The sequence below is a fragment of the Salmo salar genome, chromosome ssa06 (assembly GCF_905237065.1).
Source record: "Salmo salar chromosome ssa06, Ssal_v3.1, whole genome shotgun sequence".
Taxonomy (NCBI): domain Eukaryota; kingdom Metazoa; phylum Chordata; class Actinopteri; order Salmoniformes; family Salmonidae; genus Salmo; species Salmo salar.
In genome coordinates this window covers 61,317,433-61,389,521 of record NC_059447.1, presented here as the reverse complement: position 1 = coordinate 61,389,521, position 72,089 = coordinate 61,317,433, and the positions used below count along the sequence as shown (strand labels likewise).

At 44.1% G+C, this 72,089-nt stretch overlaps 3 protein-coding genes across 3 annotated transcripts; all 3 read left to right on the top strand.

The window, feature by feature from the left end:
- The first annotated feature begins 15,718 nt into the window (after positions 1–15,718).
- Positions 15,719–19,037, top strand: LOC106607767 (hairy/enhancer-of-split related with YRPW motif protein 2). Its single transcript, XM_014205107.2, has 5 exons — positions 15,719–15,995; positions 16,357–16,435; positions 16,631–16,714; positions 16,871–16,952; positions 17,472–19,037. Exons 1-5 carry the CDS (start codon positions 15,913–15,915, stop codon positions 18,143–18,145), a joined length of 1,002 nt encoding a protein of 333 aa, XP_014060582.1. The 5' UTR covers positions 15,719–15,912; the 3' UTR covers positions 18,146–19,037.
- Positions 19,038–21,309: 2,272 nt separating this feature from the next.
- Positions 21,310–51,674, top strand: pex7 (peroxisomal biogenesis factor 7). Its single transcript, XM_014205106.2, has 10 exons — positions 21,310–21,652; positions 21,954–22,011; positions 22,142–22,295; positions 22,517–22,594; positions 22,724–22,835; positions 30,736–30,842; positions 31,250–31,363; positions 38,564–38,619; positions 43,816–43,918; positions 50,658–51,674. Exons 1-10 carry the CDS (start codon positions 21,547–21,549, stop codon positions 50,736–50,738), a joined length of 969 nt encoding a protein of 322 aa, XP_014060581.2. The 5' UTR covers positions 21,310–21,546; the 3' UTR covers positions 50,739–51,674.
- Positions 51,675–52,009: 335 nt separating this feature from the next.
- LOC106607765 (solute carrier family 35 member D3) lies at positions 52,010–56,270 on the top strand. The gene is made up of 2 exons (XM_014205105.2): positions 52,010–53,351; positions 54,875–56,270. Exons 1-2 carry the CDS (start codon positions 52,916–52,918, stop codon positions 55,732–55,734), a joined length of 1,296 nt encoding a protein of 431 aa, XP_014060580.2. The 5' UTR covers positions 52,010–52,915; the 3' UTR covers positions 55,735–56,270.
- Positions 56,271–72,089: the final 15,819 nt, after the last annotated feature.

Below are 72,089 nucleotides of genomic sequence, written 5' to 3'. Positions count from 1 at the left end.
GGATTGACCCAGGCATCTAACTGACCACCCTCAATGCTCCCGGCTCTACCCTTTCTCCCCTCTCTCAGGGTGGCAGGTAGCCTGGCGGTTAGAGCATTGGGCCAGTAACCGACAAGGTGAAACATCTGTCAATGTGGCCTTGAGCAAGGCACTTCACCCTAATTTGCTCCAGGGGCGCCGTACTACTATGGCTGACCCTGTAAAACACAGGTGTCAAACTGATTCCACGGAGGGTCAAGTGTCTGCAGGTTTTTGCTCCTCCCTTGTACTTGATTGATTAATTAATGTCACTAATTAGTAAGGAACTCCCGACACCTGGTTGTCTAGAGCTTAATTGAAAGGAAAAAACAAAAACCTGCAGACACTAGACCCTCCATGGAAATGAGTTTGACACCCCTGCTGTAAAACAACACAGTTGACTGCACCTATCCGGTGTGTGACAATAATTATGTATTCATGTATTTTACTCATACAAGCTTCACAGCTCAGCACATATTGAACACACAGGTTTACACCCATTACAATTAACCTTTGACCCCTGCCAATGCCCTCTTGAACACAGTTTGGGAACATTTTATGTTTGAAATACACTGATATAGCAGAGATTTTTATGGCACCTGTGATGTTTTGGAAATATCCAAATCAGAGTTCAGTTCAATGCCATACATGGCAATGACAGTGTAATGGGACACACACGCACGCGCACACACGCTGGGACCTCTGTTGCTACTTGAAAGTCTCCTCTGACTCTGAGAAAGTGTGTCCCAGACTTTATTTAGCCCACAGAGGAATGTCTGCCTCTACCATTTGATACCACAGAGTTTCTCAGCACTCAGAATTCCCAAGGTGAGTCTAATGTTTTATGGGGTGTCTGAAAGGACGAAAGGGATTCTCTCCAACCACTGTCTCCTAAAACAGGAGCGGAATAACATTCACTGGAAGACAGAGGAGGCTTTTCCTTCAAGTGTTAGACAGTAGTTCAGAGAAACTCATGATGACATCAAAGGAAATGCATGACTACTGGATAAATAATATAAATAGAAATGCTCATGAAATTACCAACATGGCCTGCTGTCCACTTCTGGGATGCTTCTTTGGTTAAATCCTTCATTTCACAATAACATATAATCTATTTAATATGGTAATAAACAAGTTTAAAAAATCATTATTATGTGTAATAATTATTCCTGTAATAAGTATTTTTGGCACAGTGTAGCCTTGACTTCTAGAGTTTTTGAGGACCAAGCTGTGAGGAGAATAATGTAGGCTCAGCTGTGGGCTACAAAATGCAGAACTTCTGCAAGGAAGAGGCGGCAGGCCTGGGCTATTTTCATAATATTGTCTAGTGAATGTTTCTTATAGTATCACCCACGGAAAGACAGTTTTACAAAAGATTCATAGACAACCAAGGGAATGTGACAGAGGAAACCCGGATTCCAGGTGGGAAATGGCAGTATAGAAACCCAAATACCATGGCGTGTAGCAATCAATGGCATCCTTGTCAAGGATCAATTAGCACAAGGTCGGCTGCGGTATCCCCGCAGGTTTCCCACTGCCCTGCCGCTGCCCACGCGCCCGCCTCTCTCCCCCCATCTGGTGTTCTCACAGGCTCCCAGCGGCTGGCCCGGGCACATCTCATTAAGGAGTTATGTGTAACACAAACAAACCAACTCTCCCAGAGTGTTTATCTCATGGCACAGAGCGCTGTGTGCCCGCACATCAAAGACTGTGGGAACAGACGACGCTCGGCACAGCAGCTGCACTAGGATCCTGTCCACACCCTTCCTGTTTGCCGCGGTCTACCTCGGGGCTATTATTTTCCCAACGGCCCTGCGACGATAACCCCCCTACTGCCGTGGACACCGCTCCGCTGCCACCACCACCTCCCGGCTCCATGCCTTTCCTCCCGACCGCACCACGTCTCTCCGGGGCTCAACGGCCCACTGTGATGTCTGAAGCTGGCTGGCATTGTTCTCTCAGGGCGCTGGGGTCATAGACAGAGGTTTGATCAAAAGTTAATTAGCAATGTCAATTGAAAGTATTTGCCTCAACGCAGTGTAATGGTTATTAACTGGAAATGAATTATTTACAATCTGAAAATTACTTTGCAGAGGAAGATGTATAGAACAGATTTACAACTGACTGTATAGCATGTGAAGCTATCTTTATGTTAGTGCCTGTATACAAAATGAACTCTGTCCACATGTCACGCCCTGATCTGTTTCACCTGTCTTTGTGCTTGTCTCCAACCCCCTCCAGGTGTCGCCCATATTCTCCGTTATCCCCTGTGTACTTAAACCTGTGTTCTCTGTTTGTCTGTTGTCAGTTCATTTTGTTTGTTCATACCTACCAGGGTCAGGTCAGGCAGAGGTCGGTAATCCAGAGTGGGGCAAAGGTACAGGACAGCAGGCAGACTCAGGGTCAGGGCATACAGGAATGGTCAAAACCTGGAAACAGGCACTAAAGCACAGACAGGAGCAAGGGGGAAATGCTGGTAGGTACGAACGAACAAAACAAACTGACAGACAAACAAAGAACACAGGTATAAATACACAGGGGATAATGGGGAAGATGGGTGACACCTGGAGGGGGGTGGAGACAAGCACAAAGACAGATGAAATAGATCAGGGTGTGACAGTACCCCCCCTCTAGGGACGCCACATGGCATCTTACCTGGGCGCATACCTGGTTGAGCGGGGTGCCGGCGTTGGAACTGGGTCCCGGATGTCCCAAACGGAGACCCAGCACCTCTCCTCTGGGCCATAACCCTCCCAGTCAACCAGGTACTGGAATCCCCTGCCCCGAGGTCGAACCTTCAGGAGATGTCACACCCTGTATGCTGGTTGGCCGTCGAAAAGATGGGGGAGAGGGGTGGGCCTAGAAACAGGAAACAAAAGGCTGTGCGACATGGTATTAATTCTAGACACAGGAAAGTTAGGAAGTGTACGGAGGGTACGGGGCAACAGAGCACAAACAGCAGAGGGGCTAATGATCTTGAAGTGGGGGGGAAGGTCTCGGCTTCCGGATGGGTGTAGCCGCAGGGGTGTAGCCGCGGGGCTATAGTGGCGTGCCAGCGCATCGGGCTTGACCTTCTTGGATACCGGTCGGTGCTGTGGAAGCGTAGTAGCCCAGACCTTACTGAGGTCCTGGTACTCCGCGGGGTTGGCAGAGATGTCCGGGGCAATTTCCAAGCCCCCTGGAAGACATCCCGGGGCAGGCAGAGCTGACTTCAGGCAATGAGTATGGCAGGACGGGCTCCAGCCCATGATGGCACCAGTAGCCCAGTCAATAGATGCCAAGAGAATCCCAATACCACGGGAACCTGCGAAGACTCAACTAGCAGGAATTGGATCGTCTCACTGTGGTTCCCTGACACTCGTAGGTTGATGAGGGTGGTATGGTGGGTGACCCGGCCTATAGAGTGCCCATCCAGCGCTCTAACGTCCATGGGAATGGAGAGGGGTTGAGTGGGGATGCCCAGCTCGGACGCCAGGGTAACGTCCATAAGACTCACATCGGCCCCTGGGTCGATGAGTACCTGGAGAGACTTGGACTCGTCGCCCCACAGCAGGACGGCATGGAGAGGGGGGCAAGTAGGGGGAAAATAAAAAATATCTTTAAGACCCACCAGAGTACTCACTCCAACGAATGAGCTAGGTCTCTTGAAGGGACAGGTAGACACATAATGACCGGCAGTACCGCAATACAGACAACTCTGGGTGTCAAGTCAGCGTATGCATTCAGCTGGAAACAGCCAAGCCCTGCCGAGCTGCATCGGCTCGTAAAGAGGTGAATCGGCAGTCTTCGGAGACTCTTGAAGGAACTCTGGTAAGCTTGGATCCTCTCAGGGACGTAGACACCGGGGACTTCATCAGATGCAAGGTGGGATCCTTGAGTGAGCGATTGGGACCGCATTCAGACCTATTCTCCCTCCTACATACCCGTAGCCTACCATCGATCCGGATGGTTAAAGCGATGAGTGAGTCGAGGTCCGTCGGTAGTTCCCGGGCTGCAAGCTCGTCCTTTACTTCCTCTGATAATCTGTTCAGGAACGTGTCGAACAACGCTTCTGGGTTCCAGGCACCCACCGCTGCTAGTGTGCGGAAATCCACCGCATAGTCTGCCACACTGAGGGAGTCCTGCCAAGCTGAAGTAACTTCCAGGCAGCCTCTCTTGCGGACACCGGAGCCTCGAATGCTTTTTTCACCTCCAGACTGTTGTTCCCAAACGCTCGTAGCCCAGGCTAGGGTCCTCCTGGACATCAGCGTGATGAGGTATGCTATCTTAAAGTGGTCTGAGGGAAGGAGGAAGGCTGCAGCTCCATGACAAGGGAACACTGAGCGAGAAACGCCCGACAGGTGCCCGACTCTCCATCGAAGCGCTCCAAGGGAGGTAAGCGGGGTTCCCGGGAAATCTGGGTGACGGCCCTGCTACATGCCGGGTTACTGAGGGGCTGGGACGTTACCGTTGTGGTAGACTGCCTAGTAGTCAACCCACTGAATTGCTCCCGCAATGTGTGCAATGCTAGGTCGTTCGGCCACAGCCTGGAACCCTTCCATCAGACCGCGAAGCAACTCCTCGTGCCTACCAATGGTGGCTCCTTGGGAGGAGATGTCGTTGCGGAGCTGGTCCAAGTCTTCTGGGTCAGTCATGGTCAGTTCGTACATGACATGGTCAGTTCGTACAGGTAGGACGTACCTGGGGGGGTACTGTCACGCCCTGATCTGTTTCACCTGTCTTTGTGCTTGTCTCCACCCCCTTCAGGTGTTGCCCATCTTCCCTGTTATCCCTTGTGTGTTTATACCTGTGTTCTCCGTTTTTCTCAGTTCGTTTTGTTCGTTCATACCTACTAGCGTTTTGCCCTTGCTCCCGTTTAGTGCCTGTTTTCTAGTTTCCTGGTTTTGACCATTCCTGCCTGCCCTGACCCTGAGCCTGCCTGCCGTCCTGTACCTTTGCCCCACTACTCTGGATTACCGACCTCTGCCTGACCTGACCCTGAGCCTGCCTGCTGTTCCGGTGTCTTAGACCCTCTCTGTATTATTGACCCCTGCATGCCTTGACCTGTCGTTTGCCTGTCCCTGTTTAAAGAATAAACTTTAGTTTCTTCAACATTGTCTGCATCTGGGTCATACCTTAAAACATGATACCGCATATTGGTCCCATAAAAACAATAACCAAACTTGAATTTATGTTCTCTTACTTATTTCATTATTACCCATCTCCAGTGTCTGACATCAACTGCAGGCTCCGTGGGTACCCTGAGTGCAATTTGAAGAATGAGTCATAAAAAAAAGGTTACAGAGCCCATAATATCCAGTAACCCACAAGTATTCCCAGTGACATAGAAATGTCACAGCTCAGAGGATGTGTTTATGTGTGTCCTGTGTTAGGTCTGTGTGACCCCTGCCCTGACCACCTCCTGGGGAGGCCATGTTTCCTGTGGGTGGCGGTGCATGGCAGGTTGTCCCCGGTTACAGGAGGGAGGAGAGGCGTCAGAGTGTGCGGCACAGACCCAGGTGAGCCACTTCAAAGACCCAGGGTTGTGACCTCCACCCTAGAGCCCCACTACCATGTCCGGGTCGCACTCACGCATGACCCCTCCTCTCCCCAGGAGCGTTGTCCTCTCTCTCAGACCTTGGCGGGTCAGGAAATATTAGTCTTGGTCATGATTGGCACACAGGTTCACACAATAAACACACACACACACTACACACACATCATGGTGACAATCCCAAAACTGAGTGTAGTGTTACTGGAGAGTTATTTGACACTCGGGGGTGTTAATTTGTTCATATTGGGTTTACAGTTGAGTATTGAAAAGGTCAACTGAACACACATGTTAAATCTCATCTTTGTACAAATTCCCCAATGTTTCTTCTACAATTGTACTTTCTCACACAGTTTGTCTTCCAGTAGCACAAACCAATCCGTTTGGTCTGTGTCTGACCTGTGTGACATGAACAAGTAGGACAGGAAATACACAGTAATTATCAAATGACCAACAAGTGTCTGTAACCCCATGTTCAGAGGTTTTTCTCCCACACTTCTCAACATTGCCAATGTAAAATAGGTTCCTTTTGTCATTTTTCAGGGCCTGATCCAGTAAGTAGGTTCTCTTGCTTTGTGCACAGAAAATGAGAAATAGCAATAACACCAAAGTCCATTGGGAGGACAAATAAGTAGGCTGGGACATAAAAGTGGCATTTCAGATGAGAGGAGTGTTGTTTCATACATCAAACACTTATTTTCTACAGTGTTACTTCAAATGGTACTTTTGGTCAAGGGCCCCTGATCTTAAAACATTAAAGCCATGCGCAGGCTGTGTGGGCAGTGTGTGTGTGTGGTGGCTACTGGCACCTGCTCTGCCAACACTACTGGCTCTCACCAAACCAGCCCTAATTTCCATCTCAAAGGGGCAAGTTGTGAGAGAAAAAACGTATTATCTGCTTTTTGGACCAGATCTTAGCTTGAAACCAAGAAGGGGCCCAGTTTTACCATTATACCAACCATTTTGACTACAGCCTCCAAACAGAGACAAAACCAGAGCCACAACAGGAGGCTAGGTGAGAAAGAAGAAGTGTGAAGGAGAACTAGCTGAATGTGATGCAGGATATGAGGTCCTGAATGTGTGGAAGCATCCACTCTGGGCCCAGTATAAACAGTCTTGTTCTGAAAAGTGCAGAAGCCATGAAACGTGTCAAGAGTTGGCTTCCGTTCCCCTCCATTGTCATTCATCTCAAACTGCAGTGGGTAGATATGACAGCCTTGACTAACCCCCCTTTCCACCCTACTGGACTCTCATCTCTGAGGGAAAGGGTTTAATTGAGGGTAAATAGCCACAAAAAAACTGTACACTACCCTTTTGTACTTGTGGGTACATTAGATCACATTATCATTATCGGTGCTAATATCTGTCTAAGTGAGAGCTGAGTGCTGATAGCCTCTACAGTAGTCTTTTCTCAGCCAGGCCAGTAAAGTGGTCCCATGGTGCCAGTGAAGAGAGGACCTTCTCTTAACCCTACACGGCCCGTTCCATACATGCCTTGGCTTGAGCCTGGCCTGGACCCGGAGCACACTGAGGCCCCTCTGTGTGGCGTGCCAGCGCTCTGTCACCGCCCGTTATTTACTCTGTCCCCTTGGCAGTCAGGCCCGGTCAGGTTACAGTCTGGGAGAGAGGAGGGGCAGTGGCTTCGTCTTCATCAGTGGACCTGAACCAAGACCAGCAACCAGATCCACGACAGGAAAACAAAGAGCGTGGTTACGAACAATGGCAGCGACGGCCATTGGCTTGGCGCCGGAGGCACACAGGGCTGCAGCACACCTCTGGGCAGCCAGCTTGGGTCCCATGGACTTCTCTCTACCAGTTAACCCTCCACAGATGTTTAGTCAATAAGAAGAATAGAGTGTGCCATTATGCCTCATAGATTTGTCAGCTTATCCTGTTGCCCGGTCTAACAATGGGCAGCCACTTCCAGGTCCATTCACTGCCCAAGTTTCACTGAGATCATGTAAATAGATTATTCCATGGGGCCACTAATCTTCTGGTCCCATATCCTTTTATGAGGTAAGCATTGCTGGTCAATATGTTCAACAGGAACAAATGAACAGATAAATCATTCATGCTATCTACAATCAAGCCATTATTGCGTGAGTGTTGCTCTGGGGTTAGGGTCTTTTAAATGATAAAACAGAACCGAGTCCTCTTTTAAAGCAACTTTAAAGACTTTTGAATATTCAAAATGGTCTTGACGTCAAAGTAGTAAAACCTTAAATCATTGTTTTTCTTTCCTTTCATTTCCAGGTCCTTTTCTCATACAGGGTGATACATCCTCCTAGTCCAGGCACGTGATATCTATTTGCCAGCTCATTGGGAAAGAACAATGACTATCTGGGAGACGTCATGGACACCTCTTCCTCTCCCTGCGTCTTTCTGTGGTGGTCAGTGTGAACAGCCTTAGATTCTTCTGGGTGATTCACAGGCCCGTTGATGACAGGTATTTTCCAGGCCTGGGCCTCTACAGCCACAGCTGCCCCTCCCAGTGTTTCCCGCGCTGAGTGTGTGAAGAGCCGCTGGACGTGTGGGTGATCGGGGCCTGCGAGCACCCGGCCACCCCCCAGCCGCCCCCACGCACCCCGATAAGGGAGCTGACCCCTCTGTTGTCACATTCTCCCAGAGATTAGCCACGGTGGTTGGGGTAGATTGGACCGGGCTGCCAGGGAACAGAGAACCAGAGGGGAGGGGCAGGGGTCAAGCATGTATGGTAGTAATGTTCTTCAGCTCTTATCTCTGATAATAAGGATCCGCCCCTTTTTTTCAATTTTCGCCTAAAATGACATACCCAAATCTAACTGCCTGTAGCTCAGGTCCTGAAGCAAGGATATGCATATTCCTGGTACCATTTGAAAGGAAACACTTTGAGGTTTGTGGAAATGTGAAAGGAATGTAGGAGAATATAACACAATAGATCTGGTTGAAGATAATACAAAGAGAAAACCAACCTTTCTTTTGTATTTTTATTTGTACCGTCATCTTTGAAATGCAAGAGAAAGGCCATAATGCATTATTACAGCCCAGGTGCAATTTAGGGTTTGGCCACTAGATAGCAGCAGTCTATGTGCAAAGTTTTAGACTGATCCAATGAACCATTGCATTTCTGTTCAAAATGTTGTATCAAGACTGCCCAAATGTGCCTAATTTGTTTATTAACAACTTTTCATGTTCAAAATTGTGCACTCTCCTCAAACAATAGCATGGTATATTCTTTCACTCTAATAGCTACTGTAAATTGGACAGTGCAGTTAGATTAACAAGAATTTAAGCTTTCTGACAATATCAGATCTGTCTATGTCCTGGGAAATGTTCTTGTTACTTACAAGCTCATGCTAATTGCATTAGCCTACGTTAGCTCAACCGTCCCGTGGACGGAACACCGATCACAAAGAAGTATAAGGTATTGTCTTCCCAAAGTGATGGGGGACCGTGAAAAACTAGTCCTGAATTAGAATAGCGTTCATCTCAAGTCTGGCCTGAAATAGATGGCCATTCCCATGATGCAGCTAGACTTCAAGAATGTTTGCTGTCATATGGAAACTGTTATTGCTTCTTATGATATTTATCATATTCTTGTTTTATGTTTCATAAAACTTTTGTAAAAGACAACTGAAATTATTCAGGTGTGTTTGCAGTCAATAGAAGGTTTTATGTTTTTGGTTAGAATTTTCAGACCTCTGAGCGTTGGGCCAGTAACTGAAAGGTCGCTGGTTGGAATACCCAAGCCGACAAGGTGAAAAATCTGTTGATGTGCCCTTGAGCAAGGCACTTAACCCTAATTTGCTCCAGGGTGCCATACTACTATGGCTGAACCTGTAAAACATCACATTTCACTGCACCTATCCGGTGAATTTGACAATAAAACTTTTTTTATTTTTGACACATCAATGCCCATAGTTTCCATCCTTATCACTCATCACAAACCCGCAGCATTCGCCAGTGTGTGAACATTAGCTTATTGTAATTTCACAGGCATCCTTCAAAGTGGAAGAAAAGACAGTGATAGAACATTGGGGACACAGCCCATAACAACAATATTTAGCATTGTTTATCAGGAGCCAGTGACCGACTGTATCAGTGTTGTGGCTCTAGCAGGTCTTGCCCTGATATTGTCTGGCTGAGAGCTCCTTCCTGGACAGCCTTGTGGCTCCTCAGGGCCAGATCAAGAGGGCCCAGACCCACCCCAAGGAGAGATGGTCTGTCTAGGGCTGGGACTGGGCACTGGAGGGGAGAAGTCAGGCAATTGTCTGGAGACCCTGAACACAGACAGTGTTTTCACTAGGATGCCTGTGTTATACCTCTTGCAGAACAAAAGTTAGCTAATATATTCTGCACTAACAGTCTTGGTTATTTTTGACTTTCTGAAGATCAAACAAAGTGTAAGAGAAGTATGCACGTGTGTGTTTTTTTTTTGGGGGGGGCAGTATCTGTTACTCTTACTGCTTTCTTGGTTCGTTTTCTCCCGTGAACCACAGTAGTAGACTAGAAAACAATTGGGAAGGTAGTTTCATTGGCTGAAGCCACAGGTAAAAGTGTATCTTTTTGCCAGACAACCGCTGTATCCTGCACGCCGGGGCCGCGATTTCACAGTGGTCAGGTCATTTTATGTGTGGCTGATGACTTCCTCACTCCCAGTTGATAATTGGTTTTACACATTTACCACGGGAGTCCCTCCAGTGTGTGTGTGTGTGTGTGTGTGTGTGTGTGTGTGTGTGTGTGTGTGTGTGTGTGTGTGTGTGTGTGTGTGTGTGTGTGTGTGTGTGTGTGTGTGTGTGTGTGTGTGTGTGTGTGTGTGTGTGTGTGTGTGTGTGTGTGTGTGTGTGTGTGTGTGTGTGTGTGTGTGTGTGTGTCTGTCTGTGTGTGTGTGTGTGTGCTGTGTGTGTGTGTGTGTGTGTGTGTGTGTGGTGCGCATCCCCATTGGGCAACCTTTACCAGGATCATTGAACAGCATAGTGGGACTGGTCATAGGTTATGTGATCAGAAATCATCAATTTGTTGTTCCTTTCCTTCTTTTAGAGGTAAAAACAACAATCAGTTGTTTAACTGATTATTTTTTTAAGTTTGAAAGAAATCGTAAATGTTTAATTTTGGCAAGGGATGCCACTACAATTCAAAGGTGAAATGGACAATGGGGTCTGGAGGTTTTGACAATGGGGTCTGGAGACATAGTAGGGAGACCCAATACTTCCTAAAGCATGTATCCTGACAGGAAACTCAGGTCACTAGACAGGAAATAGAAACAGTAGAGTGGAGCACCTGTCTGTAATATGTCTATAAATATGTTCTATACCACTTCTTCCACCAGGATGCCAAAGCTCTCTCACTGCTAAAAAACATTATAACACCAGATAAGTGAATGTCCCCGTCCTCAAGCATTAGTCTTCTCTGGGTATGAACATGCATTCATACCCCATGAAGGATGCAATCTGGACACACCTTATCTGGACTAGGAGATGTCAATCTAGAATGGGGATGATTTGTGGGCTGCTGGACAGAGTCTCTGAGCGTGTGCCTGCGAGGGGGAACTCCAGACGTGTTGCTTTTTAAAAGGCCTGACAGAAATACAGCAGCGTGACAGGGTGAATGGCAGGAAGGGACCTATTATTCTGTGCCGTTTTGTTCCAGCGTTGGCCTGTACGACGCCTGGACCCCGTCTGCCATGTTCTCGCTTCCCAGGATATCCGACTCACAGCCGCCGCTCCAGCTAAAAGCCAACTATTTCACTCCTGAGACGCACAGCGCTTCCTGATATAGGATGCACTTGCTTGTCTCTCTGTGACCTTAAACACTAATAAAGGGCCTATAATATGACTCTGGAGTCAAGAGGTTTGGAGTCCGCCCGCCCAGGGCATTGTCACAGTGACTGCTCGTTCCCACTCTCAGGGAGAATAAACAGAGGGTCGTTTGTCTCTGACAAATTGGACAACAATAAGGAAGAGTCTGGATTATTTGGATAGGACTGGATTGTTGTTTTAGCAAACCTGTTGTAATGATATACACTAATGTTTTGATTTTAAATGTGACGGATTCATTTATTGGTCTCAGACGGTTCTAAACACCCAGAACAAAAGTCTAAAATCCTTTTAAATATTAGTAGACAATTTATGGGGCTGAATCTATATGCCCAACAATGTTTGTACCCTGTTTTGCACTGCTACCATGTTGTGCTGCTGCCATATTGTGTTGCTACTATGTTGTTGTCATGTTGTGTTGCTACCATGCTGTGTTGTGTTGCTGCCATGCAATGTTGCTGTCTTATGTCTCTCTTTATGTAGTGTTGTGTTGTCTCTCTTGTCGTGGTGTGTTTTGTCCTATATTTTTTTTATTTTTTTTTATCCCAGCCCCCAAGGCCCTTTGCCTTTTGGTAGGCCGTCATTGTAAATAAGAATTTGTTCTTAACTGACTTGCCTAGTTAAATAAAGGTCAAATTTAAAATTTAAAAATAATAAAGTAATGATACAAGCAACAGGCTTGTATCCATTACGTATTAAGTTCCCTTAATATGTAATGGATTTACTCAGTAGATCCAAGGTCTGTAGCCTATTGCATTCTGTTAGAAATCCACTTGTTTTTCACTCATATTGGGAGTGGTGAGAGGGGACGTCCTTGTCTGAGCCCAAGAAAAGAGAGCGCAGGAAGTGGAGGCCCCGGTAACGGCGTCTGTTACCATGAAGCAGTTAACTTTGTTTGAAGAAGGCAGCTCGCAGGTGACTAAGGGGCAGCCTTGTGTTAGGAGGAGGGCTTGATATTGTGGCTGTTGCTGTTGTTTTCATTGTGTGCTGGGGACTCTGGGAGGGTAAGAACAATAATGCTTGTAATGCTGATTTTGGAACGACTCCACACAGCCTTTCCCAGGCTGGGCAGCCTTGAGAACCACTGATACCATGGCACACCGGGCCGGGGCCGGGGCCGGAGCCCCATCGCATGGCACAGGGGCAGGGGCTGGTGCATGGGGCAGGGTGGAGGATGGAGCAAGTATGTTTGGGATGACGAGAATTTTACCTCCTGCATGGGAATGGAGGACTCAGGCACAAAAAACACACACACACACACACACACACACACACACACACACACACACACACACACACACACACACACACACACACACACACACACACACACACACGTGCACACACTCTCTCTCTCTCTCTCTCTCACACACTGACACACACATGTACACACAGTCTCCACACACACACACACACACTCTCTCTTTCACACAAACACATAGTCTCTCCCTCTCACACACACGCACGCGCATGCACACACACAGTACATTATGCCCTTGCGCACGTCGCCCAAGGCTGGACCAGCCTCATGCTCAGACTATTCTAAGAGGTGACACCAGACATACTGTTTCAAGACACCGTCAAGGAGACTCGACGATGGCAGACATATTTCAACTAATGTTTTCAAGTCATGTCCTGGGTTTTAATCAGTGGCTCTTGTTTTCTATCTCCCAAGGATGGAAGGTGAAAACAAACAGATTAAGGTGGGGGAGATGGAAGTTTTATCCCCCTTTTGGCAAATTAAATGTTCAACAATTTATACTGTTTTGAAGGATCTGGAGGACACGTGAAATTAATTGTCTAATACTTTGCCATCTATGTTATATCAAAACTGCCTTTGAAATCATTTTCAAGGGTCTTTGTGACCTTATATTGTTATAGATTTCCTTAGATAAATGTGGTCGGTTTGATTACAACTAGTCATTAAACATGTTAAAAGAATACATTTCCAGTAACACACTGGTTTGAAATCCCTTTTACGGATAACTCTCACCATGGGAGGGATTGGTAGGGAAAGTCCCAGTAGGACTACAGCACATGTTTTAATTACTCCTCTATTCCCTGGGTCACACCTGAGAGAGCTTGTGCAGGGCACTGGGCTATGAGAGGTTGTTGACAGGTCAATTGGCCTATCTTCAGGGGAGGTGGGTGTGGATGAGTGAGGTGGGGGGGGGGAGAGACCAGCCTCTCAGACCCAGGAGGAAGAGAAGAGGTAAAGAGTGTGGACACCATGGTCATAGTGCAAACCCACTGTAGCATATTAATCACTGATGGCGATAGAAAGAGACAAAATACAAAGAAATAAGGACTTTCTTTTTTTAAATATAATTTTGAGTGCTCAGTTTTTGTACTATTTTACTAAGAGACAGTACTTTCCCTCTAGTAGTGTGGTTTGACTTAAGTTGAAGTTATTTATTAATGTATTTCACAAACAAGAATAAAAACAACCTGTTTACTAAAGATCCCACCAAAGAGACCACCTCTTTGTTGAAACAAAGTTGTGAAAAAGAAATGTGTGAAAGGTCAAAAGTTGCCCAGGTCCATTATGGAAGTGGTGCATTTATAAGCTTTTAGATCATGTGGGTTCAATTGGGCATACCACAAACACAAACAATGTGAAGAATAGGGTTACGAGCAGCGGTGTTGGCAGTGGGGGGGGGGGGCGAAGCTTGGCTAGCGGTAACCTCCCTGTCACACCAGCCCAGCCTGTGTTCCTGGCTGCATCTCACACGACGATTGGGTTTCACTGCAGTGCGGTGAGTTGTGGGAACGAGTCATCACACTGGCAGGCTGCCTGGGAGTCTGTGCTGCCCTCCACCAGGGGTTAGGCACATGACGAGGGGGGGGGATTGTGCACCAAACAATGCGCTGTCTTCACTGTTTAACCCAGGAAACTAACTACAGCTGGAGCATCCAACTGGCAGGGGACCCAATTCATTGTGTGTGTGTGTGTGTGTGTGTGTGTGTGTGTGTGTGTGTGTGTGTGTGTGTGTGTGTGTGTGTGTGTGTGTGTGTGTGTGTGTGTGTGTGTGTGTGTGTGTGTGTGTGTGTGTGTGTGTGTACCTCTTGTGGTGAGATACTTTTCTCATACGAACTGCAATGTGTTTAAAACAAGAAGCAAAATGTGTCTTTGATTCAATATTTCCTTTCTTTCTTTTGAATCCTCAATTATATTTACAATGTAATAATTTTGTTCAAGTTGTGTTTTATTTGATCTTCATCCCAATGTATTTTGTTCAGTTCCAAACAGCACTCCCTATCTGTTGCATCTCTGCTTTGGGTTATAGGCTGCATTTACACAGGCAGCCAAATTCCGATTTTTTTTCTCACTAATTGGTCTTTTGACCAATCAGGTCAACTCTGAAAAAGATCTGATGTGAAAAGATCTGATGTGATTGGTCAGAAGACCAGTTAGTGGAAAAAAGATCAGAATTGGGCTGCCTGTGTAAACACAGCCATAGTGTCATATCTCTGAACAGATTATTCAGATGCGTGAAAATCTCTTTCCCCAAAGCTCACATCAGATGTTCTTGGCTCCTCCATGTCTCCATCTACTCTTTTTTATAGTCCTTGATGTCGAGTAGACATTTTCAGTTCAAGACCAGGTGTAGACTCTTGACATTCTCCATGCAAGTCCATGATGTCATACACACTACAGACAGATAGACATTCCTTCCTTCCACTCCCTGGGGGCAGATTAGGATTGCCGATGGTCTGGATGTTCAGTTTCGCCATTTAAAACTTTCCTATGATTATCTAACTTCTCTTAAACACACCATCCCTTTGCCAGCCATGTCATAGACTAATGTGGTCAATTATTAAAATACATTTATTCTGGTTATTATGGAAAACTATTCAACACATTATTCCAAAGTATATCACTATATCTTTCCATATAGGCCTATAAGGAGGGAATGACTTGGTCATGGTGAATAGGTTTCAGGTGGGGGGAGGGGGGAGTAGTTGCTCAGAGGAATTAATTTCTCACTGAAGATGAAGGATTTCACCAACATTAACACAGACTCTATATTTAGAAATAATTATGTTGTTTTTATTGTTATCTTTTTTAGACGTATTACATTTCTCTCATTCACTACTTTTGCTTCGTTTTTTCAAGTTCATCTAACGGTTTTGCTACTGTAGCCTAATTGATTATTCCCTGGCGTACATATATGTTCTGTTATGGTTGACACAGTGCGCTATGTCCTGTGTATGTTTTGTCACAGTACGCGTTGCTGTAAACAGTTTCTCACGCTTTTCGCAGCCCGCGGGTGTTTTAAACAGTAGGCCGACTAAAACTGGGCAGAGCCAATTATCTAGGGAACTTGGTCCAGCGCAGCGGCACAAACCTCTCTCTCGTCATTGCTCAGTGGCTCGGGGCGTGTTTTTTCTACTGTGGGTGTTCCCAAGCAGGACGTAGGCGGCTACGCTGCCCTGCATCAGTGATTGAGGCTCCAACGGTTCGTGGGAAAGCTGTACAGAGGGAATTGTATAGGCACCAGTCATCAGTCTACCTGGCCGCGCACCGATCCACTGAGACGTTAGTAAAGACATACTCTCGCCATCACCATGAAGAGGCCTTGTGAGGATAGTACTTCTGACAGCGACATGGATGAAACTATTGATGTCGGCAGTGAGAATAATTATTCTGGGTAAGTTCATAAAAATGATTTGGGTTAGGTTAGCCACATTTTCCGCGTGTGCGCCACATGGGAAACGTTGATGAAACTTTAAGTTGAGAAAAGTTTAGCAAAAGTGAAAACGTTTTATTCTGGTGTTAAGTGCAAATTCTCACCCTGATGTGTGGTTTGTGAACACATCCAGGCAATTTTGGAGAATTCTCTCCAATGTATTTTGAATATATATGAGACTCTTGCTTGATCAGTGCAGGTTACATAAGTGTTTTATGCATAAATTACACACAGTAAACTGTGTGGTTTTGGATAATTGCTCATTCGCAAAATAAATATATTATTTTGAGTAAAACATATAGATTATGTTTGTCCCATGCAGGCACAGCAATGGATCATTTATTAGATGTGGCTCCCCAACAACAACAACCCAAGTTATGGCAAGAAAAAAACGAAGAGGGGTAATTATTTGAGTAGTTTATTACCATCATCGTTATTATGTATTGCTTATTATTCATTACTGTATTATTTATTACTTATTATTTAAACATGTATTTAATTATTGTCTCGTTATTGTTAACATTATTAGTAGTATTATTATTAGGCCTTGAATTGTTATATTTTCAAGTATGCAATAATATAATTGTCTATCCCAGATCATCGAGAAGAGAAGGAGGGATCGAATCAATAATAGTTTATCAGAGTTACGTCGACTTGTTCCAACTGCATTTGAAAAACAAGTGAGTTTGAATTATATCCGCTCTGATTTCTAAACGGAACTTACACAAAAGTTTCATTTTCATCAAAACAATAACAGATAAGGTCATTTTGTCTGTCTTTTATTCGTAAAAAGTTACGAGAGTTTTAAGCTTCATACATCCTGTTGCTCATTGCAGGGTTCTGCCAAATTAGAGAAAGCAGAAATATTGCAGATGACAGTGGATCACCTAAAGATGCTGCAGACCACTGGCGGTAAAGGTAAGGAGTTCATTGGCTGCTTCTAACTGCTCTCTGCCATACTGTGTAGTGAAATCCTTGCAAGCAGACCCCTTTGACAAGATTAAAGGAGTGGAAATCAATGCTAATGGCAGGGTTGAACTCGTGGGAAAGCGATGCTGGGACAAAAGGAGCACTTGACCCTGCATTGTGTTTGCTTTCATAAATCCGTGGGAGGAGAGAAGGCTGCATTCACAGGCTGCCCTGTTGGTGGTTTGTTTGGAGTTTCCAGCGAGTGTAAAAACGGGTGCACTGGGGAGACAAAACAAACATACAATCATCCCAGCACAATCCCAGACTGTTAAGCTTATGCCTGGAGGCACAGCCGGAGCCCTAATGGTCAGCCTAGGGGACCAGTGTGTATCCATCCCACACCATTTAGTCTTCAATCCCATCAGCAGCTGCTGGCTACGTTACAGATCGTTAGAGGGACCGGCAGTATTTATAGTTGCTTGGCATTCATATTTTCACTGTCACTCCTCTGTCTGTTTGTCTCTCTAGGGTATTTTGATGCCCATTCCCTGGCTATGGACTTCATGAGCGTGGGCTTCAGGGAGTGTCTGACGGAGGTGGCCAGGTACCTGAGCTCTGTGGAGGGATTAGACAGCATTGACCCCCTGCGCGTGCGCCTGGTCTCCCACCTCAGCACCTGCGCGTCTCAGAGGGAGGCAGCTGCCATGACCTCATCCATGGCACACCACCAGCAGGTGCTCCCCCCTCACCACTGGGCCACAGCCTTCCACCCCCTCCCCACCGCCTTCCTCCAGCAGAGTGGACTGCCCTCCTCAGACAGCGCCACCAGCAGACTGTCTGTGGAGGTGCCCCAGCGCGGCTCGGCCCTACTAACAGCCACCTTCGCCCACACTGACTCTTCTCACAGGGCGCCCTCTAATGGCAGCGTGGCACCCTGCGTCCCCCCACTCTCCACCTCCCTCCTGTCGCTCTCCGCCACCGTTCACGCGGCGGCCGCTGCCGCTGCGGCCCAGACTTTCCCCCTGTCCTTTCCCGGAGGATTCCCCATCTTCACACCTCACAGTGTGAGCAGCACAGCGTCTATGGTAGCTTCAGCTGTGTGCCCCTCCATTTCCTCCACATCCACTTCACAGCAGAGCAGAGACCGAGAGGGCAGCAGCAAACCATACAGACCTTGGGGAACAGAAGTGGGAGCCTTTTAAGTGTTCGACTTTTACAAGGTCGGAGGCCATCCACACTATACAGATAAAGGAACAAGATTGTTTTATTAACTATGGCTTTTTTTTGTGTCCATGGACTTTTATTCCACCAGCTTATTTCATTTCTGGCTGTGTGCAAATTCAGAGCACATGCATGCAAGCTCTCTCATGGGAGAGAGAGAGAGAGAGAGAGAGAGAGAGAGAGAGAGAGAGAGAGAGGGATAATTAGATCCACTTAAAATGTACTAATGTTTTATTTTTATTAAAGAACAGCACTCAAATTAGACCTCTCTAGACTCCATTTTCTCCCTTTGTTTTCATAATTTTCTTCACTGTCACTATTGCTTTAGCGCATGTGTTTCCCCAACACTGGCTGTTTCATTCACACTGTTATGAGCAATATTTTCAGAATTTGAGAAATAGAAACTAAATCCAGCAGACGTTTTGTTTTGCTTCGATCTCAACTCTTGGTGGAAAATAGTGTGATTCACAATCACAAAGCAGTGTCTTTAGTTTGGAGTTGCTCTAATCAATCAGATGAAGAACATTGGAGGTAGAACCAAAGGTTTTGGAGATAATAAGTCAACACATGAATCAATGTAGTGTGTATCTAATCAAATCCATGAACTAACAAGTTTGTAAATATGTATGAATATTAGATGAACTAGAAGCTATATTGAAGGTAGAGGAAGGCATATTTGGTATGATGCACTTCAATTTGCTGCTGTGAACACGACAGGAGCTTTTTTTCTTCTTTAGAAAGTACAAAAACGACACATCACATCAGAGTTCCAACTGCAGTTCAATGATACTACTATAACTTGTCTTTTTATATAACCGCTTTCTATGCAAACAGCCCTCTATGGATGTCACTGATTAAACATTTTTTTAAATATTTGGCCACTCAGAGTATATTCTTCTTTGTTTCACCACAGATCAATGGAACCAGTGTGTGTGCCACTGCCAATACTATAGTACCATATTAAAAGCTATTTTTTTAACAAGTCACAAATTGAAGACCACAAACTATATGTTCAGTCTTTTGGTGAGGGGAAAAAAATTATCTTTCCTGTTATTTGTTTTTGAGACAAAACAAAACTCCCTAAGAGAGACACACATAAGTACAATTGCATAACTGGCACCGTCTGGCACTGTCTGGTAGCCTATACACAGAGTTGTAAATCAGTCACCAAAATGTCTCTAGCCTTTCCCATCAAAAACTTACCCTGTTCTGTAATTATATCTACTACAGGGACCTATAGGCCTTGACGTTTTAAAATATATCAATTTCACGTGTCTATTGTGTCACTTAGACTGGACCTCTAGTTGATTGCATTGGTTAGCTTATGGCAATGCTTAATGGTATTCAAAGGGGAAAAAAGAGAATCTGTAAAGAGTCTGGTTCCGTTTCTCCCTTGGAGAAAGAACTTGTCAACGCGAATACAGGGTATCAACAGCCCTGACAAACCGCTGGTTTGGAACAGAAGTATAAAGGCAAAACAACTTTGGTCACTCCTCCCAAGATGGATCTTTATGCTGGCCTAATCCACTCTCTTTATCCTGGGTCTGTTAGAAAGATTTACATTAGTAAATCACTGTCACACCATTCAATTCCTTAAAAGAAAAAGTATCAGCATTTCCAAGTGAATGGGGATTACGACAAACAGCGCCTGCTGCCCACCGACAATCATGGGAACAGCGCTCGGTCATAAATCCGCGGGTTATATGCTTTGCTCCGGACTGGTTCTCACGCCGGGGCGAGCGCTTTGAAGTTCTGTCATAAATCAAAGGCGCACATGAACCACAGAAACGTCAAATGGCCGATGCTGTGGGCTAGCCTGGGCTGGTCTGCACACCTTTTAGTAGGCTCCATCGTCGTTTAGAATGTATTAAATCTAATGTTTATCGATTCAATATCATTGTGGTTATTTTGTGAAATTGTTTTAATCAGTTCAATGTGTCCGACGCTACGCATCATCTCTGGGTTATCAATGTGCCCTTTTTTTTTTTGCCGCGTAGCCTAATAACAATATTTTTACCAGTTTATGCGCCAAAAATAAAAATCACATTGATAATTTAACGGATTTCATGTTCTTACATATATTTAAGACTGATTAAATATCTTCAAATGAAGCCGAGGAAAGGAGTCCTAAATACCTAACTTTGTACTTCAAACCTGAATTGCCAAACACTCAACAAAATGATCTAAGTGATACAATTGTTATTATCATTTTAAACATTTGTGATCGAGTTGCAACAAGTGACTTTTCTTGAATTATTAAAATAGTCATTGTGATTATTTTCAGTGAGTTTTATATAAAGTTACCAAGCAAAAAACAATAACTAGACCAAGACTAAAGAAACCTAACAATTTGAAATTGTACACTACAGGTGACAAATAACATTATTTAAATTACATAAAGTAGAAGATACGTTCAAGTGAGTGATTGCAGACACCCACGGCAATGTCGCCACCTTGTGATGAAATTAATTCAACCATTGGATACCCAGTATCCAATCCATAGACATGAATTTGGACCATAGAGAACCCAGATAATAAAATATATATATGACTAGGTTCTATACAATTATTATCAGCCATTTGTTCATAATGGACGGATCCGATTATGCTGAACCGTGAGGCACCAGGCGAAACACGGTAGGGAGGAGCTCCCACTCAAATCGAACAGTAATCTATGCCGCTCGTTCATTTTGTCAACAAGGCAGCATGGTGCATTGTCAGCATGGTGCATCGTCCATAAACATAGGCTACATCTCTTTTCCATAAAATACGTTTGAATTGTCTAACGCGTTTTCATTGGGAAGGCAGATAAAGCTAAATAGCAATCCATTTTGCATGTGATAAAATAATCCTACTCATTACTCCACATGCTCTTACGTCACTTTTTTGTGCCGACTTTGCCATGGGCTTTGAACTGGGGCACTTGGCTCACGCTTGCGAGTCAGACCGGTTCCAAAATAAATGCAATCAACTTTCACCCGGGCAAAACACTCTTACACGGGAACCCGGGTCAGGTTAATCGAAGCCCCTTAAAAATAACACAAGGACTGATTTGAGATCAGTAAATCAGTGCTCAAAACCATTCGACCAATGAGGAGCTTGCAAGAAATCACTCACCAATCAGAAGGCTTGTGATCTTTGTTCTTCCGTGGTGATCTCGCAAACGAGGAAGTGTGGAGACCATACACTGGAGATTAATGTTTATTAACAATATATGTTTACGTTCCTGTTTAATAAAGCTTTGTTACATTGTAGCCTATTGTATTTTCATAAAACTATGCGCGCACACAACTATTTTGGGCAGGTTAAACATTACAACCAAGTGTTGCTCTGTTTGACGACGCAGTGACATAGTACAACTCACCAAACAACTTGAAAGGTTATGAAGACATTCAAGTTCCCAGCTCGACACGGCTATGCAGTGGAGATATCACCGTTTATTCCAACACGTTTGGCGTGTGCGACATCCCAGTATTATGGAATTGCAGGTGAATAAACGGTGTAGACTATTTAATAAATTAATCTCGTCACGACAAAATCGAAGAGCAGGGCTCGGGTTAATGTCACATTGTGATTGACGGGTTGAGAGTTTCGAGACTGCAAGTGTGTATTTATTGTGGGTTACTGTCGGCGATTACAACATGACAGCCATTGTTTTTAGCTAGTTCCATAGTGTTATGAAACCAAGAACTTGTTGCAATTTAATGCAATGCTTACTTGCATTTATTCTAATGAAGTGTGTGTGTGTGTGTGTGTGTGTGTGTGTGTGTGTGTGTGTGTGTTTTCAAGGATGTGGGACGCTGCTTGTGCTGGAGCAGACCGAGACCGGGATCTCTCTTGTGAAAAGGTAATCAACTTTCCAACATTGAATTTCTCATACTGACACAGTTTGACAACAATGCATCACACATTCAACAGTCACTGAAACAACTTGCTGATGCATCTTCTCCCCGTATTGCTACCTCTGTCTCATGTAGTTTTGACTGGAATGATGGTCTGTTTGACGTGACGTGGAGTGAGAGTAATGAGCATATCCTGTTGACGGGAGGAGGAGACGGGTCTCTGCAGGTCTGGGACACAGCCAACCCCCTGCCCGGGCCACTGCAGGTGCTCAAAGAGCACACACAAGAGGTGGGCTTGTTACCTTGCATGAGCTTATATTACCAATGTAACTATTATAAGCATACCATTTTAGGGTTACATCTTACAATACATCATTGTAATACTGTTGTAAGTACAGTATAATTACTAAATGACAATGTTATCACTGTAGCCTACTGGTCCATGCATTATCATATGTGACACATTTGCTGCTACTGTAGTTTTAGTTGATGGACTTCCTGTTCTCCCAGGTCTATTCTGTGGACTGGAGTCAGACCCGGGAGGAGAACCTGGTGGTGTCAGGCTCATGGGACCGCACAGCCAAAGTGGTGTGTTTCAAAATGGTGGTGGTAGTATTGGCATCACACACACACACACACACACACACTGATAGTCAAACTGGATTGGATGAAAAATAGCATGGCTTTGTTTTATGTGTGGAGTTGTTGTTCCAACAGTGGGATCTCAACCGTGGCGGCCAGTCGCTCTGCACCCTTCAGGGTCATGAAGGGGTCATCTACAGCACAGTGTGGTCTCCTCACATCCCAGGGTGCTTTGCTTCAGCATCAGGTGAGTACAGTTACACTTCCCTTGGTCACTAATGCTTCAGATATTACATTAGTTAAATTAGAATTTAAATTCTCTAGGTTGATCGAGGTTTGTGACTTTTTCATCAACCTTGACTAACCTGTACCCCCGCACATTGACTCGGTACCGGTACCCCAAGTATATAGCCTCTTTATTTTATTGTTACTTTTTATTACATTTTTATTATAGTTTATTTAGTAAATATTTTCTTAACACTATTTATTGAACTGCGTTGTTGGTTAAAGGCTTGTAATCAGCATTTCATGGTAAGGTCTGCCTGTTGTATTCTGCGCATGTGACAAATAAAAATTGATTTGATTTGTAATCAGGTTTTTAAAAATCCAGCAATTGATTGTAATGCCTTACCATAACCACATGGTGTCACTAAAGCTCTAGTTCGGATTCACTGGTCTGGCACACTGCCTCTGAAGCAGTGTACAACTGCTGTTATTAATCAGTACAGATGTAGCCTTTCATAGTAAGTATTTTCTTATTGTTCAATTCTGAATTATAGAGTAGAATATAGTAACTTATGCTTCTAAAAGGTTAAGGCCTACATTCATTATTATTGCTGTTTATGTTATGCTAGAGGGCCAATCAAGCACTATCCACAGTTTCTGTGCTCCTGAAACATTCAAAGAAAAGAGGTTTGGTATGTTACAACTTAACAAATTGACTTTAACAAAAGATCAATGGACTTAACCTGAATTTAGCATGAGCGCTTATCTCCATCAATTATCTGGATCATGTGACCTACAGTGCTCTTGTGCTGCTCGTGAACATGACATTGTTTCTATTAGAAAACAGATACATGTTCCTCTGTTCACAGACAGCTGCCACACTGTGATCTCATCTAAACATGAGTCGTTTAGCCTACAGCGTCCTCCCTCTCACAGTCAGTTCCCAGTCGCAGCACTCTAGGGCCGGGTGCTAACAGGGTTTGTCACCGCCGATAAGTCTTGGGCCCTGATGGGTATCAGAGCCTCTCTGTGGAGACCATATCAGAATTAACCAGGCTCTGTTTGCTCCGCCATAACTTTATTTTATAAGTGGCTGTCTTGTCATTGCCTACAGTCTATGTTCCAGTGTTCAGACAGTTTTCAGCCAGGGAAAAGTTCTGTAGTCAAAAGAGAAGATGTGAATTCATTGTACTATCCCAGCGCAAACAATTGTCATGGGATGTCACCGGGGTGTTTATCGGTTTATGAATCTACTCTACTCTTTATGAATCTACTCTCTTTTTACAGATGTATCAGAAAAATGTACTTTTATAAGTGAATGCTGTAGCCTATTACTAGTCAGATACGTGTCAAACATCATGAATAACAATGATTTGATAGAAGGGATAGTTACCTTTGTAAGAGTTGTGGGAATTATACTGAACAAAAATATAAACGCAACATGTAAAGTGTTGGTCCCATGTTTCATGAGCTGAAATAAAATGCAGTAAGAAGCCAAGGTAAGTTGCTAGCTAGCATTAAACTTATCTTATAAAAAAACAATCAATCAATCATAATCACTAGTTAACTACACATGGTTGATGATATTACTAGTTTATCTAGCCTGTCCTGCGTTGCATATAATCGCTTAGGTACACGTTGCTCCAACGTGTACCAACGTGTTTCTTAAAATCAATACACAGAAGTATATATTTTTAAACCTGCATATTTAGCTAAAAGAAATCCAGGTTAGCAGGCAATATTAACCAGGTGAAATTGTGTCACTTCTCTTGTGTTCATTGCACGCAGAGTCAGGGTATATGCAACAGTTTGGGCCGCCTGGCTCGTTGCAAACTAATTTGCCAGAATTTTACGTAATTATGACATAACATTGAAAGTTGTGCAATGTAACAGGAATATTTAGACTTAGGGATGCCACCAGTTAGATAAAATACGGAACGGTTTCGTATTTCACTGAAAGGAAAATCGTTTTGTTTTTGAGATGATAGTTTCCTGATTCGACCATATTAATGACCTAAGGCTCATATTTCTGTGTGTTTATTATATTATAATTAAGCCTATGATTTGATAGAGCAGTCTGACTGAGCGGTGGTAGGCAGCAGCAGGCTCGTAAGCATTCATTCAAACAGCTCTTTCGTGCGTTTTGCCAGCAGCTCTTCGCTGTGCTTCAAGCATTGCGCTGTTTATGACTTCAAGCCTATCAACTTCCAAGATTAGGCTGGTGTAACCGATGTGAAATGGCTAGCTAGTTAGCGGGTGCGCGCTAATAGCGTTTCAAACGTCACTCGCTCTGAGACTTGGAGTAGTTGTTCCCCTTGCTCTACATGGGTAACGCTGCTTCGAGGGTGGCTGTTGTCGATGTGTTCCTGGTTCGAGCCCAGGTAGGAGCGAGGAGAGGGACGGAAGCTATACTGTTACACTGGCAATACTAAAGTGCCTATAAGAACATCCAATAGTCAAAGGTATATGAAATACAAATCGTATAGAGAGAAATAGTCCTATAATTCCTATAATAACTACAACCTAAAACTTCTTACCTGGGAATATTGAAGACTCATGTTAAAAGGAACCACCAGCTTTCATATGTTCTCATGTTCTGAGCAAGGAACTTAAACGTTAGCTTTCTTACATGGCACATATTGCACTTTTACTTTCTTCTCCAACACTTTATTTTTGCATTATTTAAACCAAATTGAACATGTTTCATTATTTATTTGAGGCTAAATTGATTTTATTGATGTATTATATTAAGTTAAAATAAGTGTTCATTCAGTATTGTTGTATTTGTCATTATTACAAATAAAAATAAAAAATCGGCAGATTAATCGGCATCGGCTTTTTTTGGTCCTCCAATAATCAGTATTGGTATTGGCGTTGAAAAATCATAATCGGTCGACCTCTACAATGCACACAATTGCATTTTATCGATGGCAATTTGAATGCACAGAGATACCATGACAAGATCCTGAAGCCCATCATTGTGCTATTCATCCGCCGCCATCACCTCATGTTTCACTATGATAATGCACAGCCCCATGTCGTAATGATTTGTACACAATTCCTGGAAGCTGAAAATTTCCCAGTTCTTTCATGGCCTGCATACTCACCAGACATGTCACCCACTGAGCATGTTTGGGATGCTCTTGGTCAACGTGTACGACAGCATGTTCCAGTTCCTGCCGATATCCAGCAACTTGGCACAGCCATTGAAGAGGATTGGGACAACATTCCACAGGCCACAATCAACTCTATGCGAAGCACATGTGTCGTGCTGCATGAGGCAAATAGTGGTCATACCAGATACTGACTGGTTTTCTGATCCACACCCCTACCTTTTTTTAAGCTATCTGTGACCAACAGATATATGTCTGTATTCCCAATCATGTGAAATCCATAGATTAGGGCCTAATGAATTCATATCAATTGATTGATTTCCTTATACGAACTGCAACTCAGTAAACATCTTGAAATTGTTGCATATTGCGTTTATATTTTATATTTTTGTTCAGTGTATGTGAAGATTGACTGAAATCACATAATCATATCTTTTCTGGTGATCGCTGCTGGTTTGATATCAAAATATGATACATCTGGTCAAATGTACCAGATTTTTACCCCATGATGATGTTGCGTATTTCGTCCTTAATATACACTGTACATGATCCCCCAATGATCTGCCACGAAGGGGGCACAGTAGAACAATATAATAATTGTTAAGACAATGGTTTTAGTGTGAGACATTTTTTACCTAGCTTCAGGGGCTAGCCCCCTCACCCCACTACACACACACACACACACACACACACACACACAGACCCTGGTAGGTTATCTTATCCTTCGCTCTCCGCATCTCACTCAGTAAGGCAGCCTACCCCGAGAGCCATTAGCTATGATAACACAGCGAAGTGTTGATGGAAGGTCCCCTTTTTCCTATTAAAACCTTGACACTGAAGGTGTTACCAAGTAGGTAATGAGAAGTGGGTGAAAATCAATAGGAGGGCTGTGAGGCATGCACACAGATCCCACAGCACAGCTATATTGGTCCATGGGAGCAAGAGGAGATGGGAGAGAGAGGTTTGCAGGATGCTGCCTCAGCAGGGGTACATAGTAATAGATGCCACGTGAGTGAGATCTGGTGGTAACCCCACACCCGCAGAGACCAGAACCTGCAGTTAGACACTTGATCCAGAACTGCGTATTGTCAAAGCTGCCTTACAGCCTTCCAAAATCACAGTATTTAAATCCACACTCGGTTACGCAAACTCTGGATTGGCAAAGTTTTTTAGGGATATATCAGTGCCATATAAATGGATGCTTGCGTTTTCTATATTATATAAGCTGTGTTCCTTAAAAGCAGCCACACGTGGGTAAGTGATGTGCAGTTCACGAGCGATTCGTTATTTTTGAATGACTCTTTTTACTCACTCGATAGTCATGACTAGTTTTTCTGAGTGACTCGTTATTTTTTTGGTTGTTTGTTTCACCTGCTGGCCGTAAGCGCTCTTCCGGTGACTATGGACATGTGCTCTGACCAACAACTGTCTGTCATGTGCTCACAGGCAAAATAGATCAGGCTGCAGGCAGCATATAAAGAAGAAAAATACATGTTTACAACTGATAATTGATCGAATGGTGCAAGATTGAATGCAATTCATTGATTATTGAAACTTATTATAGATACAGTTTTGTAGAACCAAAACGTACACAACCTCTGCTCAACATCCCCGGGGGGAGGGGGGGGTGCATACAATGCTGGCACTTGCTGATTAGGGCTTATCGGGAACTCCCATATTCTCTCTCTCTCGCTCCTCCAAGATGGGCCACGGCGACAAACCCTGCCTGCTTGCAGCATCTTGGCAGGGATGAAGGAGAGCTTTACAGGCAAGTGGCTTTGTGAGGCTGCAATCTCCACCATGGATCCATTTCACTGTAATTAAAAATGTGAGCTGAGCCCTGAGCGAACCAAAAAAAGCAAAGATGCTATCAAACACCAGCATCTAGATCATCCCAACCACTGAATATTGACCTAACTAATCGCTCAGAAACGCTTGAACAATTTTCATTCATCTCCTCCCCTTCGCCGTGATTCGCTTTCGTAATTGGCAACAACAAAAAAACTCCGCTCCATTCTGAAAAGCCATCAAGGAATTCATTTCTGCAGTGGTTTCAGTCAATAGGAGTGACAGTGGGAGTTAGTCTGTGAGTTGCTGCCTCTCTTCGTTAATGGGAACGTAAAGTGGACAGATTCATTTAGAATTCAAGTCACACTTGGCTACCCCAGTATGGCTACCACAGTATTCCACAGCGATATGCCATCCCATCTGGTTTGCGCTTAGTGGGGCTGTCATTTGTTTTTCAACAAGACAATGACCCAACACACCTCCAGGCTGTGTAAGGGCTATTTGACCAAGAAGGAGAGGGATGGAGTGCTGCATCAGATAACCTGGCCTCCACAATCACCCAACCTCAACCCAATTGAGATGGTTTGGGATGAGTTGGACCACAGAGTGAACGAAAAGCAGCCAACAAGTGCTTAGCATATGTGGGAACACCTTCGAGACTGTTGGAAAAGCATTCCAGGTGAAGCTGGTTGAGAGAATGCCAAGAGTATGCAAAGCTGTCATCAAGGCAAAGGATGGCTACTTTGAAGCCACCCTTTTAACACTTTTTTGGTTACTACATGATTCCATATGTGTTATTTCATAGTTTTGATGTCTTCACTATTATTCTACAATGTAGAATTCTACAATGTAGAATAATAATATTATTCTACAATTCTTTATTTACAAAATAAAGAAAAACCCTTGAATGAGTAGGTGTGTCCAAACTTTTGACAGTGTGCGTGTGTGTGTATACAGTGCATTCGGAAAGCATTCAGACCCCTTTCCCTTTTCCACCCACAGGGGAGCCAGGCCCAGCCTTTCAGAATGGCTTATGGTAGTGAAATTAACATTACATTCTCTGGCAAATGCTCTGGTGGACATTCCTGCAGTCAGCATGCAAATTGCACGCTCCCTCAAAACTTGAGGCATTGTGTTGTGTGACAAAACTGCACATTTTAGAGTGGCATTTTATTGTCCCCAACACAAGGTGCACCTGTGTAATGATCATGCTGTTTGATCAGTTCTTAATATGCTACACCTGTCAGGTGGATGGATTATCTTGGCAAAGGACAAATGCTCACTAACAGGGGTGTAAACAAATTTGTGTGCAAAATTTTAGAGAAATAAGCTTTTTGTGCATATGGGACATTTCACAGAGAAGTTAAAGAAGTTAAGGCAATGCCTTGTGACCGGCTCCACACTGCTTTACAATGATATGAGTTGCTCTTCCAAGCGGATGACCACAGATCAATGAGGTTAATTAGTGGAAGTGTTTTGCTGCAAACAGACCAACTCTTTATTCCAGAATGACTGGACATATTTCAAACCATCTTTATCCGACCTTATGTTGACTTGCAAGCTTGAGCTGGGCGATATGGACAAAAATCCATATAGTGATAAGTCGCCTGAATTGATGACATAACGATAAATAGAACAATATATTTATAACATTAATATGCTCCACAGTTTTTATTTTATTATCCTTTAAGCTACTACTACTAGTTTGATGGTTGTAGCCATCAAGTGATCCAGGCTGCATCACATCCAGCCGTGATTGGGAGTCCCATAGGGCGGCGCACAATTGGCCCAGCGTCGTCCGGGTTTGGCCTGGGTAGGCCATCATTGTAAATAAGAATTTGTTCTTAACTGAATTGCCTAGTTTAAATAAAGGTTAAATTAAAAAAATCTATTGTCACATTAACAATCACCCATTTTAGCAAACGGATTTCATTTCAAACTTCACATTTCTCTAGTACGGGCTACTTATTGTAATGAACAATATCAGTAAAATGCCTGCGATAAGTGATCGGTATGGTTGGTGTCGATAATTGAGGGTTTATTGTCCCAGCTCTACTGCAAGATTATGTGTTCCATGGAAATGGCATGGGGCTGTAAAAGTGTTTTGCTTTGAATAGACCACCTATTCATTATAGAATGTCTAGAGGGTTTCTTTCAAGCCCCATTAATCCAGTGCTGATACAGTATGTAAACATATTTCCAATGGAAATGGCAGAGTTGAAAAATAAGTCTTAATTTCAAATATCACAAATGAATACACAGTAATAACATGTATTGAATACAGGTGTATAAAGTGTTTAATCAAAATATTTAAGCCTCTAGATTCATATTTAAGCTGTAGATTTAGGACTAGATGGGAAATGCAAAAACAATTGAAACGTAAACCTTGATTTTGCTGAACTGTAGTATTATGCTGTAGTGGACTATTGTATAGGGTGAAATGGTGTGAAGATGGCATTAGGCTGTGGAGCTGACGCAGCAGGTTTCCATTGATACTTGTAATAGACACTGAACACCCGGCCGAGGTCATTCACTGCAGACTGCAGAGGGAGTGGCCTAAAAACCCATTGTTAGAATCTCACCAGGAAGCCCCTTCTAGCTTGGGTCTGAGTGTGTGTGTGTTAAAGAAAGAGGAGAGGGAGGATGGATGGAGGGAGGGAGGGTGGGTAGTGAGAGCATCTTGTCCAGACCCTCTTAAAATGCTTCCATCTGGCTGTCGTTGTGCCGATGAGTGTCGCAGTCCCTTGGCAGGCAGGGCCACATTCCCATGTCCCTGGTCTTGTATCTGATCCAGGATGAGCCAGGGGGAATGGGGGCTGCTGCCTGCCTGCCTGCCTTCCTTCCGCTGTGGAGGGAGAGCTGGCCCTTGAAATGAGCGTCATGTTCCAAAACCCTGTGGTAGATTGTGGGAGGGAGGCTGAGTGTGGGTACAATTGACTGTGGAAGTGTGAGTCATGACTAGAACAGCATGGCTGCCTGTGTCTGTGACCCTTCAACCCTGAATCTAGTCTTTGTCACCAGGGGACGGGACGCTGAGAGTGTGGGATGTGAAGACAGGGAGGTGCAGGCTGGCCATCCCAGCCCACAAGGCAGAGATCCTCAGCTGTGACTGGTGCAAATACGATCAGGTACCGAGGTACTTTACTGCAGTACAGCCCCCCACTGTTAAAACCTCAACCCAAAACGTTTAATTTGACGCTTGGAAGCAGGAGTTTATGAAGTGGACCTAAAGACATTTAGGTTTAAAATGCCAACACTTCAAACATGAATAAAACCCATCCTGAGATTGAGAACAGAGATACTGTACAATCACCTCTGCCATATACTAGCCTCACTGCCATTGTTATTAATGATATTGCATATTTATATGTGAGAAGACCTCTATAGGTTGTAAAAGGTCTTGTCTCAGCATTTCTTGCCATAAAGATTAATATGAATTTCCCCTAATTATAATGACAGTTAATACAGGCCTGTGATAGTACAGTATGTACGTTTGGGATACTTGTTTAACCCACTCTGTCTGGGCTGTCCTCAGAATGTGATCGTAACCGGAGCAGTGGACTGTAGCCTGTGTGTGTGGGACTTACGGAATGTCCGGCAGCCTCTGTCACGCCTACTAGGCCATTCCTACGCCATACGAAGAGTAAAGGTAATGTAGCATTCCTTCTCACCCATACACCATACTAGGGCTGGGCGGTAAACCGTATCTTACTATATACCGGTGTTGATGCACGGACTGGTTTGGATTTTTACTCAACCTTACGTAACGGTTTTTCAATATTTGGTTTGTTAGTTTCAAGTTTTAATGTCACATGCACAAGTACAGTGAAAGGCCTTTCTTGCAAACTCAATACCCAACAATGGGATAATCAATAACAATGTATTACTAGAAAAAAACACACAAGAAATAGGAATAGGAAATATGAAATACACAAAGTTAGTAAGTAAGCAAGCATACTAAATACAGGAAATGTTGAAAAAGTCAGATCCAATACCATATTTACATGTGCAGGGATACTGGAGTGATGAAGGTAGATATGTATAGGGGTAAGGTGGCTAGGCAACAATATATAAGATAAAACAGAGTAGCAGCAGCTTGTACGTGAGTGGGTGTGTAGAGTCAGTATAAATGTACAGTTGAAGTCGGATGTTTACATACACCTTAGCCAAATACATTTAAACTCCGTTTTTCCTGACATTTAATCCTAGTAAAAATGTCCTGTCTTAAGTCAGTTAGGATCACCACTTTATTTTAAGAATGTGAAATGTCAGAATAATAGTAGAGAGAATGATTTATTTCAGCTTTTATTTCTTTCATCACATTCCCAGTGGGTCAGAAGTTTACATACACTCAATTAGAATTTGGTAGCATTGCCTTTAAATTGTTTAACTTGGGTCAAACGTTTCGGTTAGCCTTCCACAAGTTTCCCACAATAAGTTGGGTGAATTTTGGCCCATTCCTCCTGACAGAGCTGGTGTAACTGAGTCAGGTTTGTAGGCCTCCTTGCTCACACACGCTTTTTCAGTTCTGCCCACAAATGTTCTATAGGTTTGAGTTCAGGGCTTTGTGATGGCCACTCCAATACCTTGACTTTGTTGTCCTTAAGCCATTTTGCCACAACTTTGGACGTATGCTTGGGGTCATTGTCCATTTGGAAGACCCATTTGCGACCAAGCTTTAACTTCCTGATTGATGACTTGAGATGTTGCTTCAATATATCCACATAATTTTCCTCCCTCATGATGCCATCTATTTTGTGAAGTGCACCAGTCCCTCCTGCAGCAAAGCAGCCCCACAACATGATGCTGCCACCCCCGTACTTCACGGTTGGAATGGTGTTCTTCGGCTTGCAAGCCTCCCCTTTTTCCTCTTAACATAACGATGGTCATTATGGCCAAAAAGTTCTATTTTTGTTTCATCAGACCAGAGGACATTTCTCCAAAAAGTACGATCTTTGTCCCCATGTGCAGTTGCAAACCGTAGTCTGGCTTTTTTATGGCAGTTTTGGAGCGGTGCTTCTTCCTTGCTGATCGGCCTTTCAGGTTATGTCGATATAGGACTCATTTTACTGTGGATATAGATACTTTTGTACCTGTTTCCTCCAGCATCTTCACACGGTCCTTTGCTGTTGTTCTGGGATTGATTTGCACTTTTCACACCAAAGTACGTTCATCTCTAGGTGACAGAACGCGTCTCCTTCCTGAGCGGTATGACGGCTCTGTGGTCCCATGGTGTTTATACTTGCGTACTATTGTTTGTACAGATGAACATGGTACCTTCAGGAATTTGGAAAATGCTCCCAAGGATGAACAAGACTTGTGGAGGTCTACGATTTTTTTCTGAGGTCTTGGCTGATTTCTTTTGATTTTCCCATGATGTCAAGCAAAGAGGCACTGAGTTTGAAGGTAGGCCTTGAAATACATCCACAGGTACACCTCCAATTGACTCAAATGATGTCAATTAGCCTATCAGAAGCTTCTAAAGCTATGACATCATTTTCTGGAATTTTCCATGCTGTTTAAATGCACAGTCAACTTAGTGTATGTAAACTTCTGACCCACTGGAATTGTGATACAGTGAATTATAAGTGAAATAATCTGTCTGTAAACAATTGTTGGAAAATGTATTGTGTCATGCACAAAGTAGATGTCCTAACCGACTTGCCAAAACTATAGTTTGCTAACAAGAAATTTGTGGATTGGTTGAAAAACGAGTTTTAATGACTCCAACCTAAGTGTATGTAAACTTCCGACTTCAACTGTAGGTGCATAATATGTGTGAGTGAGTAAATGAGTGAGTGACTGTGTCGGTGTGTAGGGCCATGTGAGTGTGCACAGAGACAGTGCAAACATTGAAATCAGTTGTATTGCTTTGGGATAGAAGCTGTTCAAGAGTCTGTTGGTGTCAGACTTGAAGCACCGGTACCTCTTGCCGTGTGGCAGCAAAGAAAATAGTCTAAGGCTTTGACGATTTTCCGGGCCTTCTTTTCACACCGCCTGATATAGAGGTCCTGGATGGCAGGGAGCTCGGCCCCAGTGATTCACTGGGCTGTCCGCACAACCCTCTGTAGCGCCATGCGATCGTAGGCAGTGCTATTGCCATACCAAGCAGTGATGCAGCCAGTCAATATGCTCTCAATGGTACAGCTGTAGAACCTTTTCAAGATTTGAGGGCCTATGCCAAACTTTTTCAACCTCCTGAGGGGGAAGAGGAACTGTCGCGCCTTCTTCACAAATGTCTGTGTATGTTTGGACAAATTTGTACATCATTTTTTACCCCTTTTTCCTCCCCAATTTCGTGACACTTCTTGACACACTGCTCGCTTAATCCGGAAGCCAGCCGCACCAATTTGACGGATGAAACACCGTACAACTGGCGACACGAGTCACCGGCCCGCCACAAGGAGTCGCTAGAGCGCGATGGGACAAGGACATCCCGTCCGGCCAAACACTCCGCTAACCCGGACAACGCTGGGCCAATTGTGTGCCGCCTCATGGGTCTCCCGGTCGTGGCCGGCTGCAACACAGCCCGGGATGGAACCCGGGTCTGTAGTGACGCCTCTAGCACTGCGATGCAGAGCCTTAGACCTCTGTGCCACTCGGGAGGCACTTGTTTGGACCATTTTAAGTCTTTAGTGATTTGGACACCGAGGAACTTGATGCTGTTAAATGTATGAATATAATAACTGAGTGAAACTCGTAAAAAATTATGGCAATCGTCTGTTCTTACCGCCAGTAAGAGACCGCTAACAGACTGCTAGCTGAATGTGCGCACAATGCACTTTTTTTGCAATGAATCTTGCTTGCGATGCAATGCTGGTGCTGGTGCCAAAAGCACGGTAGAAATTGGCACAATGCTCCTGGTGGTGAAGTAAGAAACTGCCATTGAATCTATTGAAAATACTTGGTCATAGATAGGTCGTTTGTTTAGCAACAAAACTGACGCGTGCGCAACTATGGGGCAAAACAGACAGGTTTGGCTTAGACTGTTGACAACATGTAAACTTTATTTTGTTTCCAAATGTTTATTGAGAACAAATACATTTGCACAATTAGCTCTTGTTGTCTCTCAAATACGTTGTTACAGTTGTTGATTAGCTAGCTTGCAAAGTTGAGCCATGTAAGCATTGCCATGACATCAGTCAAAACACCTCAAAACAAGACATGGTATCAATAACAAGATAAAACTAGCTGAAACGAGCCACCTACAATTCCCCACATGGCAGCTTCTTGTCATTGTTGCTAGCTTACGATTCAGAATCGTAACAAAGCATGGCTTCTGTCCCCATCAACGCATGCGCATCATTTTCGTGACATTGTCAGACAACTCGTCTATAGAGGACAATAATTATGATAAAGGAAAAGTGACTTTTTCGCAAAATAGAGGCATAGAAAGACAAAACAGATGTGGTACGGTGTGGAAACGATAACACATGAGTGAAGGAAATGCAGAAATAGATAAATGCAAAAAAAGTATTTGTGGTTGAAGTTTGATTGAACATTGTTTTACAATCAGAAGAGAGAAAGCCCCATTAAAAACACTTAGAATGTATTTGTTGCCACCCCAGGGTCACGCACTACTTACAAAGCATATTTAGAACAGATAAAATACTGTCATACCGTCAAAAATGAGAAAAATATAATGATATTATATTTTGGCCATATCATCCAGCCCTACACCATCCTCTCAGTTCCACGAAAAGGCTTTTCCACTGTGTTAAATTATGTTAGCAAATTGCCAGCTGTTGGAAGCAGGAAACAGCTCAGCAATACTCGACAGCACAGATTCCCTGCCTTACCTGCCTGCCTAGCAACCTGTTCTGGAAAGATGGTTCTGGTGTGATCAAAGCACTTAGCTGAATGGAGTTAACAAGCACAGTACAGTACGGTCTGATGGGATCCTTGGCAGCTTTGCAGTACACTGGCCCTGCTCACAAGTCCTGCTGTGGTGACAGCTATAGATTTTTTTTGTCTCCTCCATGATCTGTTTAATGGATTTTGAGAGAAAGGTGGTGGGTTGGATGCTTGGATGGGTCGGTCGGCGGGCCCTAGCTACCATGTCCAGTCTAACAACCACCAATTAGTCAGATTAAACAGAATTGACTTCACCCAGCAGGTTTCTAGACCTCATCGGCCCTCATCACATGATCCATGTGATTCTCACTCCTCTTAACAATGGGGAATCACCCTGCCACACACTTTAACATCACATAATCAGCTAGAGCTAGCTACAACACTATCAGTTGGAAGTCCAGTGTTTTCAGGACAGATTTTTAGCATGCGTGGGTAATCAATAGATGCAAGGTGTTCGTAGTGGACCTCATCTTGAGATTTCCAGTGTGTTTGTAAAATCTGCCATCAGGTATAGATTTTCTTAAGGCAGCAAGTCAATGTGATGTTACAAATATAGCATATCAGCAAGTCTGCGAGGACACTGAAAAGAGTGCTCAAAGTAAATGAAAAAGTGCTTGGCAAATCCCTTGTGCTTTTACATATTGGAAAGGTAATATACTGTAGATACGAGCAGAGATTTGATTGCTTTCATTTAACAACATCAAAGCCCAAACTTAAAGATGTGTAAAGGTAAAAGTGTTTAGTCATGGTTGTGTGTGTGCCAGCCAATTTCCCCCTCACCAGGGTGACCACGTGTCCCGGATTGTGTGGGACAGTCCCGCATTTTGGCCCTTTGACCTGCAACCAAACAATCACGTCTCGCATTTTATCAACAAATTAAAACACTAATTTACAAAGAAAGGTCGATTTGACCCTTGTTTTAGTCAGACTCCCCATTAATTTGATGAGAATTGACTTTCCAACCTGTTTCTTTTGCAGTCATGTTGCGCTTATGACAAGATATACACGCAGTGGCCAGTGTATTAGGTATACCTATCTAGTACCGGGTCAGACCCCCCTTTGCCTCTAGAACAGCCTGAATTCTTTGGGGCATGGAAACATTGCTAAAATTTGTATCAAGGGAGCTAACGTGTGCCAGGAAAACATTCCCCACACCATTACACCACTGCCACCAGCCTGTACCATTGACACCAGGCTGGATGGGTCCATGGATTCATTTAGCTTACGCCAAATCCTGACTCTGCCATCAGCATGACGCAGCAAGAACTGGGATTCGTCGGACCAGGCGGTGTCAGAGGAAGGCCCTAAAAGACTCCAGTCACCCTGGTCATAGACTGTTCTCTCTGCTACCGCATGGCAAGCTGAACCAGAGTGCCAAGTCTACGTCCAAAAGACTTCTTAACAGCTTCTACCCCCAAGCCATAAGACTCCTGAACAGCTAATCAAATGGCTACCCAGATTATTTGCATAGTCACTTTAACTCTACCTACATGTACATATTACCTCAATTACCTCGACCAACCAGTGGCCCCGCACATTGACTCTTTACCGGTACCACCTGTGTATAGCCTTGCTACTGTTATTTTACTGCTGCTGTTTAATTATTTGTTAATTGTATTTTTTATTTATCTATTTTTTACTTAACCAACAATGCAGTTAAGAAAAATAAGTGTTAAGGGCTTGTAAGTAAGCATTTCACTGTTAGGTCTACACCTATTGTATTCGGTGCATGTGACAAATACAATTTAGATTTTGATTTGATTTATTTTTCCACTCCTCAATTGTCCAGTGTTGGTGATCGCCTGCCCACTGGAGCCGCTTCTTCTTGTTTTTAGCTGATAGAAGTGGAACCCCGTGTGGTTGTCTGCTGCAAAGGAATGACGCGTTGTGCTTTCCGAGAGGCGGTTCTGCATGCAACTGTTGTACTGCGCTGTTATTTTCCTGTTTGTGACCTGCCTGTTAGCTTGCACAATTCTTGCCCTTCTCCTTCGACCGCTCATCAACAAGCTGTTTTCGCCCACAGGACTGCCGCTGACTGGATGTTTTTTGTTTGTCGCACCATTCTCAGTAAACCCTAGACACTGTCGTGCGTGAAAAGCCCAGGTGGCCGGACGTTTCTGAGATACTGGAAACAGCGCGCATGGCACCGACGATCATTCCACGCTCAGGTCACTCGTTTGGCCATTTCTAATGTTCAATGGAACAGTAACTGAATGACGCGATGCCTGTCTGCCTGCTTTGTGTAGCAAGCCACAGCCACGTTACTCACTGTCTGTAGGAACAAACCATTTTCGTGAACGGGCTGATGTACCTAATAAACTGTATCATAAGGATGTGGTACTGGTGACGTAAAATACTTCTCCAATCGTTGTTGAGATCTGATATTCTGCGCAGAGCAAGTCGAGACGTAGGCCAATGTTATATCGTCAGCCAATCACATTTGTCAAATCCTTTTGGGCTAAATTTCAGCTGAACTTGAAGAGGACAGTTAACTACTTACAAAAAGCATGCTTGTAACAAAGAGCTATAAAAGTAAGTAAATAGCTGTTTTAGACTGAAATATATAAGGTAATTCAGCTAAACTTGTGAGGCTCTCCGTGCTCATTAGTTGCTCATTCAACACTTAATGTCGTTTTTAGAAGTCTCCTTTCCTAACTGTTGTACATTCCCAGAGACCAACCAGAAATGTTTCCTTTGCCAAATATTCCCATATTTTCATAAAATCTTTCGTTTCTGCATAACCAAATTTTGCGCAAGGCAGTAGAGTAGGCTAATTGTCCTTCGATCAGCTTGCTCAATGCAGCGGGAGAGGGATTTTTGTGTGTGTATTTTTATTCATGTAGGCTACACTGTCCGGCGAATGTACTGCAAAATCATTCCGTTGTCCCGCATTTTAGTATTTTAAATGTGGTCACCCTATCCCTCAGCTGTTAATAAAAAATGTAACTGTCAAATTTTGCAAGTTTATATTGTATTCTTATGGCTTTTCCCACAGTTCTCTCCATTCAACCAGACCGTGTTGGCCTCATGTTCCTATGACTTCACAGTCAGGTAAGACATTCTAATCATGATTCTGTAAATCTTGTTCAGCTTGTAATGCAAACTGAGCAATAATATCCCACTGTGCATGAACAATGTTTAAAGACAAACGCCACAAACAAGATTTCATTTGTGAAACCTTTACTAAAACTCATTGGAGTCAGTGAAGCTTGATCACTAGATACTGTTTCCTGGAAGAAGGGCAATCTCCTTGAATTATTTAAAAGAATTGACCTCCAGGAACACTCGTGTTTGAGAGGTCTGTAGAAAGATGTGTAAAATATACATGCAAGCAATGGAAATACCAACCACAATCGTACTATGTTGAGTAGGGTCATAAAATCTGTAATTTCAAGGTAGACTGGTTTATTTTTATTTGGCAATGCGTATTCTCCGTCTCAGAGTTTGAATATGTGAGCCTAATTCCCAAACAATGCCGTTAGTCAAGGGAGTGTTGTTTAGTGTCATGCATCCACCAACAGACATCTCTAGCACCGACAACATGACCCATAAATCACTTTTGTGTACGCTGTCGTATATTAGAATCATTCCTTGAGACAGAATTAACATCATCCTATGCTGTCCTGTACTGAGATCCTATTCTATTCCTCCAGTCTTTTTTTCAATATGGAGCCAATTTGTTTTCAGCACTTTTATTTCCATGACTGTTCAAATCTTGTTTTCTCATGGCTCTCTCGTCTCTCTGCAGCAGACATATGGTGAACAATATGTTTGGAACATCGAATCGCAATAAAATCACAGTATCGAATCACAATACGTATAGAATCGTGAGAATCACAATACATATCGTATCAGCACCTAAGTATCGTGAGGTCCCTGGCAATTCCCAGCGCTATTGTCTTGTATCTCTACAAGTTCTATTGTCACATACACTGCATAGGTGCAGTGAAATGTGTTGTTTTACAGGGTCACCAATCGTAGTGTGACACCCTGGAGCAAAGTAGGGTTAAGTGCCTTCCTCAAGGGCACATCGACAGACCTTGTCGGCTCAGGTATTCAAACCAGCAACCTTTCGGTTACTGGCCCAACGCTCTAACTGCTTGGCTACTTGGCGCTGTTTACAGTGCAGTGTGCAGTGTTCAGTGGGCTGGTTGGCTGCTGAGGTTTGGACCAGCACCAACCTGAATTTTATTGATTTGGCCTGGGGCAAGACTGCCTTGGTTAGTTCAGGCAGATTACTGCGGTGGTGTATTTCATTAGAAACTATCGCTAACTACACAGAGACATTTTATGCGACACCAGTCTTCTTCATGCCCCTCCAAGGCCAGCCTCATCTTGTTGTTTGAAGTCCGAAATCGAGTCAATTGCTTTCATGTGAAAAAAATAAACACTATTTTTTTTTAAATGTTATTCTTGGTGTTGGATCAACACAGTTTTTCTCTCTCTCTGACTGTTGGAAACCTGGTCTCTTTGTTGACAACTTGGTTGCATCTGTCTGACAGAAAGGTATGCCATGTTATGCAAGTACCCTTAGGTAAAACATAAGTAACACACTTGCCACTGATCGGGCTTACAAAAGAAAAACTTCCCACCAAGGAATGAGTCATTTTTGGGAGGTTTTCTTCAGCGTGCCATCACTGGATTACTGTCATACTGTTTGCTGAAGGCCTACCTGAACTATCTATCTCTGTTCTAGCTGCTGTTCACTCTTCACTTCCCTTGACTTGGCTTTTTGTTTCCGATGTCACGTGAAAGTCAGTGGCTATGGGAAAGCCCCTCTCTATATATTTTACAACACCTTGTCCCACACTGGTGCCTCTGTGCTCTTATAGGCCTAGACACACAGAGCAGGATCATGAGTCTCTCACTGAATTTCAGCCTCAAGACTTGAGAAGTGTAACTTGGTCATAAAAAAGGTTTGATTTTTACATTCTCTCATCTCAAGAGGTTATAAAAAAAGTGCCTATTAAGTGTCACATAAAGTAACAGTAACAGAGTTGACGATTTCTTCTGAAATCAGCCATGAATCCCCTTTTGACAGCGGGAATGGAAGCTTATTGTGTGCAACGGGAAGTGGAAATTGAATGCAAGCTTCACAAAACATTTTTTAAGTTCCCTTAAATTTTCATTTTATTTAACTAGGCAAGTCAGTTAATAACATATTCTTATTTACAATGACGGCCTAGGAACAGTGGGTTATCTGCCTTGTTCAGGGGCAGAACAACAGATTTTTACCTTGTCAGCTCGGGGATTCCATCCAGCAACCTTTCGGTTACTTGCCCAACGCTCTAACCACGAGGCTACCTGCCGCCCCATTGAGGGACAGACGTAAATGAATCACTAATCACATGAAATAAATAATAATCTTCACAAATTACTTTGTCAAAGCAACAAAATAACTAAGGCTTTACAATGATGATGAAACTTGGAGAAATTTTGGGATTTAAAATCTTCCTAGAAGTGACACATGGTTGGGGGACATGTCAAAATGCAGAATTTTGGCACTTTACCAAGCATTTATTTATATTAAACATCTGATTTATAGAATTTTCCATATGGTCTATATTAAAAGGCACTTCATTTAATATAAGTCTTTTAAAATTCAATATTGGTGCACAATTTCTACCTAAAATATCAAAAGGCACTGTTTTCATGTAACAACCCAATTATGTTGTGCTGGCCTGTACACGTGTGGGAGAAATTAGCAGTTATCATTCAGATTTATATATGATATGGGTTACTGAACGGATATTTAACCAGAATTGTCAGTGCATCTCAAGCCCACGTTAGCCTACAGAGCTAATAGGCTAAGTCTATGTACATATGGCTGAGTAAACTCATAGATCAATACTGTTTTTAATGTGGAGCGTGTTTAGCCATGGGGTTGTCATATTCCGTGAAGAAACCAGATAATTATTTCTAGCACTGCACTGCATCGATCACCTATGCTTTAAAGGTAATTAACGGAAATGATTTTCCTTAGATCGTCATGGCACTGCTGAACAAAAGGTTTGTTTTCCTATAGATAAAAAAATACGGCCAGGCCTTGTGTGTCATGCATGTACTGTCCATTCATTACAGGCATGGGACTGGGTTGAGGCGATGGCACCTGTTGTAACATAGACCTCATCCCAGGCCTCTGTTTACTCACTCCAAGTTACGTTTGGTTGTCTTTAGAATTCTACCAGGTCCTGGTGTTTACATGAGATTAGGTGTCCTTTTTGATTCACAGCGCAAGGTGAGGTTGGGTTGCCATGGTGGGCTCTGTTCATTCAGGAGTGTTGGGACTGAAGGTAAACGATGCGCTGGCCGCTGCCACCTGTTATTGTAGGGCTAATTAGAGCAGGATATTGCCTCACCTCAATTAGCCTGAACGCTGGCTGGGTATTGTGGGAGGAACGAGAAGGAGAGCCATCTACAGTACCTGAGCTAGAGCACATCGCCACTGGGCCTGGATCTGACTAACTGTTTGTTCCCACAGAAACGTACTGAGTGTGACTTATGGAGATGGATCGTGTTGTATTTTGAGTCCTACTGACACTACTCTCTTGAAGTGAATGGGGTGGTACACCTGCTCATCAAACATTTCATTCCAAAATCATGGGCATTAATATGGAGTTGGCCCCCTACCTGCTGCTATAACAGCCTCCACTCTTCTGGGAAGGCTTTCCATTAGATGCTGGAACATTGCTGCAGGGACCTGCTTCACTTCAGCCACAAGAGCATTAGTGAAGTCGGGCACTGATGTTGGGCGATTAGGCCTGGCTCGCAGTCAGCATTCCAATTCATCCCAAAAGTTTTCGATGGGGTTAAGGTCAGGGTTCTGTGCAGGCCAATCAAGTTCTTCCACACGGATCTCGACAAACCATTTCTGTATGGACCTCGCTTTGTGCACAGGGGCATTGTCATGCTGAAACAGGAAAGGGCCTTCCGCAAACTGTTGCCACAAAGTTGGAAGCACAGAATCGTCTAGAATGTCTTGTATACTGTAGCGTTAAGATTTCCCTTCATTGGAATTAAGGGGCCTAGCCAAAACCATGAAAATCAGCCCCAGACCATTATTCCTTCTCAACCAAACTTTACAGTTTGCAGTATGCATTCGGGCAGGTAACATTCTCCTGGCATCCGCCAAACCCAGATTTGTCCGTCTGACTGCCAGATGGTGAAGCATGATTCATCACTCCAGAGTCCAATGGCGGCGAGCTTTATACCACTCCAGCCGACGCTTGGTATTGTGCATAGTGATCTTATGCTTGTGTGCGGCTGCTTGGCCATGGAAACCCATTTCATGAACAGTTCTTGTGCTGACGTTGCTTGCAGAGGCAGTTTGGAATTCGGTAGTAAGTGTTGCAACTGAGGACAGACGATTTTTCAGCACTCGGCGGTCCCGTTCTATGAGCTTGTCTGGCCTACCACTTCGCGTCTGAGCCGTTGTTGCTCCTAGACGTTTCCACTTCACAATAATAGCACTTACAGTTGACCGTTGCAGCTCTAGCAGGGCAGAAATTTTACAAACCGACTTGTTGGAATAGTGGCATCCTATGACGGTGCAATGTTGAAAGTCACTGAGCTCTTTAGTAATGTTTGTCTATGGAGATTGCATGGCTGTGTGCTCAATTTTATACACCTGTCAGAAACGGGTGTGGCTGAAATAGCCGAATCCACTAATTTGAAGGCATGTCCACGTACTTTTGAAAATATATGGTACATACTGTAGACACTAATAAGGGGAAGCCTTGTTCTCTTTGTGGATTTGTTTTATTCTTCTGTTGAACACCGATATATGTCATTTAGACTAGAGAACACTCAACACATATTTTATTTTCCCAGGCTAATTTCCGAGTTTGTTTTCATCATCTGCATTGCTTTCGCAAACCTCTTATTTCCTTTTGACTCTAATGCTCTACATGGATCTTTTCTTGAATGCAATCCTACCTTTTAACATCCAATGGGCTCCAGACCCACAATGCAGTTGCAGTATGGGAGAGGCCTATTGCGGATTGACACTAACTGCTCTCCTTCTATAATAACTCTAAATGACTGACTCCCCTGGCACACATAAATAGGCCCAGAATATTTTTCAAAAGAAATCATTTAATTACATTTGCTAAGTGGATCAGTCTGGCGCGCGCTGCGTCAGGGCTTTGAGCCATCGCCCCGGCCGTCAGAAGGGGGAAAGGGGGGAGAAACGGCATTTCAATTAGTGGGATTGCCTCATGTTGTGTTGGGCTGCGTCTGCTTCCACAGGCTCTGGGACTACTCCAGGACCGAGCAGCCGCTGCTGGAGACACTGGAGCACCACTCAGAGTTCGTCTGTGGCCTGGACTTCAATCTGCAAATCCCCAACCAGGTCTGTCTCAGTATTGTCTAACTATTATCTCACTGGCCCATGTATTTATCTCAGCCACAGGGCTCAGCCATTGGACCCAACCTCTGCGGGAAAAAATCGCTACTAGGGGTTCCGATACAGCGACATAACACCACAGTGGACACTTACCCCTGCGGGTCCAGCACGTTCACTTAGAGAAAAACACTACTTCTGCCTTTTCCTGAGGTATATGTTGTACTGAAGAAAAGCGTTGCATAGAGTAAATGTATCCTTATAAAGTCCACTGCAATGCTGTTCTATCTATCTATTGGTCTGCATTACAGTAGCCAGCATCCATGAATTCAATTCTCCAGTCACATTCTCCCTCACAAAGTGTTTGATATCAGTCCAGCTATCAATCTAGCTGAGGAGCCATATAATTGAAAACGTCACTCTCACTTCTTCTTATTCCTACCCCGTACCTAGCCTCTACTGTTGCGTCTCTCATGGCTGTTTACATTGTTCAGCCTGAGAGGACTGGAAAATTGACTGATAGGATGTAATACGCTCTATTGTAAAGGCTAGTCATTACTGGGGATGTCATTTTTCATATGACGCTGATAGCCTTCCTGTGTTATTCTCTGGAAAAAAACTGTCACGCACAATTTGGCATAAACACGACTGTGGGTATACAGTGTCCATGGAGCCTGGGTATCTACACACACATACACACATCGAACAAACACACCCACATTCCAACTTTCAAAGTTGACCAGTAAACTACCAGAATGTTGGTATCTTTCAAGGATTTGATGTAATCTATCACAAGACATCTAGTGGCCCTTTAGGGTACTTCAGATGATCACAGGTGTCTAATAATATCTGGTCCTCTGTGTGGCTTTATCACCTATGAAATAATTAAATAAGAAAACATTTAAATAAAGAATGACAAAGCTGTAAAACATTATCATATATCTCTATATCTATCTATCTATATCTATATATATATATATATATACACACACACACACACACACACACTACCGTTCAAAAGTGTGGGGTCATTTATACATATACTTGTTTTTGAAATAAAAACACATTTTTTTGTACATTAAAATAACATACAATTGATCAGAAATACAGTGTAGACATTGTTAATGTTGTAAATGACTATTGTAGCTGGAAACGGCTGATTTTTTTATTAGGTATCTACATAGGCGTACAGAGGCCCATCAGCAACCATCACTCCTGTGTTCCAATGGCACGTTGTATTAGCTAATCCAGGTTTATCATTTTAAAAGGCTAATTGATCATTAGAAAACCCGTTTGCAATTATGTTAGCACAGCTGAAAACTGTTGTCCTGATTAAAGAAGCAATAAAACTGGCCTTCTTTAGACTAGTTGAGTATCTGGAGCATTTCGATTGCAGGCTCAAAATGGCCAGAAACAAAGCACTTTCTTCTGAAACTCGTCAGTCTATTCTTGTTCTGAGAAATGAAGGCTATTCCATGCAAGCAATTGCCAAGAAACACTAAGTTGACTGTGCCTTTAAACAGCTTGGAAAATTCCAGAAAATGATGTCATGGCTTTAGAAGCATCTGATAGGCTAATTGACAACATTTGAGTCAATTGGAGGTGTACCTGCGGATGTATTTCAAGGCCTACCTTCAAACTCAGTGCATCTTTGCTTGACATTATGGGAAAATCAAAAGAAATCAGCCAAGACCTCAGAAAAAATTGTAGACCTCCACAAGTCTGGTTCATACTTCGGAGCAATTTCCAAACACCTGAAGGTACCACGTTCATCTGTACAAACAATAGTACGCAAGTATAAACATCATGGGACCACGCAGCCGTCATACTGCTCAGAAAGGAGATGCGTTCTGTCTCCTAGAGATGAACATACTTTGGTGCAAAAAGTTTAAATCAATCCCAAAACAACAGCAAAGGACCTTGTGAAGATGCTGGAGGAAACAGGTACAAAAGTATCTATATCCACAGTAAAACGAGTCCTATATCGGCATAACCTGAAAGGCCGATCAGCAAGGAAGAAGCCACTGCTCCAAAACTGCCAAAATAAAGCCACACTACGGTTTGCAACTGCACATGGGGACAAAGATCGTACTTTTTGGTGAATGTCCTCTGGTCTGATGAAACAAAAAAAGAACTGTTTGGCCATAATGACCATCGTTATGTTAAGAGGAAAAAGGGGGAGACTTGCAAGCCGAAGAACACCATCCCAACTGTGAAACACGGGGGTGGCAGCATCATGTTGTGGGGGTGCTTTGCTGCAGGAGGGACTGGTGCACTTCACAAAATAGATGGCATCATGAGGGAGGAAAATTATGTGGATATATTGAAGCAACATCTCAAGTCATCAGTCAGGAAGTTAAAGCTTGGTCGCAAATGAGTCTTCCAAATGAACAATGACCCCAAGCATACTTCCAAAGTTGTGGCAAAATGGCTTAAGGACAACAAAGTCAAGGTAATGGAGTGGCCATCACAAAGCCCCGACATCAATCCTATAGAAAATGTGTGGGCAGAACTGAAAAAGTGCGTGCGAGCAAAGAGGCCTACAAACCTGACTCAGTTACACCAGCTCTGTCAGGAGTAATGGACCAAAATTCACCCAACTTATTGTGGGAAGCTTGTGGAAGGCTACCTGAAACGTTTGACCCAAGTTAAATCATTTTAAAGGCAATACACTCAATTAGTATTTGGTAGCATGTAAACTTCTGACCCACTGGGAATGTGATGAAAGAAATAAAAGCTGAAATAAATCATTCTTTCTATTATTATTCTGACATTTCACATTCTTAAAATAAAGTGGTGATCCTAACTGACCTAAGACAGGGCATTTTTACTAAGATTAAATGTCAGGAATTGTGAAAAACTGAGTTTAATGTATTTGGCTAAGGTGTATGTAAACTTCCGACTTCAAGTGTGTGTACAGTGCCTTCGGAAAGTATTCAGACCCCTTGACTTTTTCCACATTTTGTTACGTTACAGCCTTTTTCTAAAATGTATTACATTGTTATTTTTCCTCATCAATCTACACACAATACCCCATAATGACAAAGCAAGTACATGTGTTTTAGAAATGTTTGCAAAAAAAATTAAAATATTACATTTACATAAGTATTCAGACCCTTTACTCAGTACTTTGTTGAAGTACCTTTGGCAGCGACTACAGCATTGAGTCTTCTTGGGTATGACGCTCCAAGCTTGGCACACCTGTATTTGGGGAGTTTCTCTCATTCTTCTCTGCAGATCCTCTCAAGCTCTGTCAGGTTGGATGGGGAGCATCGCTGCACAGCTATTTTCAGGTCTGTCCAGAGATGTTTGATCGGGTTCAAGTCCGGGCTCTGGCTGGGCCACTCAAGAACATTCAGAGACTTGTCCCGAAGCCACTCCTGCGTTGTCTTGGCTGTGTGCTTAGGGTCGTTGTCCTGTTGGAAGGTGAACCTTCGCCCCAGTCTGAGGTCCTGAACGCTCTGGAGCAGGTCTTCATAAAGGATCTCTTTGTACTTTGCTCTGTTCATCTTTCCCTCGATCCTGACTAGTCTCCCAGTCACTGCCACTGAAAAACATCCCCATAGCATTAGGCAGCCACCACCGTGCTTCACCGTAGGGATGGTGCCAGACGTGACGCTTGGCATGGTGCCAGACGTGACGCTTGGCATTCAGGCCAAAGAGTTCATTCTTGGTTTCATCAGACCAGAGAGTCTTGTTGCTCATGGTCAGATTCCTTTAGTTGCCTTTTGGCAAACTCCAGGCGGGCTGTCATGTGCCTTTTACTGAGGAGTGGCTTCCATCTGGCCACTCTACCATAAAGGCCTGATTGGTGGAGTGCTGCAGAGATTGTCGTCCTTCTCCCCAGTAGGTGGGCCTATGCCCTCTAAGGTCCACCCATGACTGCGCACCTGCCCAGTCATGTGAAATCCATAGATTAGGGCATAATGAATTTATTTCAATTGACTGATTTCCTTATATGAACTATAACTCAGTAAAATCTTTGAAATTGTTGCATCTTGAGTTTATATTTTTGTTCAGTGTATTATTGTAAATATATATTTTTTTAAACAATCAACTTAGTGAATACCATTGGTGTTCATGAGGGTTTCCGCATGAAATAACCGTAATATTTTGACCGTTGTTACGATAGATTGTCATGCATTTTCTGTTAATTACCAAATCACCTGAAGATTCCGGTAACTTTAGTAAACGACCATTAGCTTTGCAACCCTACACACACACAGGGGGCTGCCTGTGGTGCAGTCTGCGGGGTCTGGACGGTAGTTTCCACAGTCAGGCCTGACGTCAGCACATAGTGATGGATGAAAGACAGCAGGTCAGAACTGTCACGGAGACATCACAGCAATCAACTACTGCACAGTTCACTTCTCCACCTACATCACACACTAATACAGGATACCTCAACTGTGCATATATTAGTAAAGGAATTAGACTAAGACATCTATATTTGTTCAATGTTTGTGTCAGCATATCCTTTTTGGATTACCTTGAGGATGATCTTGAGGTATTTTTTCCCCCCTTCTTCTAGCAGAAGTACATTTGGTAGAAAAGTAGATGGCGTTTAACATTCTGTTTTTAAGCAGTGGGAATGGCATCTCAGTCATCCGTTTAGGTCTTGTACTTTACATAATTTCAGTTACCCCTGTAAAGTTGTGTAAATGTAAACACTTTTTAAGGACATGCCTGCACTTGGAACAGTAATCAAAATTACTCAGATACCCCGCTTCTAATTATTATGAATGATGACGTCCCCTGAGCCAAACTCGCCAGGGGGCTGAAAATCTCTTTCTGGCAGATGTTTGCCAGTTGCACATCTACTGCTACCAATGGAAGTCGTGCCTACCCAGCACAGCTACACAAAAGCTTGCTTGGCACTCCAACCAATTTGTTGGGATAAGTGTATTTTTTCAAGCATAAATTTTTCCTAATTTATTCTTTTAGGCACAGGTTTGTCTGTTGCCAACCTGCGGGGGTGCAGGAGGGTACTGTTACCTGTGCCAGGAAGAGGGAGCATGCCGTATCGGAGCGGGGGAAAACTCCTACAGCAGTGTTTCTCTCCCGCCCCCCCATCAGTGGAGAGAATAAACCGTAGGCTAACGCACATAACCTCTATCTCAACATGCCAAGAAGATACAGCCTTTACACAGCCCACTACCTACCCTCTCTAGTCTCCACATGACTGGAAGTCTCCTACAGTACAGCCCCAACCTTCTCCTTCTACCAACACACAGCACATCACTGCACACCTCCCCCATCCCCTTACCCTCACCCCAGCTAATGTGCAGAGTGGTCCCCCACCCTCCCACAGGGTAATGCTGCATGCAGTCACACGTGTCTGATTGATCCCCTCTCTCCAGGTTGTGCTAGCCTCTGACCAGCTCTATTGTCGTTGTGCTGTGAAGCGCACCACACCACACAGCACAGCAGCCTCCCCTGCATAGACCCTCCAAACTGCAGCAATTACATGTTAACAGCTCCTTACAGAGGAGCAGGAGTTAAGCTGCTTGGATGCCAGGCAGGGGTAATACATCACAGAGGGGAGAATATGACAGATATTCTAACATCCAGAGGAAATTCAGGGAGAGACTCAAATTTTTCCTCCCCTAGAATAGTTTGGAGAAATCCAGTTTTGGAGAAAGTTGAAGTATAGGATTGGACCTCTCCAGCAGGGACTGGGGATAGGGACACTCCTCAGGGGTCATTCCTCCTCCTCCTCCTCCTCTTCCTCCTATACCCTCCAGACTGCTGCAGCGCTGGCCTCTCTGTGGCTTTCACTTTGTTTTGCAGTAAAGTAATTAATGGAGGACATTTTTTTCCTTCAATGGCTGAGTCACGGGCTGGTCTGCTTGGCAGTGAGACAGATTCTCCTCTCTGTAGTACTCAAGAATAATGAATTCTCCCCTCCCACCAAGGTACGGAGAGGAGAGGAAAGAGCTAAATGAAGTATGGCGCTCTGTTGGAGACATATTTCTTCAGGGCTAAATCATACTGGCAGAATTCTATAGCACCATGTTTGTTATTTTATGACCCTCCATACTTTATTGTTCATAAAATATAAATAAACTTAGCCTTTTATTTAAATATATGTGGACAGATAGGCCAGTATATAATTTGTCGTGTGTGAAGACTTTTGACTGCCGTGCCACGGAGCTTTTTGTCTTTGGAGCTAAAAAGCCTTGATCAATTTGCCATGCTATCGATTAGCATTTTCATTGTCTTTATAAAGACTAAATGAAAGTGGACAGTGTGTAATTGAGTTGATAACCATGACATTCTGTACTTCTGATAGAGTTCAAACTAATAACGAGCGCCACTAAGGCTCAAAAACATGACTCTGCTTGAAAAGCCAATCTCCACTCAGACACTGTACCCGCAGTATACAGAATAATATTGAAAATGTCTAAACGGTATGTGCAATTCTGTCTGAACAACAAAAAAATGAGTCCTAACACCAAAACACTATAAAATGTTCACTGCTATTATAGGAACAGCAGACAATTGTGTACCAAAACTACCCTCAACACTTTCCATCCAACTCTGAAATCCCGCCCATTGTATGAATGTGACTGACCGTACAACAAGTCACATGCATCCTAATATATCCTAGTCCTCTGTCTGACTCCAGTTTGAAACCCAACAAAGACACATTTTCTTATCATGTGAAATCACATGAGGATGTCATCTCCATCACGCGGATCACGTGGAATCTAATTTTGATTAGTGCAATCTGTCTTTGTGTCCACAGGTGGTGGACTGCTCCTGGGATGAGACGGTAAAAATCTACACCCCTCTATGCCTGGCTGCCCCTCTGCCTAGCGCACAGTAGAGAGTTCATAATTGCCCTGCCGCAAGGAACAGGAGAGAGGACTTTTAGGACGGCAGTGGGTTTCAATCATGGCCGTGGCTTTTGCCAAAGCTTCACTGCGGCTTTCATAATGATTCTATTAAAAGGGGGAGCTGTGGGGACGCGTCATCCTAGCCCGCACACACAACAGAGTCTGAATACAGATGGGAAAGCAGGGATTCCTCCCCGTCTGTCCATCAGAGAGATAGAGAGAGGGGGATAATTCGGGATCTCAAGGTTGCTCAACTCAAACACGTGCCAACATAATGCCTGATGATCTGCTGTTTGTCCTTATTGTTGGTAGAATGCTTGTCCTTATTGTTGGTAGTATGCTTGTCCTTACTGTTGGTAGAATGTATGGTCATATTGGTGTATTTAGTGATGGTGTACTGATTTAGTGAGGGGTTGAAATGCATTTGATTATTTACTAAATTTCTCTGGGTCCTCTACCAAGGAGGAACAAACCTGGCCATATAGCTCAACACACAGGCTTTAACTCTATCCATGATCTTGTCAGACTTTCCATTGCATTAAAATGTTAATTCTACAGATATGAAAGTGAATGTCATGAATCTGACAGAATGTTCTCTGTGCCCTGGTGGGAGAGGTGAGGGGAGAGAGCCCTAATTTAGCCCTCAGCAATCCCAGCTTTTTGCTGCTTTATGCATATGAGTTGGGCTCCCGATTGGTGCAGCGTTCTAAGGCACTGCATCTCAGTGCTAGAGGCGTCACGGCAGACCCTGGTTCGATTCCAGGCTGTATCACAACTAGCCGTGATTGGGAGACCCATTGGGCGGCGCACAGCATCGTTAGAGTTTGGCCGTCATTGTAAATAAGAATTTGTTTTTAACTGACTTACCTACTTAAATAAAGGTTAAATAGAAATTAAAAATAAAAGCTGTTGAGGCCTGAACCAAATGTTCTCTGGAGACCGTTTTTTTTGTACATTTCATAATAAAAGTGACTGCACACAGGCGAGCTGTCTGGCATTGCACCGATCTGAAATAGGCTCCAACGCTCTGGGAATTAGTATTTTACAATCTTCTTTGCTATTGCTTCTTTTTTTTACATATAGACTGAATTCATTGTCTTTCACCAGTTTATTATTTTGCCTATAGGCCTACGTTTATTTTAGTGTTTGTTTTGATTTCTTTATGTTTGTCTTATCAAGATTTGCTTAGCGCTATGGACTAAATGGCAATCACACTGGATGCATTCTTATCGCACTTAATTCCTACTGGTCGATATGGGAAAACTAACAGGGGAAATATATGCCTATTTTATTTTAATGATCCTCCATAATTTGGATTTTTCACACTGGAAGCTGAATTGTCGTGGTCAAAATCAATCTACAGAGATAGTTAAAAAAAATACATCTGAGACAGTAATGCATGGTTGAGATAACACTATAGAGAGGGGTTCCCCTAAAAACTTTATGTCCCTTGAAGAAAATTAACTGGGTCCATGTGCCCTGGTCCCCGTTCATCATGGCACTACATTTTAGCTGTCTAATTTACGCCGATTTCATGCGTTTGCAAAGCGTTGTAATTGGTCCGAGGACTACAATATGTAAATAAAACAGCCTGGTAAAGTCCTTCAAAGTAAGTGGGCTGGTTCCTACGTCCGTTATTGTGGGTAAAAGGCAACCAACCACAGTTGCGGCAAATGTGTTATTCAACGTGGCAACTTAAGCGCTCAAGTGTTGCGCCCATGCAGCTCTGTGCTAGAGGTAATATACAGTCAGGTTTACCCATATGCACTGTAGTTTAGTTCTTTCACAACAGCTCACCTCGCAGTCTCTGCTGTATCCAACAGCATGTGACACAAAAGTAAGTAAGCTAGAACCTCACGAACAGAAAAGGTGATTTAATTGATGAAAAACGCATATTCAAACATATGCGTCAACATTCCCAAGCTTTTTTTTTTATCTTCAACGTTTTGGGACCAGCCTCTATTTGTTTTACGGACACCGTTATATTGAAAGGTCCTGCTTGCAACCGATTTTTTTCTTGACATTAATAACTTGGACATTTACAGCTGTGCTCTCAAGGAGAAAGGCTGTACAGTACACACTTTATTCAAAGGGACTGAGCGCACAATAAGGACTCGCCGTTATTTCCTCTTTCTTGCTCTTGCGTAAAGGGAAATTCAAGGCAACCATGGAAGTTTGTAAAGGTCGTTTACTTGGTATCTCCGTCGCTGTTGCTCATGGATTTTTCTCGGGATCGTTGAACATTTTGCTAAAAATTCTCATCACGACTTATAACTTCAACTACCTCACTCTCATCCAGTGCCTCACCAGCACATTGGCGGCGGTTACACTTGAGATACTAAGGAGACTGGGAAAAGTAGACATACCCCCGTTCAGCCTTCAACTAGCCAAAGTCTTCGGAAGTGTTTGTATTCTGTCCACATTACAGTCCACTCTAACACTATGGTCTCTCAGAGGATTGAGTCTACCCATGTATGTGGTTTTCAAACGTTGTCTACCGTTGGCCACCCTGGGTATCGGCGTGTGCATTCTGAAGAACGGAACCCCGTCAGTGGGGGTCATAACGGCGGTGCTCATCACTACTGGAGGAGCAGCTCTAGCTGGTAAAATTACACGTATTATTATATTATACTTATACATCAAGTTAAGTAGGAACGAAACATTATGATTTATTCTAAATTGCCTATCCATATGGTGCATATTACGCAGTTGAAAGTGGTGAGTGTATGGGCTTCAAACTACTGCATTCAAGCGATAATTCATCCTAGAGCCAATATTACAAATACACCAACCGGCCCACTGGGAACAGACGTAATTTCAAGGTTTTGTTGTGATTTAAGTCTGGTTGAGTTCTCAACTAACTTGAGTTCAAGTAAAACACAAGTCACTATGTCATTGGATTTAGATATATGTAAAATATATATATATATATATATATATTAAATCCCTTTTCAGTTGATGACTTTTTGCAAATCCAATCCGTTTTCTACGTTGATTCATGTATAACGTTTTTCTTTGAAATGACGTGGAAACTGTTGATTAAACCCGTTTTTTCCTACTAGAGAATACAAAGAAAACAAGTTAAAAAAGTAATTAGTGTTTTCTTAAAAGGTGCCATTGTAAAGTATACAGATGCAGCAGTTCTGAATGTTGCTGACACTGTGAGGAAGGTTCACCACCTTGCTCTGTCCCCATCATATGGATAGGATGTGTTAAAGATGTCTCCACACTACTTTATAATAACTTTCAGAAGAGCCATTACATCCGCACAGCAAATTGGTCAGTGTTACCTAGTGTTGATTTTTCAGTGTAACATTTCTAGACTTGATTCAAGAGATAAATCAAATCTGTGGAGTTGGACTTATCACACCCGTTACTGAGATGGTTATTCCAGTTTAAATGGTTTATATAGTCTCATTGAGCAATCTTCCTTACCTTGGCAGTCATTCTGAATGCAAATTGCAGGTGATTAGAAGTTCAAATTGTTGGATATCCTCCGCCACTCTGGATAGATTCCAATAAGAATTACATATCACTTTGCAAGCCAGCATAAACTTGCCTGATTTGGCCTCCAAACAAGGCATTTCAGACCACTGCGTTCGGGTAAAACTAGGCCGTCAAAGTAAGGTCTTATGATATATGTAATGTGTTGCCATAAAAAGTTTAATTTCAATGATAACATATTCACACGGGCACTGACTTGATGAAGGCTACAGGACTGAATGCCATGGAATGCAATAACCATGTTTCTGTCACTTTCAAACACAGTCATGGATGGTACTGGTAACTCCACAATTCATGGAAAGGCACACTGGGAAATATGCAAATAAGGCTTTACACCCTACAGTGTTAAAGCAACACCCAAAAACGAGTTACTGCAACACTACAGGGTTTAATTCTCTAACACTGAGAAAGTGTAATAGCATTAGCTCTAAGCAAAGTGTTAGTAAAGTGTGGACCCATATAGACTGAAAAAGTGTTAAATTTAACACTCAGAGAGCTGATTAAACACTGGATAATTTTTTACAATAAGGAAGTTTTGAGAAAAAAATGTAATCACATATTTTTTTTACTGTTCTCTCACCACTGCGTTTCTTATTGTGACACGGTGTCTGTGTTTACTCAGGGTCTGGTGACGTGACGGGTGACCCGTTTGGCTACGTGACGGGCGTCCTGGCTGTGATCATCCACGCCTCCTACCTGGTCCTGATCCAGAAGACCAGCACAGACAGTGAATATGGGCCCCTCACGGCCCAGTACTCCATCGCCATCATGGCCTCCCCAGTTCTCTTAATCTGCTCCATCGTCAGCATGGACTCCATCAACATGTGGAGCTACACGGGCTGGAGTAACCCCTTCATCTCTGGCATCTTCTCCATCTGCATCCTCATCGGCTGTGCCATGAACTTCACCACGCTGCAATGCACCTACATCAACTCGGCCGTCACCACCAGCTTCGTGGGCGTGGTAAAGAGCATCGCCACCATCACAGTGGGCATGGTGGCCTTCAGCGACGTGGAGCCCACCAGGCTGTTTGTGGCCGGCGTGGTGGTCAACACGGTGGGTTCCATCACCTACTGTATCGTCAAGTACTTTGAGACCAGGAAGAAGACCCTCTACCAGGACCTGGAGGAGCAAAGCAAGGACGAAACTCTGCCTGGACAGCCTTACATCGAGAAGAAGCCACCCAACGGAGACCTGGAGCCCCTGCCCAATGGTCACAGAGGGTCTGACGACGGATCGATCGAAGGATCTTTCCCCACACAGGAGCACCTACTCAATGATCAGCGCCTCAGTGACTACCCACCTCAAGACACCAGCAACAGTATGGAGTTTGTAGAACTCCAGAGAGAAGCCTTCCATAGCGAGAACCGGGCCAGCCAGTCTGTGAGTGACAGTTACGTGGGGGTGTGGAGGTCCATCCGTAACCTGAAGTTCTTCAAGAAAGACGCCTTAATAGATAATATGGAGGTGCAGAGCCCTTGATGGGGAATCTCTATTTTCAAAGGGTGCATGTTTTGTCAGTCCTTTATGTTTGTATCTTTTTTCTGTTTGTTTGTAAGACTGCTTTGACATTGCGCACTGATGAATGTTTTGAGATCCGTTTTTTTTCCCTGGCAAACATGCTCTTATGGAAGCAAAAAAATATTTTTAAGAAGATGGAATGTTTATATGAACTGGATTAAAAAATACTGACTATTCACAAAAAAACATTTGTTTAAATGTTTTATATTGATTTTATCAGTCATATTAATAACAGGTGAATAATTGATAGTACATCGGGTAAGGTTGAAAATGATATGTTATGACATGTTATAAAAAATATTTATCATTTATTTGCACGTAATGTTACTGCCTGTCCTGATTCTGTATTGTCCATGAATTGTGATGTTTGGCAAGTGAAGAGCAATAGCAACTGCCACTGCATGAACAATGCAAAGTCAATTTAAACCATTTTTATGAAACTGTTCCACTGTGATGTTGGATTCTTCTTTATGATAAAACCATTAGAGTGAAATGCATGGTAATTGTTTTAGCCATATTGCCTTTCCATTGAGGAATCTTTTAGAATTAACAGCAATAGATAGCTGTAAGGTTCACTTATTTTCAACACAATATAGGCGTACTGAAGTGTCTCCCAGGGGAAGATTGTGAGGACATCATTATGAGTAGACCACATCGATCCTTAATGTCAACATTAGATTGGAAAGAGAATTACTTCTGTCTCTACAGAACACATGGCTCATTAGTCAAAGTAAACCACAACAATTCCCGTAGAGAAGGTCTCAGCTGTTGAAAACACAACACACAACTATTTCACATCACCCCCAAGGAGGATTCCTGTGTCGTGATTCAAAGTAATACTGTATACATATCTGAAAGCTAATGCATTTTCCAGCATGTTTTAGAATACGTCCTTATCTAAATGCATGCAGTGAGAGGATTTTTGTGTCCTTCCAGAGTACCTGCAGTGGAGAGGAGAGGGAGAAGCGTGAGCAATCTGTCCCCTTACCAACCAGAAAGAGGCCTGCAGTCAGCACTTTAGCTGCAGGAAAATCCATCCCAAAGTGCCTTTGAAATCCTTCAGTGGGGACTCTGGAAGTACAGATAGACCAGGAAAAAAATAACTGGACTTGGAAAATAAAAAAGAAATAGGTGATTCTGATTGAGAAAGGGGAATTTTATCACATCCTCTCATTTTGGGGGAAAATAGAGATTGATTTAGACAAATGTACATGAAAGGAAACACCATACACACCTGGAGGGTTTTTAAATTAAACAATATTCAACATTGGATCGTCTGCTGCACTCCAATATTGTCTACTTACAATTATGTTATCTAGGTATTTCTCAATGTAGACCACTGATTGTGGAATCCATCACAGAGTGATATTTACCTCACACCTCATTAACAAAATCTGCATGGATTCTCCATACAATCCATACCATCCAGCTACACAAATTTTGGCCTGCCCATCAACACAGCCTCTATCTAATCCTCATTTATGTGATAGGCAAATGGTACTTTAATAAAAATATGGAGACGTTAATTTCCATTTCCAATTTTTGCTAGCAAAAAGTTTACTGGAAATATTTTACTAAGAAAGGCCATGGTAACATGGAAATTACACAATAAAAACCTGTCATATACAGGTAAATTCCAAATGAGAGATACAAACTAGGATGGTGATATGAGTTCTACTTCTGCGCCTGGAGAGAGAGAGAGAGAGAGAGAGAGAGCATTACACACTATTGCAATTATTCAGGAGGAAGATACGGCTGAGAAACATCAGGCGTAGGGACATCAGTCTGCAGGAGTCCTTTGAGGACCTGAAGAAACGGCATTATGCTGTGTGTAAGGAGCACTTTGAAGAGTGTTTTATTCTGATTAAGGTACATAAATCCAGCTTCTACATCTTAGTCAATAAAATACATTTCAGTAAAATGACACTGAACTTTCTGGTAAAAATGTGTCTTTCAACAGGGTTCATGGAAGACACTGTCCTCAGAGGCAGTACCTACCAGAATAAATAGCTGGAATCCACCCCCTCAATCTGCAACAGATGCACGGCTTAGTTGAAAAAGAAGTAAGCCATCTACAAAGTTCGTAGAAATTAAAGATGCATCGTTACTGTTTTATATCAATACAACAGGTTTAAAGTCTTGAATTGTCTATTTTTGAAGGAGAGGACAGGGAAGCAGATATATGAGTTTTAGGTGAGAAAGAGAGCGTAGACCCAGCTCCAGCAGAAGAATCAGCAGATGCTGAATTTAGTTCAGGTGGTCTGCAGGAGGTGGTCTGTCAGGTGACAGAGGTGGCAGAAGGCGTCCTCACGAGCATACAGGAAGCTCAGGTGTCAAAGGAAGCAGCATGTACCACAGGTGTCATGCAGGAGGGGGCCATCATCCAATTGAAGGAGGTCTATAGTATAATAATAATAATAATAATACATCCACAGTGATTAATTGCACACACATTGAAACAAAAATATCACAAAGTTAATCTCCTACAGAAGTTACTTTTTTAAGAGAATACAGTTCCTGGAAAATAAGCTGTTAAAATCACAAAAAAACAACCGCCAAATGCAAAGCAGGCATGCCACAAGACTAAGAGCCATCAAAACCAAGTACGTCGTCATCTTAAAGATTGGAATAACACACATTTTGACTTCTAATAGACAACAATAGGATTGATTATACAATTATATGGTGATTTCATCATGCATCTATACTCTTTATAATTTGTAGAACAAAATAAGATTCAATGTTGGAGGGCATGGAGTCACTACCTCCACATCTAAAGGACTTCTTCAGACTACATTGCAGTGTGCAGAGTTATAAGAGAGGGCAGAGATTCTCTGTGGAGATGAAACAACTTGGAATACAGCTGTACCACAACAGTCCTTCCATTCCTGCAGGAAAAATTATCCTGCCATCCCTAGTACCCTCCATTGGTACCTTGCCCGCACCATTGGTTGTTTCACTATATTGGATCACTCCAATATATTGATATCACTCCGCGGCGGAGGGATACATCCGAGGTGAGGATTTACAGATTTACTTCCGTGTACACCTGTGTCACGGCTGGGGTCCACCCCTATATATAGACCCCATGGCAACGACACACGTTCTCTTTCATTTTCTCGGTGGACGTCCGTATGGTTTGAGGTACAAACTTTCTGAAGTTCGCTTGGTAAGTCACTGGTAAGTGTAATATATTGCGTGGAAGTATACTCACTAGCTGTTTGCAGCCTGGAGAAGCTGGCCACATGGCCAGCCCCTCCTCTTGAGTGCTCCACTCGCTGCACCGGTTGATCTGTATTTTCCGCCCGTGGTTTCGTTAGCGTTACACTACGACTCCATGTGCATCCATTAGTATGGTGGCTCTTGCTGCCATAAACTATAATTTATCTTACACAACTTGCCAACTGGCTTGTTCTATGTGTGTGTTGTGAATTGCTTTAACATGCTGTTCTCTGCTAATTACCCTGCGGTTTGTTTTTCTTGTTCTTTCCCCGCAGAGTGTAAGAGTATCGTGGGGGGCTTTCCACTACGTTGAGACATTAACTCTGGAGTTCCTTAACGGAGTTACTCCATCATATGGTGCAGTTTTTACTGCTTGGATATTAAACCGGCTAGGTAATATTGCAAAACAAAAAACAAATAAATCAAATCCATCACCTGGTTGCAGTTTTTTTGTCTGCCTGCTTTCCCACACGGGTCCCATTTTTTGCAGAGGTACTGGGTAATTTATCCCTCACCGGGTTCCTATTCCTCCAAGCGGGTCACGTCATAAGCTCTCCCAGGGCATCGGACCCCTGCTCCATGGCCTTGTTGGCTTGGCTGAGCTTATGGCTTCCCTTTGTGGCAAGTGTGATGTAGGCATCCCCCCGGGGATCCGCATACCTGGTGTTTGCACTGCCTGGGTTGAAGCCACGTGGAGAGGGCGGTGGAGCCCCCTACTGGATGCTTATTTTGTGTGGTGTTCTCAGAACGCCTACGCTGGCGTGATTGGAGGCCATGCGCGAGTGGGTCGGCCAGACTCGGGCTCTGGCTGGGGACGAGCTCCCTCCCTCAGGAGTGGTGTGCCAGCAAGCTGTTAGTCCCTCTACTGGGCCCAGTACCCCTACCAGGAAGCATGGCCGGAGCCACCGCAGGCAGAGCCCATCTGCTGCCAGTCCTGAACGGGGGCAAGAGTCGGACCGCTGGAACCTCCTTGAATGGAGGGTGCATGCCCTGTGTCAGGAGGTTGATAGCTTAAATGGCGACGACAGCTGTTCCCTGTTGGCCAGTGATAGGCTGTTCCTGGGGGATGATGCTGGCACTGTTCACCACTGTGAGTGGGGCTGACAGGCCATCAGGAGCCTACTCACTCAGGTAGCCACTGCACTGGACATCAAACTGGTGGAAAGTGATGACTCTCCATCTGTCCCCATCTCTGCTGAGTTCCGTGCGGCCTTGCAGGAGAGCTGGGCCTCTTCCAGGGGGCGCTTCCGACTCAGCAGAGAATGGACCATGGAGTTATGTAGCGGGCGCAGAGTCACTCGGCCTCTGGGAGTACCCGACCATGGACACCATGATCGCTGCCATGGTCCTCCCGGACTGGGAGATTATAGGGCGGAACCCAGAACTGAAGCCGGGACCCCCACAGAGTCTTTGATGCAGACTTGAAAGCCACATTTGGGTCCCTCTGCTCTCTTGGCCGCCTTACCAATGCAGCCATGCTGCTGCAGGCCTACCTGCAGACTCTGTTGCCCCGGCTGCAGGAGGGCACGCCTGCTTTCCCTGCTCCAGAGGGATGTGGCCCGCGCCAATGGACGTCTCTGGCTGACCCAATCCCATCTGCCAGCTGCTCTCCAGAGAACATTTGCCACTCTCCCCATCACCCCAGGACTGACGTTTGTCCCAGGGGTTGATGACATTCTGGAGCGGACCGATAAGGTTCGTAGGGACCGGGAGACCCTGAGACGGTTCAAGCCGCCTCCTCAGGCCCCGGGTCCAAGGCAGACGGACCGCCGCCACCCACCTGCACCCAAACGACGGTTCATGGTTCTTCCCTTCGGCCTCTCCGTGGCACCCCACACTTTCACTTTCATGGACGCTGTCCTGGCACTTCTCACGCCCCGAGGATTGTTGATCCTCAATTACGTGGACGATTGACTGATTTGTTCCCCGACCAGGACCCAGGTCCTGTCAGAGACGGGTGGTGTACGCCTGAAGCCTCTTCTATTCCCCTGGGCCGCTCCATCTCCGGCCTCTTCAATGGTGGTTCAACTCCCACTGGCTGTAAGCGCCACCGTCACCTCTGCTGGTGTTGAGGTGGCACTGTCGCTCCCAATTCTCACCTGAGGTTGCGCTGTCCCCTGCTCGCCCTAGTCAGCTGGAAGGACGCAAGACCAAGGGCAGGTTGGCCAGCGGCTGTTTGCTACACCTTGGGCGGCCGGAGCGCATCTCCAAGCTGTACTGATGTGCCTGCCGTCTCTGAAGGGAAGACAGCGGTGAGAATGGCATCAACACCACAGTGTGGCCACAACCTGCACCCTGGGTCCTGGTCGACATGCCTAGCCACTGATCTAGGAGCATCCTGATGATGGTTGGAGCCATCTCCACTGCTGAGGGTGATGGTAACAAAGATGGAGGACATAATTGACAAAGACCTTAGCAGTCTCTGGGCAAAAACTGGAATTGTGTCAGGACTAAGAGTCCTCTTACTTAGAACTAGTGCCTTTGATTGCGTCCTGGAAGATCATGTTGAGCATGCCTATCCCCTCATAGAAAAAATTATAAAGAAATACACCATGTGTAGAATGCGAGCGCAGCTTAGAAAAATAAATTGTGAAGCTAACGAACCAATAGCCACAGCACAGCGAATACTGAAGTGTTTCACCGGATAGTAATTTGTTTTTGTGCCTGGACTTCCCCCCATCTCACTATCCTGGTGAAGAGAACAAAAACAAACAGAGAAAAGGAGAGTCATACATTCCCTTTATCCAAGGGAACATCAACTAGATTCAGCCGCGTCCCTTTTTTTCTTGAGCGGAGGGCCAAATAAAACCGCCCATGGGCCAATTTCATCCCGCAAGTTGGGGAAACCTGCTTTGTCCTCACTATCACTCAGAAACGAATTCCAATGTCTGCCTGATAATGGTTCTGTTCAAAACAAAACGATTGTAAAATAATTTCAGTTCCAACACCTGGTTCTAGCTCATTTGAGGTGTAACAGTGCAGCACATTCATTTATGCAAACTCTGTTCGTAATATGCTCATCCGTGTTCTAGCTCTCCAAGTAAACAAATACCTCCTGTACTTTCTCAGATGTGCTGTCCTGAATGATTAGCTAGCTACTGTTCGCTATTTTTCTGGCACATGCAGAATCTGATTTATTGATCTACAGTAGCTAGCTAACATTAGCAAGCGGGTTGGCATTTTGCGAAAAATATAAAATATACTGTATATATCGAACTAGCTACTATTTCTCTCTTGCCCATGTGAAATTATAAAATGTATTAAGAGAACAGTAATGGGTTAGCTATAGTTAATAAACTCAATTATATTTTACTAATAGTCCCCCCAAAAACGATACGTTAGACTATGCACTCTCTTATTTCTTCTTGCAAAGTTAGCTTAGCCACATCGCGCAAGTTGACTGCTCCACTGCTCCCGTTCTTTGGATTGCATCTTCCCAGGTCCCGGTAGTGTAAGATAAACTCTGTGAGTTGTGTGTATTGTCAGTCTGCCACCAACAGTCTGTGACCTGTGGGTCAGAGTGTGAAATTCACCCTCCAAGGCTGTGTGACAGCTTTCCCCTACCTATCCCTTTTATCAGAGGATATCGGTCTTCCTTGTCTTGTGCTGACTTAGCCCACCAGCTAATGTGTGTGTGTGTGTGTGTGTGTTGGCCAAATACTCCGATGCTAACCTTGTCAAAATATCAATCAATCAAATGTATTTATAAAGCCCTTTTTACATCAGCAGATGTCACAAAGTGCTATACAGAAACCCAGCCTAAAACTCCAAACAGCAAGCATTGCAGATGTAGAAGCATGTGGCTAGGAAAAACTCTCTAGAAAGGTAGGAACCTAGGAAGAAACCTAGAGAGGAACCAGGCTCTGAGGGGTGGCCAGTCCTCTTCTGGCTGTGCCGGCAGGAGATTATAAGAGTACATGGCTATATCGGCTAACCATTTATGCATTGATTGAAAATTGGCAGGGGCCCACTACATCATCTGCCAATTCTTACAAGGTGTCCGCCGGCTGCATCCTTCCAGGGCCATCCGCGGAGCATCCTGGGATCTGCCACTAGTATTGGAGGATTTTACACAACCTCCCTTTGAGCATACGGAGGAGATGGACATAAAATTGTTATCTCTGAAAATGGCTTTCCTCTTAGCTATTTCATCAGCGAAACGTGTGAGTGAGTTCCACACGCTCTATGTGAGTCCTGTCTGCTTACGATGGAAGGCAGACGACCTAGGCGTGACCTTATGGCCCAATACAGCCTTTTTACCTACGGTTTTATCATCCCTTCACATCAATCAAGCCATCGAACTGGCGGCCTACTGCCCCCCTCCTTTCCAGAATGCGAAGGAGGAGCGAGCAAATGTCCTGTGTCGAGTCCGTTCCCTCAAACACTATATGCAAGCCTCGGAGCACTACAGGAAGTCAGACCAGCTGTTTCTGTGCTTCGGTGGGAAGTCAAAAGGCCTTCCATTGTCCAAGCAGAGGCTTTCACACTGGGTTGTGGATATCATCGCTCAGGCCTACAAGGGTGTAGAGCTCCCTGTCCCAGAACGTGTGATATGTCGCCACATCCTGGGCTGTGCTGATAGGCGTCCCCCTGAATGAGATATGCGCAGCTGCTACCTGATCGTCGCCCTGCACGTTTTCAAAATTTCACATCCTGCCACACCATGGGCTTTGCCATTCTTCGAGTGGCACCGGCGCATTAATCAGAAGTTAGTAGTGCTATTCCTCGCAACCTTGATGGCATCCACACTTTCAACCATACTGGCGGTCTGAAAGGTATGAAGTAGAACAGAAGTTCCGAATGTAACTATGGATCTATGAATACCTGGAAGACCGTCAGTACATTCCTGTCACTCTGAATCTTTTGGCGAAAAGATTCTCTGTACTCCATACATTTTCCCTGAGACCCAAAAGTACTTGTTACATTTTGAATGGTTAGCAGGACAGGAAAATTGTCAAATTCACACACTTATCAAGAGACCGTTCTTGGTTATCCCTATTGCCTCTGATCTGGCGGACTCACTAAACACAAATGTTTATTTTCTAAAGATGTCTGAGTGTTGGAGTGTGCCCCTGGCTATCCGTAAAAAAAATGTAGCGGTGCCGTCTGGTTTGCTTAATATAAGGAATTTGAAATTATTTATACTTTTGATACTTACATAAATTTAAAACCAAATACTTTTAGAATTTTACTCAAGTAGTATTTTACTGGGTGACTTTCACTTTTACTTGAATCATTTTCTATTAAGGTATTTTTACTTTCACTCAAGTATGACAATTGGGTACTTTTTCCACCACTGTATATAGCCTTCCTAAATAGCTGCATGTAGGCTCCCCTCCTGAAAAAGGAACATGATATCGCTAGACTACCTGTTCTCGTGCTTATGTTTTCTTTTGATTACTGTTACAACTGAAAAAGTACTACGTTTGTTTGAATAAGTGGTAGCAGAGTCACGGAGTGAGTAGCAGTTGAAGGCAGTGGTGTAAAGTATTTAAGGGAAATTCTTTAAAGTACTCCTTAAGTAGTTTTTGGGGGTATCTTTACTTACTTATATTTTTGAAAACAAAGAGTCGCACACTATGTATATACTCACAGTAATTTACTGGGTTAAACCACCAATGTTTCGGCATCACTGTGCCTTCTCTTTGTTTTTATAGCTTACAGTTTATTCACCATTAGTCAGCACATCTACACTAAATAATTTTCTCCAGCTCATGCTTTTTATTAGACTATTTATAGTTTTGACAACTTTTACTTTTACTCCACTACGTTCCTAAAGAAAAGATGTACTTTTTAATCCCATACATTTTCCCAGACAACCAAAAGTACTCTTTACATTTTGAATGCTCAGGCAGGACAACAATGTGGTCCAATTCACGCACCTATCAATATAACAATTTTTTATCTCTACTGCTTCTGATCTGACAGACTCACAAAACACATAGTGGGTTTGTAAATTATGTCTGAGTGTTTGACTGTGCCCGTCTGTCGTAAGAAAAAATTAATAAAATTGTGCAGTCTGGTTTGCCTAATATGACTTTAACTTGAGTAATTTTTCATCTTTACTTTTACTCAAGTATGACAAGTGGGTACTTTTGACACCACTGCTTAGGGTCATGTAAAAAAAGCTGGGTAGGCCATTATTTTGGCCTATTATTTTGGCTACCATGGCTATGCCCTCATAGCAGTGGCGACCCGTCATTCAGGGTTTTGAGCCCCACACTTTTAGGTGGGGCTTGCCTGTGTTGTTTGTTATTTTGGGATTAATACGTGTCACATATCAGTTTGCAAACAATGTAAAAAAAACAACAACAACATGTAATTGAGTTAATAAAGCCACATACCAACATGGTCTCTTTTTTGCTTTCTTGAGTAAGGCAGCTCCAAAATGCAGGTGTTTCAGCCTAGCTCAGTGCTTTCTGTGGTGTTGGGGATAGCCAGCAGAAAATACAGAGCGTTGTGCCTGATTGGCTGTTTTCTGTCATGATTGGCTCAGTTTTCTGTCACTCATGGGACAGTACGTCATCCCCAATTCTAAGGTTAGAGCTCAAAAATGTTAGCCCCTTGGGTTCTGTCAAAAAGTTATATTAGAAGTGCCCATCCAAGAAGGCTCAATGTCATTGACCACAGATAGAATGATATCAAATCAGGTTATATCTACGGTAGCTTTGATTGGACTGATCATGTCAACATCATACTTTCATAATCTAGCAAGCTAGCAGTTGTCACAAATTATATAGGATGCCAGCGAGATATGTATACTGTAGCTAAAGTAATACTAAGTGTATGTTGTGTAGTAAGCTGTTAGTAGCCCATGTGCCTCACCCTAATAATTTGGGTCTATTTTCACCAACGTGGCATTGTAAACACGTCGTTTTCTTGTTTGCCTATAACCTGTTTTAAAGAAATGTAATCATTGAATATTGTAAGAGCTTTCATTGTCTGTTTATATGTAAGAACGACCCATGTTCTGAATTCTGTCGCTGTACATTTCAAAAGTGCTGAACTAATAGTTATATTGACTACGTCCGTCTCTCGCTCGTTAATGTCTTAATAGAAATTACGGATTGCCTCTTATCCGCCTGTCGTCCCTTTATGCCATAGTTTGTACATCTCAATTGTCAGTAGAAACCACATTTGTTTAAGCAAGTCAGCCATATCAGCTATGTTTTTTTTTAACACAGTAAATGAGGCTGAATGAACTGTAGCAGAGGTAAGGTGTTGGGACTGCTGTTGGGACTCTGCTTTTGGGACACCTTTATGTAGGCCCAAACAGTTTGTTGTGTCACACCTGCTCCCGCTCTCCCTCCCTGGCGCTCGAGGGCATCAGGCTGCCCAGCATTACACACTCCTGCCACCATCATTACGCACACCTGCTTCCCTCATCACGCGCATCAACGATTCATTGGACTCACCTGGACTCAATCAACTGTGTTATTACCTCTCCTACATCTGTCTGTTCCTCAGCTCTGTTCCCCGCCTCTGCATTAATTGTCGTATGTCATTGTTTTACCCGGTTCTGACGCTGTTCCTGTCCGTGCAAAATTAAATGTAGCTGTCTATTTACCACCACCAACCGATGTTGGCACTAAGACGGCACTCAACGAGCTCTATAAGGCCATAAGTAAACAAGAAAATGCTCATCCAAAGGCGGCACTCCTAGTGGCCAGGGACTTTAATGCAGGGAAACTTAAATCCGTTTTTATGGATTTCTACCAACATTAATGTGCAACCAGAGGGGAAAAAAACTCTAGACCACCTTTACTCCACACACAGAGACGCGAACAAAGCTTTCCCGCTCCCTCCATTTGGCAAATCTGACCATAACTCTATCCTCTTGATTCCTGCTTACAAGTAAAAACTAAACCAGGAAGTACCAGTGACTAAGGAAGTGGTCAGATGGTGCAGATGCTAAGCTACAGGAATATTTTGCTAGCACAGACTGGAATATGTTCCGGGATTCTTTCAATGGCATTGAGGAGTACACCACATCAGTCACTGGCTTCATCAATAAGTGGATCTGACGTCGTCCACACAGTGAACGTACGTACATACCCCAACCAGAAGCCATGGATTACAGGCAACATCTGCACTGAGCTAAAGGGTAGAGCTGCCGCTTTCAAGGAGCGGGACTCTAACCCGGACGCTTATAAGAAATCCCGCTATTCCCTCCGACAAATCATTAAACAGGCAAGCATCAATACTGGACTAAAATTGAATTGTACTACCCTGGCTCCAACGCTAGTCGGATGTGGCAGGGCTTGCAAACTATTACAGACTACAAAGGGAAGCACAGCTGCGAGCTGCCCAGTGACACAAGCCTACCAGACAAGCTAAATAACTTCTATGCTTCGAGGCACGCAACACTGAAGCATGCATGAGAGAATCAGCTGCTCCGGACAACTGTGTGATCACATTCTCCATAGCCGATGTGAGTAAGACCTTTAAACAGGTCAACATTCACAAGGCCGCAGGTCCAGACGGATTACCAGGACGTGTACTCTGAACATGCACTGACCAACTGGCAACATGTTTAAAGCAGACCACTATAGTCCCTGTCCCAAGAACACCAAGGTAACCTACCTAAATGACTACCGATCCGACTACAGGAAAAGGAGGACGAGCACGCCCCCATTCTCATCGACGGAGCTGTAATGGAGCAGGTTGAGAGCTTCAAGTTCCTTGGTGTCCACATCACCAACAAACTATCATGGTCCAAACACACCAAGACATTCCTGACGAGGGCATGATAACCCCTATTCCCCCTCAGGAGACTGAAAATATTTGGCATGGGTCCTCAGATCTTCAAAAGGTTCTACAGCTGCACCATCGAGAGCATCCTGACTGGTTGCATCATAGCCTGGTATGGCAACTGCTCGGCCTCTGACCGCAAGGTACTACTGAGGGTAGTGCGTATGGCCCAGTACATCACTGGGGCCAAGCTTCCTGCCATCCAGGACCTCTACACCATTGCCAAAGACTCCAGCCACCCTAGTCATAGACTGTTCTCTCTGCTACTGCACGGCAAGCGGTACCGGAGCACCAAGTCTAGGTCCAAAAGGCTTCTTAATGACTTCTACCCCCAAGCCATAAGACTCCTGAACAGCTACTCAAATGACTCCCTGGACTATTTGCACCCCTCCCCCCCCCCCATTTTTACACTGCTGCTACTGTTTATTATCCATGCATAGTCACTTTACCTCTACCTACATGTACATATTACCTCAATTTCCTCGACTAACCTGTGCCCCCGCATGTTGACTCTGTACCGGTACCCCCTGTATATAGCCTCGCTACTGTTATTTTATAGTTGCACCTTAATTATTTGTTTTTAAATTTAATTATTTTTTCTTCAGTTTATTTTAGTACATACTTTCTTAACACTTTTTTTAAAAACTGCATTGTAAGGTCTACACGTTGTATTTGGCGGATGTGACTGTCACGACTGATTTGGACTGGCGTAGAGGCGGAATCAGATGCAGGAGACAGAGGTGCTGGAGGTGAGTGTCTTTTAATAAACTGACACACACAAACGCCGAAAAGCACAGGGCGCTACACAAAGTTTGCCTGGGAGAAACACTTTCCCATAAAACACAAAATTATATATTCCACGGCACAAAAGGCAAGGAGCGCAGCCCGGTAAATCCTTAGACAAAAACTGTCGGAAAACACAACGTGGACAATAAACAATCCCGCACAAAATCCCAACTGAAAACACACATTAAATAAGCCCCCACTAATGACATACACAAAACAGGTGCGGAACAGACAGACAAAACTAAAAGACACAGAAACAACGATCGGTGGCAGCTAATAGGCCGGCGACGACGACCGCCGAGCGCCGCCCGACCAAGGAGGGGCGCCACTTTCGTTGGATCCTGTGACAGTACCCCTCCCCTGACCCGGAGGGCGAGGCGACGGTGGAAATCCAGCAGCATAGAGGGGTCCAGAACGTCCGCCGCCGGAACCCAGCACCTCTCCTCCGGACCGTACCCCTCCCAGTCCACGAGGTACTGCAGGCCCCCTACCCGACGTCGGGAGTCCAGGATGGCTCGGACTGTGTACGCCGGGATCCCCCCGATGTCCAGGGGGGGCGGGGGGGCCTCCAGCACCTCACTGTCCTGCAGCGGACCAGCTACCACCGGCCTGAGGAGAGACACATGAAACGAGGGGTTAATGCGGTACTACGAAGGAAGTTGTAACCTGTAACACACCTCGTTTATCCTCCTCAGGACTTTAAACAGCCCCACAAACCGCGGACCCAGCTTCCGGCAGGGCAGGCGGAGAGGCAGGTTCCGAGTCGAGAGCCAGACTCTATCCCCCGGGTTAAACACGGGGGCGTCACTGCGGTGGCGGTCAGCGCTCTCCTTGTGTCGTTCGCTAGCCCTCCTTAAACATTCCTGGACCGCGTTCCAGGTCTCCTGAGAGCGCTTGACCCATGCCTCCACCACAGGAGCCTCTGTCTGGCTCTGTTGCCATGGCACCAGGTACCGGCTGATACCCCAGCACCACCTGGAAGGGTGACAGGTTAGTGGAGGAGTGGCGCTGAGAGTTCTGGGCCATCTCGGCCCATGGCACGAACTGCGCCCACTCCCCTGGCCGGTCCTGGCAATACGACCGCAGGAACCTGCCCACATCCTGGTTAATGCGCTCTACCTGCCCATTACTCTCGGGGTGGACCCCCAGCCTCTCCATAAACGATTTCCACACCCTGGACGTAAACTGGGGACCCCGATCAGATACGATGTCCTTGGGCACCCCGTAGTGCCGGAAGACGTGGGTGAACAGGGCCTCCGCGGTCTGCAGGGCCGTAGGAAGACCGGGCAAAGGGAGCAGACGGCAGGACTTAGAGAACCTGTCCACAACGACCAGGATCGCCGTGTTCCCCTGAGACGGCGGGAGATCCGTAAGGAAATCCACCGAGAGGTGAGTCCAGGGCCGCTGTGGAACGGGAGGGGCTGTAATTTCCCTCGAGGTAGGTGCCTAGGAGGTGGAGGCTGCTGAGGGGAGGACGGCTCATAATAATGGCCAGAACAACACAAATGGAATGGCATCAGCGTTTGATGTATTTGATACCATTCTACCTATTTCGGTCTAGCCACTACCACGAGCCCGCTCTCCCCAATTAAGGTGCCACCAACCTCCTGTGGACCACACAGTAAGTTTATTTTATAGCAGAAATATACAATTAAAGGGCCTCCCGAGTGGCGCAGCGGTCTAAGGCACTGCATCGCAGTGCTTGAGGCATCTACAGATACGGGTTCGATCCCAGGCTGTGTCGCAGCTGGCCACAACCGGGAGACCCATGAGACAGCACACAATTGACCCAGCGTCGTCCGGGTTAAGGGAGGGTTTGGCCGGCTGGCATGACCTTGTCCCATCGCGCTCTAGCGACTCCTTGTTGCGGGCCGGGCGCATGCACGCTGAACGTTTTACGGTGTTTCCTTTGACACATTGGTGCGGCTGGCTTCCAGGTTAATTGAGCAGTGTGTCAAGAAGCACTGCGGCTTGGCAGGGTTATATTTCGGAGGACGCATGGCTCTCGACCTTTGCCTCTCCCGATTCCGTACGGGAGTTGCAGCGATGGGACAAGACTGTAACTACCAATTGGATACCACAAAATTGGGGAGAAAAAGCGGTAAAAAATCTGTCACCTTTTGCAATATAACATTTTTCTCTGTTATATCATTTGGCAGTTAACATTAAGGCAAACTTAAAGCTAATGATCAGTTCACCATCATATTTCCATTCATGCAAATGGCTCTCAGAACATTAAACATGCCCTCAGGCGGGGACATTTCTATAGAAATTGTCGATGCCGCATTATTAGTCCTTTGATATTCTATTGTGTGAATCATAACACTTCTCATCATGTGATTCTGTTGACTCCTACTGGGAATACAATACGAGGTTCTAAGGTGTTCAATCCAGCAACAACAGCCATGATTCAAAGCTACTGTATGACGGCCCTTGTCAGGTTATGAGTCAGCTGCTATTGTCCCCATTCTGTGCTCCAATACCGCACTGTCCTACCGGGGTCTAGAGCCTACAACCTTCTGATTTACACTAGGGACGGTTCCAATCTGTTTTATTGCCTAGACTGGCCTATAGATCATCTATCAGCATTAAGCCTTAAGTGCTTTGTCCATAGCCGTCTATTAACCAGTTCTGCTGCAAATATGGATTTCCTTTAAAGAGGAGCACAATGACAGACTGGGGTCATGAATCTCTGATATGATCATTCACCAACCATTAAACCTAGTTCCCTATAATGAAAGGGCTTTGGAGCGGCTGTGTGATATATTCAGCTCAGACTTGTACAGTATATTACCCCATGGGTCAGGCCGGAAGGATGACAGACTTGGAAGCTTGGACTGGTGAAGATCAGCTGCAGGCGCACGAGGCAATTGTGCAGAATTTATGTCTAGTCTCAGCACTGTGTTCAATATCACCCCACTCACCCCTCGTTTGTGCAAAATAAGCACTATGACTTAAACAGGAAAGTGCTCCTTAGTCTTCCTCAAAAGAGTGTGGCTGGCTGTGAGAGGAGTGTGTGATTAATTTACTTTGATGGTGTTTGCCGTGGGTGGACCAATTGGAAGCAGAGCCTACATATTTGAGCTCTGTGTAATTCTGCATATCCACACTTGCCAGGCTTATGAGATGCAGCAGAGCTTTTCTAAATCGGCTAAATAGGATCTTTGAAGGTTTTTCTTAATAAGCATATGAATTATGTTTTCTGCATAAGTCAAATGAATGCTCAAAGAGAAACAAACCTTCTTAAATACAACCTGTGTTTGAAAATCAAACATTGAATGTGGACAGAGACAATGAGATAAGCTTGCCTCAAGCTATCACATTTGTACAGAAATGACACTTGCAAGAGCATGAAATTGTCTCTCAGTAGTGCACCTTCCAAATCCATATCTTCCAATTCACAGTCAGTACAGATGAAAGACTACCAGCCTGGTCTCATAGACTAGACGTAACATAGTAAATGAAATCCGGAACACTCCAAATTATTTTGTGTTACGTTTGGTATGGTTACATAAGACCGATGGTTACTGAAGGCAAAAATGAAAGTAGGGTGGTTG

Coding starts and splice junctions, on each gene's coding strand:
- LOC106607767 (XM_014205107.2), top strand. CDS start 15,913: ATGAAGAGGCCTTGTGAGGATAGTACTTCTGACAGCGACATGGATGAA. Junction 15,996..16,356: donor AGTGAGAATAATTATTCTGG/GTAAGTTCATAA, acceptor TGTCCCATGCAG/GCACAGCAATGGATCATTTA. Junction 16,715..16,870: donor CAACTGCATTTGAAAAACAA/GTGAGTTTGAAT, acceptor TGCTCATTGCAG/GGTTCTGCCAAATTAGAGAA.
- pex7 (XM_014205106.2), top strand. CDS start 21,547: ATGAAGACATTCAAGTTCCCAGCTCGACACGGCTATGCAGTGGAGATA. Junction 22,836..30,735: donor GTGCTTTGCTTCAGCATCAG/GTGAGTACAGTT, acceptor CTTTGTCACCAG/GGGACGGGACGCTGAGAGTG. Junction 38,620..43,815: donor TCCTATGACTTCACAGTCAG/GTAAGACATTCT, acceptor CTGCTTCCACAG/GCTCTGGGACTACTCCAGGA.
- LOC106607765 (XM_014205105.2), top strand. CDS start 52,916: ATGGAAGTTTGTAAAGGTCGTTTACTTGGTATCTCCGTCGCTGTTGCT. Junction 53,352..54,874: donor TGGAGGAGCAGCTCTAGCTG/GTAAAATTACAC, acceptor GTGTTTACTCAG/GGTCTGGTGACGTGACGGGT.